The sequence below is a fragment of the Aphelocoma coerulescens genome, chromosome 1A, assembly GCF_041296385.1.
Source record: "Aphelocoma coerulescens isolate FSJ_1873_10779 chromosome 1A, UR_Acoe_1.0, whole genome shotgun sequence".
NCBI classification, from domain to species: domain Eukaryota; kingdom Metazoa; phylum Chordata; class Aves; order Passeriformes; family Corvidae; genus Aphelocoma; species Aphelocoma coerulescens.
Window position 1 is genome coordinate 32,612,006 of NC_091014.1, and position 72,089 is coordinate 32,684,094.

The window sequence follows — 72,089 nt, forward strand, 5'->3', positions numbered from 1 at the left end:
TTGACGCAGAAGAGAGCACATGGCACTTTTAATGGCACAAAAGGGAGGATATTGCCTGCCTTGCAACCTGGTCAAGAAACTGAAGGAGCAGATGGCAAAGAAATTTACTGTGCTGACTCTCTGCTCTAATCTCCCTCCACAGCAGTGATGGGTTCATATTATACTGCTTTATGATTTCTCTCCTCAACTGCTCCCTGTAACTTGAATTCTACAGCTAGACAGGTATAGGGATTTTCAGTTCAAGATTTTTCATACCATTATTTAAAATAAGTGAATTTTAATTCAGGAGCAATGTAGCCAACCCCTTGATATTTTCAAGCAATTGCAATGTTCTCACTACCTGCGGGGTCACAGATGCAAGTCTCTGTCTAAGATATAGCCACAAGGGTACATAGATACCTTAACTATTAACTTCATAAGAAAATGATATTTTTTTCTTCTAAGTAATTGTTGTGTATCATGCTAACTTTATTCTTAAACTTTATTGATCCACTTGCATAAATATTTGATGATCATACTCAAGCATATGATTAAATCTCATGTCTGTATTGAAGCATACTGATCAATATTTGATTCTTGTTCACTGCAGAATTGTTAAGGATCCTCAATAAGCAACATAACATTTTCATCATGAAAGGATGTTATCTGCTGTCATGAGGCATGCCATGCTTTGGAACACAACTCTATCTCAATATCAAAAAACAGTGCAAGATTTCAAATTCCATAAAACTGTAAGTGGCATTCATCTCAACAAACTTTTAAGCACTAGTGCAGAAGGCAGGCACATCTGGGTTATTCAGCTAGATTCTTTTTATTGGAGAGGGCATTTAAGTGGCATTAATGACATATTTAAATGGCGTTACTAAATCTTACATTTATTATGATGTTTTAAGTCTGTTAATCAGGATGAGGTGCGGTGCTTTCTAGGAGTAGCTGTTTCTCATAGCAGTCTGAAAAAGGAATACCATTAGATATAGATTTCTACGACACAGAGGCCTACGCTAGAGACATTTTGAAAGCTACCATTGTTGTCTGACTGTAAAGGCATCTTCCGAAACACAGCCAGAGAGAGCCATACTGGGCTCTTATGTACATAAGATTGTTAAGTTTAATTATCTATTTACGCTGTGATTTACTTCAGTTCACCCAACCTACCTCGGCCATATTTTTTTCCCTATGAATAATGCAAATCATATCACTCTTTCCTCTCCTCATGGAAAAAAAAAACAAAACAAACCAAAAAAAACCCAATGCAGTTATATTTCTGTAGGCAAGAACTGAGGAGAAGAAACTAAATACAATCTATTCTGCGTAGCATACATGTTCTATTAATATATGTTGGATAAATAGCAAGATACACAGATGAATGAACTTCTTGTATCCATTACCCTTCTCTGGTTGCAATATGTTGCTAGTATAGCATTAACTTGTGATAAGAATGTCTGCTGCTCCAAGTAAGATAGGAGTTGAAAAAGAAAATAAATGAATTTGATTTGTATTCTCAAGGCCAGTTTCCAGCCCAAAATGCATTATGCCCACAGCCAATGGTATGTTAATTCAACAGAAACTTAGTCCAAAGACCTTTGCCTGTATCTTTTCCAAGCTGCATTACTAAACCATTCAGAACAAAATAAATAGAATAGGTCATAAAGGAATTACAGTCCCAAAGGTAGTTGACTGAAGCTCAGATGCTCTTGGCAGCATGACAAATGATGTGCATATGATCAACAAAAAGCATGGAAAAAAAGCAAAGGATAATGACATATTTTGCTATTGTGTTTGTTTTTCTTCCATTTTGTTCATTATATACAAAATTAGAGGTAGAAGCCACAGCCAGAAATCAACAGCTCAACACAAAGTAAAACAGTATGCCTACCCAAATAGCTGGATTAAACAAACTGGGAACAACACCAGGAGCAGCAACAACACAGAAGAGTGAGTCGGGAGAGAAAAAAACCAGACCCAACAAACAAACAACAAAACAAAATATAAAAAACCATCATCTTTATACCTGTTCAGTGATGAAAAGATTGAGAAAATAATAATAAACTAAAAATTAAATCATAATCAGTGTTTAGTTTTCACATCTGTTTCAAGACAAACTCCTATCAGAAATCTTGGTGGGAATACTGCACCTTCCCTGGAGAACTGTGAGTTCCCACCTTCACTTGATGGCTCAGCCACCCTTGCTGTGTCATCTTCATCACTACCTGCTGCACACAATGAAGTTGTTGGGAAAAAGGAATTTTCTTCCTTAACAACAAACCTGATATGAATCCTACAAAATTCTCTATGTTTACAGAAAAGATATATGTAAAAGTGGAAAAAATATAAAATATCAGAACTCCTGACAAAAAAACCCCCTGAAGTTTGTTAAAAGATATTCCATGCCAAAGAAAATTTTAAACAAAAAATATGCCACTAGTTCCAACTTAATGTTTTCATGTTCATTTAAACCTGTCTTTACAAGAATGTTCTGTGCTCTTTAAATTCACCCAACCTATTCTGTGAGCTGTGCAGGAGGATTTAGTAAGTACAGGAGCCTTATGCAGACATGTTCATGTCAGTAAGCTTTTGTGTTTTGATTCCGAGGCAATATCTTGGCAGCTGTACTTGGGAGACAATGTCCCTGAAAGCTGCATTTTGCACAAGTGAATTAATAAAAACACAAACAACATTTTGCCTTGTTCTTCTGAACCCCTGCAATGTAACAGCTTCAAAAAGAATTATTCAGGTGAGCCTGTGGAATAGATGGCAGGGTAAGAACTTCAACTACATTTCACTATCTATCCTTCCATTTTGCGTTCCAAGATTCTGTCTTCATTTCAAACCTTCCCTGTGAGAGCAATATTGCAGATTAAATAGAGACTGAAAGCAGTGCAAACATGTTACTTTTTTCTTCCTTTTGCATTTTAAAAGATTGGGGTTTATTCGTCTTTGTATTCTTCATTCCCTCAGCTAAACTAGACACCTCTGAAATTTTGTGTTCCCCTCTGGGTTAAAATCCATCCTGGACCTAAATCCATATATATATATATATATATATATATATCCATATCTATCTATATTGTCTATCTTTCTCTCTCTATATATATGTGTGTGTAGATATATATATACATATATAAATATAAAATAGGGTTTTTGGCTCTGACTTTCCACACGACCTTGAGCAAACCAGTTTGCAGTTGTCTGATCCAGTTTCCTCACCTGGATAATTTTTAAAGGCTACTTTACTTTGTCTTATGCATTGACATTACAAGCTGAAATTACATTATTGCCAGAAAGCCTATCACAGGAGTTTAGGAAGCAAACAGCAATGGATGAGAGACTGAATCCCTCTGAAAATCTCTTAAAATAGTATTGGTGGGTCTTCCAGTTTAGGAAAGGTTGCACTACTATTGCTTGTGGCATCCCTGTTGTGCATGTAAGGAGAGAAAATTGCTCTCTAGAACTGACAAAACCACAAGCTATAGATTCACTCCAAAAACAGATAAAATGTTAAAACATGTTTCTCCTTTCTCTGTGTGGGTTGCACTTGTAGATTTGGTTTATCAGCTCAGCACTCTCCACACACCCATGCAAAATTCAGGTGATTGTTAAAGACTTATAGGTTGAAACCATAAATAAGCTATAGTCCATCAATATAATGTGCCCCATCTTTTTCTTTTATCAGCCAAGTGAGAAACACAGGCACAGCCATTGAACACTGGTTTAATTGAATCACAGTTGCTTAAGTGCTCTCAAGAGGTGATAAATTAAAAAGTGTTTTATCGATGAAAGAAATGGGTTTCTGCAAGTTGAAGAAGCAATATGGCATGAATCTAGTAATAAATTGTTGGTTATCTACTAACACCAAATTGCTACCAATAAAAATTATCTGTGAGCTTTTTTTAACAAGGAAGGAACAATAAACAGAAGATTCTAGCCCAGACATTACTTTGTTTTGCTTTTTTTGGTCAAATTAATGTCAAGTTAAATGGAGAGCTGATCAAATTATTTCTTGAAGGCAATTATTTCAGTTAATCTGATTTATTTTGCCCTGACTAAATGTTCCCCAAGGAATGCTGATTAGATGATTTTATGTCTCTTTTCCGAATTTTGAAACGATGACCTTTTCTGCAAATTTCTTTTTTCTGAAAAGTTCTTATTAACTTTTAAAAGAATTTGCTTTCCCAACTCATATTCTACTGGTTATGTAAAGTCACTGAATAGGGTTTACCTGCAAAAATCTTTTCTATATTTTAATAAAAGTGGTTTTTTTCTCCTTAGAATTTGCTAGGTAAAATCCTGACTTGTCTAAAGCTAGTTGATCTTAGCAAGGACAAGAAGCCATATTGCATGTCTTGAAAGTAACTAAAAATGCAATTGAATAAAACAGAAAAGGCATCTAAAACTAAGTAAAAAAGAATGGCATCAGATAAATATTAAAAATATTCCCCAGTTATGATCTCTGCCTTTTCCTCTTGCACAGGTTTTCACTGGGACACAATTAACTTTCTATATAGTTGTAGTTGTAGTTGTATAGTACCTTGAATAGAGCAATATGTTTTGGATTTGTGACTGAAACAGTGTTGGTAACACACTGACAATTTAGTTATTGCTGAGCAGTGCTTTCACATCATCTTGGCCTTTTCTTCATCGGTGCTGGGGGTGCACAGGCATTCAGAGGGGACAAAGCTGGGACAGCCTCCCTTTTTTTTCCCTAAAGATCCATCCTTCCTTCCTTCCTTCCTTCCTTCCTTCCTTCCTTCCTTCCTTCCTTCCTTCCTTCCTTCCTTCCTTCCTTCCTTCCTTCCTTCCTTCCTTCCTTCCTTCCTTCCTTCCTTCCTTCCTTCCTTCCTTCCTTCCTTCCTTCCTTCCTTCCTTCCTTCCTTCCTTCCTTCCTTCCTTCCTTCCTTCCTTCCTTCCTTCCTTCCCTCCTTCCCTCCTTCCCTCCTTCCCTCCTTCCCTCCTTCCTCACTTCCCTCCTTCCTTCCTCCCTCCCTTCCTCACTTCCTTCCTCACTTCCTTCCTCACTTCCTTCCTCCTTCCCTCCCTCCCTCCCTCCCTCCCTTCCTCCCTTCCTTCCTTTCTCCCTTCCTCACTTCCTTCCTCACTTCCTTCCTCACTTCCTTCCTCACTTCCTTTCCCTTTCTCTCTTTCTTCTCCCCTCCCTCCTTTTTTTTCAACATATAATACTCTGAAATTATGTAAGGACTGTGTTACAGCCTATGAAATGCTTCAGAAGCCCTAATTTGAAGGTATGTGAGAAGGCTCTGCAGGGGGACCACTGCTACTGCTTCCCCAGCTGACCAAGAGAGTTGTCCCCAGAAACACATCTGAATTAGGTCACAGACAGATCTGCTTGATTCACTCCAAAAAAAGATAAGACCTGAACAAGGAAACACAGATGTTAAGACACTGAAGATATTCTCATCCTTCTGCAGGGTCCCAATCAGGAAATCTCATTTTGCTATGCAAGTTTATGGATACAAAGAGAGAATCTTTCTGATATAAGAAAGGCAGGCCTTTGATGTATCCCAATATCAGATATTTCTGGTTCATCAGACAAACTGATAAAGGTATTTGGACTTTTCTGAAAACTTGAGGACACTGCTTGGGAAGTCCCTTGGAATTTCGCTGGAGGAAACCAAAATTGAAAGATTCAAATTTAGAAAAAATAAAACAAACTAAAATCTTTTTTTCCAGTCTACAGTTATTTTAGAATGTCAACAATTTTTTTCAGGATTTTATCAATATGGAACAATATTTTTGTTGGAAAAAAATTGTTAATCTCTTTTTCTCTTCTATGTCGTAAGAAACAATATCTTTTATTTATTTATCTTGCTGGTAGTATAAAGTTATAAGAGTTTTCCAGCAACAAAATATAATTTTCCCATTCAAACTTACAAAATAAATATCTACCTAAGGGATAATTTTATAATAAAACAGTAAATGAAATACAATACTGCTTCATGTTCTATTGCCTTACCTCTCAGGGTTCAGAATCAGACTGAATATATTATGTCTTTGGGGAGTGTGTGATAAAAATTATCCCTGTTTGCACATTTGTGTGGTTAAAGAAAGTCTTTACAGTTCCACCCAGCTTAATAATGAAATCCTAGCTGTTAGAACCTCGTACACGAATGTGTTTCTGAATGGATGTTAGTGATAAAGTAGTGTCTCCATCATGTGTGAGAAGAGCAACACAAAGCAAAAGCCCAGGGGTGATTCTTACTAACGGAGACGTTTTCCTATGTCTCTGCCACAAGTACATTTCACTGTCATTAGAGAAACACAGGCACTTCCAAAGGGCTGTCTAGAGCACGGGCTCAGCCAGTCTCTGCAAGGCGTGGATGAATGTGGTACTCCTAAAGCACTCTTGCTAAGTGCTTCAGGAATGATAGGATGCATTAAAAAAATAAAAAGAGTTACATTTTCTTTTTTCATTTGTATATTTTCTTGTATCTTTAGGTTGTTTTGCACTCAGCTGGTGAGGGGTTTGACCAACCGTTTCCATTAAGGAAGTATTAATAGGGGACTAAGCAATCTGTTGCAAGAAAATGAATTCCCTTTAGATAATGCTGGCTGCACGAAAGGGCAAAACCCTTCAGCAAATACACAAAAGCAAAAGACAAACCAAAGCCAAAGTTAGAAGTAAGCATGTTCTGAGCCAATGCAGATTCATCCTGCAGCTGCAGAGGAAAGTCACCTGCCCAATTTGTGAAATCATGAGGAGTGTGAAGAATCACAGAAAAAAAAGAAGCATTTGGTGCCCAAAGCTGGGCTTGAGGGGTGAAAAAAGCTGGAACTGGGGAACGCTCTGCAGCCAGCTGTGAGGCTGTCTCTGCTTCCCAGAGGAATGACCCTTTCAAAGCACAACCTGATTTTCCTGCTTGGCCTTTGCCCCATGTCAGGACACAGACAGAAACAGAGACATGTCATAAATGCCTAAGCATAGCAGCATGGTAGCAGTTCCCACAGGAAGCTTATAATTCGAGCAATTATAAATTCAGAGGAAAGGCCATGTTTCTTTCACAGTGCATCTCAGTTGAAAGCAAAAAGGAGATAAGAAAAAAAACCCAAGACCACTAAGTTTTGAAGGGAGTCACAACAATGCTGAACACGTAGGCAGTCTGAATATGACTTCATTTGCTTAGTTAGCTACTTGCTCAGGAAAGTTAAGGCTTTGCGTTTTTTCTTTCACTGCCTTCTCTGTATTTAATTTCAGGTTTAAACCTAGAATGATACATTGGTACAGTGTAGTTAAAATTATTCAAGTGCTTTAAACAGCTATCATTCAGTGCAATCAGAATGGGGATTAGACAAGCTAAAGTGTCAGAGTATGTTCTTGGTTTTCATTAAAATTCAGGTTTCTGAGAAGTGGCACATTTTGAATTTTGATCAAATTGATTTATTTCCATTAGTTGTAAGTGACAATTAATTGTTTGTTGCATTAATGAGAGATTAGATCACTTTAATAGAAAGATCCAAACCCAGTGTTCCCTTTCACTGTAACCAGCCCCTTCAGTCATCCTATTCTTAACTGTTAGAACACTAATAAAATCCTAATTTAAATAGGAATATTACCATTGACTTCAAACAAGGCCAACTTGCACCCAGTGTAACTCATCCCGTTTTAGAACAAGACAGAACCTTCTTGTGGTTCTGTTCAACAGAAACTGTTTTCTTCCTTCGTGGAGCTAAATTAGTCAATATTTAACTCAAAGTTTTGAATAAAGCTAATTTTTCAGAGGATTGCCATTGTTGATTTACAGTGATCCTTTGTTGAATTTATAAATTTAGAGGGAAGAGATGCCCAAAATATTAAGGAAAAAGCAAGTGATATTCAAAGAAAAGTACAGAACTATGGCTTCTCTAAACCAGGAAGGTAGAGAAGGAATATGCTTGGTCTTTATGAAAACGTTGGAATCTACATATTGGATACTGTTCCATCCACTTTCAGCAACAGAAAGCTGTTGTTCCAAAGAGCAAATATCTGTCCTAGGTAAATTTGGGCTGAAAATCAAAGAGATTCCTACATTTGTGAGCAAGCGAGTTTTAGCAGACCTTTCTAAGTGGATTGAAGGAGGAAACACAGATGGTTTTACAAAGGAACAATTTCTGCAATCATTTGTTTGTCATACTATTGTCAAAATAGACCCAACCCCATTCCTATTGTGAGCATTTAAAGTCAGCAAAAAAGATCATGCTAATGATCTCAGCTTCATCATCAGAATGCAACACATTTACAATTAAATATCTGGGGGTTTTTTTTGTTGGCAGCTTCTATAAACCTGTTTGGGGCTTTCTGAAGTCAGCTAAACCGTGCTCTTTTTTCTCATTTCTAGTGAGTAACAAATATTGTTATAGCACAAGATTTACTGACCTACCCCTATCTGACCAGAAGTTAAGCTTTTAATTTGATCTGTTTTCTAAGGTTGTCAGCAGAGGTGTGGGCAGCCTTGAACATCAGTGCAGCTCCTTCTCAGATGGGTTTCCAAGACATGGGGACAAGCATCTCCTGAGATGCTTATCACATATCCACTGAGGCCAGAGGAAACCAAGACAGTTACCTGAGCCTACAGGCCTAACCTTCCATCAGTTAAAAGGATTCAGGAAGAACCCAAACCCTACCTACCACCTGTATCTGCTTGTATGAGTTAAAATTTCCTTTTGAAGACTTTACAGAAATCTTTTCATGGTGCACCTGAAGATGTGAATTATCTTTCCCATGTGTGGTTTGAGTGGTGCTAATACAAGACAGTGAAAGTATTTTTTGTAATGATCTCTGGCAGAACAGACATTTAAATTTGTTCAGAATAGCTCATACTGTGCAGAGCAGATCCTCTTTGTGGCACATTCAACTTTCTCCTCTCCTTCCTCCCAACCCAATCTCCAGCCTACAGACACAGCTGCAGGGAGGAGTCAGTCAGACCCTTTCTGCTGATTTGTTTGGATTTTCTCAGAGTTTTTAGGTAGTTGATCATCCCTATTCATGCATATCTCTATGTTCCACTCCGTGTATCTCTCCACCCCACAATTCTCCCTAGTCACTCTCTTTTTCTGCCTTTGATCTCCTCCACATCTATTGAGTTTTTCCACCCTAAGCTCCTGATAAAACCATACAAGCCACCTCACAACATCACATCCTTATTTTAGCCCTTGACTTCTCTGTGAAAGCTTGAGGTCCGAGGCAGGAGTCTCACCACTGGGAGCCAGTCTTGTGTGGCTTCTCATCACTGACATCAAAGAACGACCAGGCAGTAGTAACAAGTAGCCACCACTTTATCACTTGAGGGAAATGACACTATTTTGGGTCACCTTTTGGATCAACTGGTTTTAAATTATACAGGATCTAGAAGAATGCTAATTTGCAACATACAGGGTAATAATAATTTTTAAAAGTAGGCTGATTTTGAGATTAAAATTATAAATTTTTCATAAAATCAAATACTTTGATGGACGAAAGCACCTGGGTTTAAACATGCTCTTTTCAGGAAATACTGATATAAACACTAATAATCACAAACCAGAAAAAAAAATAGAATACTCACTGGTTAGTCTTCCAAGTAAGCTATTTGATTTATTCCACAAATTTTAAATTCTAATAGTCCTTGTCTGTTGAAAATTGTATTGTGTTTAGTGGGTGGACTGTATTTGAAATATAAGAAGTGAAAACACAGTATACAGACTACTTTACTAGATGTAGAAAACTGCTTGTTTCCAAGCAGCTAAAGATAGATACTGCATGAAGACTTTGACAAGGCCAAATACTCATTTTTACCTTTAAAAACACCTGATTTTAAAGCCTGTAACTGTGAGAATAAATATTCTTTTAGCACTAGTTCTGTGTGAAGCTTGATTTTCGTCACTGTATCCATGCTCTACAAATATTATTATGCAGTGTAAGTCAGAATTCTGTTCTAAATTATGTTTCTGTAGTGATGATTGAAATAATAGCTAAGAAAGAGGTTTCTAGGGTGAGCTTTAGTTGTTAAGCAATTATTCTTTTTGCCATTCATTGTAAGAAGAGGCAATATTTCTAAAATCAGTGTTCCCAGAATTTCTGCCTGGCTTTCCTCCCAGGTAGTTCAGCAGAAGCAGCTCATCAAATTCTAAGATTCCTCCAAATGTTTTGCTCTTAGCTATTGTGTAACAACTCCTGAGTAGTCTTATACTCATGTAATCAAAGGGAACAGCTAGAAAATACTAATTTTCAGAGAAAGGATGGTCTAATTCCTTGACTGGCTCAGCATGTGTTCAGATGAAAAGCAAGTTCTCACCAGGGAGGCAGAATGATTGGCACAGCCAGGAAGGCTGGATGGGGGCTGTCTTGTTAGCATGGACCATTCAGTAGGATTAGCTGTATTCCCAAACATATCCAAACATCTCGCCTCTCAGAACTGATCACACAAGGGAACAGGAAAAGCAAAAGATCTCGGGGCGATGCACATTCCCATCCCTGCCCACTGCTGTGAACTACCAGCACAGTGTTCCAGCTCACTGCTGAATTCTCCTGAGCAGCTCGGCTCAGCCCTCTAAGAAGCAGAAACTCATGGTGGGTACCTGAAATGGCTCTTTTATCATTGTCTGAGGGGCTGCTGTGAAGCTTGTCAGGGTTGACCAGGGCCAGCTCCTACCTTCAGCTGCCACAGCCTCCTGCTTCAACTTGCGGGAACACATTCTCTCTCTAAAACCTTGTTAGCAAGAAAATTTTGAGTTTAATGAGAGTATTTATTTTTCTAATTTGCTTCAAGTAGTTGAATTAAGTAATGAAAGTGGTGAACCACCTAGAGGACTCCTTAGAGCAAATAAGTACAGGCAACCTCTACTCCCCAACCTCCACACACACATGTGCACACAGGCGCACACACACACACACACATGTGCATACATTATTTGTGACTATCTTTCCACCTGTGCTGACATGGATGGGAATTTACAACTGCATTGAAAAAGTTACAAGCAGTACCTCAGAAATTCCACATTTTACTGAGCTGTGTTATTATGGCACATTTGTCAGGCAACCAAATGCTATGTCAGCCCTATAACTGATTTAAAGCAACATCTGTAAGAATATTTGAGGAGAGGAGGAAACTAATGTTCAGTTTTCATTCCAGCGTTGCAAAGAAACTAATGGCCATAAGAGATTCACAAATAGAAAACACAGAAATAAATAGCATATCTAAGAGTTTATGTGCTAAATGTTACAAAAAGGAAGGGGAAAAATAACAAATAAATGCAGTACTTTTCAGACAGGAAAACAACCACAGCCTTTCCAGGCGTGTTTTAACTCAGCCATATAAAACACCTGGCCCTAAAAAAGCAGACCCATTTTTTTCTTTCCTGACAAATACATGAAGCTTGAGCAGGAAGTCCACATAAGCTGAAAACTCCTTTGTGAAAGACCTCATTAAAAAAAAAAAGAAGAAAAACCCCACCAAAATTTATTAAATAGTTACTTTGTAATTGCTATGAACTACAAGAACAAATTCCTGCTTTTCCATTTAAGAATGTTTTGTGAGGAGTAAAGAGGCCCAACGCTACTGAACAGCTGGAAAGCTTTGAGTGGAGGAGAGAGGTAGGAATGCCTTTCCCAGATGCCTCTCCTCAGCCCCTGCACCTGATCAATGATCAGATGCTGCAGACTCTAAGAAGTTTCCTCAGCTGCCTTGTCTGAGAGATAAACTGAAGCGCAAATAGAAGGCCGCATCAGGTAGTTAACAGAAGAGATGATTTGGGCATTGCTCACACAGCTCCTGAATCTGAGGTGCTGTTTGAGATCTGCTGCAGCAAGGCATCCCCCAGGGTGGGAGTTGTGGAGAGCAAGGCTGCCACTGTGGCTCCCCTGCCAACAGCACACACAGCAGTGCTGAGAGGCCACTTGGAGCTTGCTCAGAACCCATCCTGGGTTACACAGGAGGTGCAGGGACCAGCCTCCTACAGCTCTCAAAGCGCACGGGGAGCAGAACATTTCTAATCACACAGAAAAATATCAAGCCTGATTCTTTATGATTATAGAAATTTGTTGAATCAGTACTTCTAAGAAGAAATCAAGGAGAGAAACATGCTCTGGTAGGAAGGAGAATCAATCCCTGAGGACCTGCCAAACTTAGATCAAATGGATTTGGGAAGAAGGACGTGCAGCAGGGAAAGAACAAGCAACAGCTCCACACACTCCAGCTGTGTGCCTGGTCTGTGTTGCCCTGATAACCCAAGGGGCTCTGCACTTTATATTCCAGTTCTGAATGGAGAAGAAAGAATTCAAAAACAAAAATGAAAATAATTTTGAGACAAGTAATTTCAAAATGAAAAATCAAAACATTTCTATTTTTTCAGTCTTTTTTCATGTTCTGATTTAAGACAGTAAAACAAGTTCAGTGACTCCGTGTCACAGAATTGCTTTTTGATTTCATCCTCTTCTCTTTTTTTTTCAAAAAACCCCCATACTTTGAATGTAAATGCTGTTTCAGACAAAACTGCTAGATTGTGCTGGTAGGTGAAATAAAACAGATGTTATAAGCTACAGAACAATAAACAAACACATTTTTAAAATAAAGCACTTAAGAACCTCAGTTTATATTAAAGGACAATTTTATTCATTAACTTAATGCAGCTTTCTGATTAGTCATATTTTCCATCATCACCACCATTTTACTACTTTACCTACTGTGTGGTCACATTTATGTGAAATGTAATTCATTCTAAGAACATTTTTACACGTGGGCTTTTGTGCCCTTGCCAAAATCTGAGAGCAGATTAACTTTTCCCTGCTAACAGCAAATACCTACGAGGCTGCTGCAAGCACCCCTGACACTTTCCATTCTTTAGCTTACATGGAAGGCTGTTTAAGCTAATTACAATGGAGGCCGTGTTTCCCCTTTCCTGAGGGAAGGTTAATAGAGAAAGAACTTTACACTAATAAAGAATCCGATCACTCTGTGGCAGAGGCCAGGCTACGGGCAGCTGGCTGCTGTAGCACTGATGCTTTCTTAATGCTGCTGGTGTACAGACCTGCAGCAGGTAGCAGTACAAATACAGTTTATTTTAAGCCAGGAGAGTGGCTAGTTTCAGTTATGAGTTGGCTTAATTATATATGCCTCCTACCACTTACTCAAACAGCAGCTTCTTCATTGCTATGCTAGTCAGCCACAGCTATTAAAAATACATAGAACAAAAGTCTCATTTGGAGATGTGTTAACAATTATTATGTGGTACCAGTGAATGAATTTTTTTTGTGTGAACTCTCTGGTTAGTCAATAGACTGCTAAAGTTTTCTGCATCCAGTAAGGCAGATCATGAGGGACCTCCATATGCCAAATGAAGGACCAAGTCTTTCTGCTCACTTCTAAGAGTCTAGAATCACAATGAGATCAAAAAGCAGTTCCAAAAACTCCATCATACTGTCCTGCAGAAAATGCACACCTTCCCCATTCAAGGGCTAATAAAGTGGCAGCTCTAACTCTTTGATAAGCTTATTGAATTATGGGGACTAAATGTTAAAACCTACACAAGTTACTCCCTCGGAACAAGAGAACTATTCAAAACCCCTCTGTGGAGGGAAACTACAGCCCTCCTCTCCTGATTCCCCTTTAAGGTATCTCTGTAGCTCTGCCTTACAGTAGCTCTGACTACTTCCCTAACATGAAGCATGCCAGCACAGGACAGAACTAGATACGGCTGTCAAGTGCTCGCACATCTATGAAAATCAGGATGAAATTAGTCTACTATTTGTTGATGAACAGAGGCTGAATGGAGTCCTGAATTCTTCATGTTACAGCAAAACAAAATGCAAGCATTTTGCAAGCAACCGAAGGACATCAATGTCTATTCCTCCATGACAGTATTTTTTCAGTGATTTCTAAAATAAGCAGGCTGAACACCAGGAAGAGTACCAAAGGGCATTTCTTTAACTGGATAGGAACTGATGTGGCCTTGCAACATTTTGCCATAAAAGAAGCTGAAGCCTCACTCTCCAAGATGTTATTTCACACATCTCTATAACCAATACCTGAATTTCGATAATCCAGCAGCAGACCCAAATCATAAGCCATAGCTTCTCCATGCACACCTACAAAGGAAGTGCTGAAAATAAGTAGGTCACACATTGCTATGGCAAATGAGTGTGTCTTTAGACAATGTTGTATACCAGCCTTTCAAAGTAGGGGCCTACAAAATCCCCAAGCCTGTCTTATATCCAGGAGATCTTACTACCTCTGTCAAGTAAGTTGGATCTTCATTTCCAATGCCATATTTGAAATTCACATGCCTTAAAACTAGTCACCGTTAATTTCAGAACAGAGTACATACCGGTACTCACACTGCAAATTCCTGCACTGAAACTGCTGCTCAACAGCCCATGGTTAAGAGCCAAACTGAATAGGAATAACACCAATAGCCTTGTTGATGGCTGAAGCAGAGGAATCATGCCGAAGTGCTATTCAGTATTCCCTAACCTAGAGTAATTTATGGTTCCGTTCTCTGTAGTGTGGGGAAAAAAAATTCTGAAGTCACAAAGCCTAAATTTGTTTTATAAGCAGCGAACTTAGAATCACTACTAACTTCACTGTCAGGTCCTGCTGTCCCATGGCATTCTTGAGTCACATTGATCACATGCATTCTGACACAGTGGACCCCACAGACCACATGACTCTGGGAAACTATGCACCACATCAGCAGTATTTAGTCTTGAAGATAAATACAGAATAACAAATGGATCTTGTTTCTTGCCTACCAGAAAAGGAGATTTTAGATGCAGTAAGAAGTCACTCTCCAGCTGATTTGCTCTTTGGTGCATTGCTGCTTTTGGCATTTGAAAGCACAGAGGATGAGTAGAATTAAACATGCAGAAAGTATTGTAAAGCTTGTAAAGTACAGAAATGCTCTTTATTATGCTCATATTATTGTATTATAAATATTTTATCCCTGTCCTCTGAATTACGCATTTTCTGCACATTCATACCAAGTTCTTCCTAAAGCTGTGGCTAGCCTGTCCCTCTCCAATGCTTTCCCTCCTCTCTTCCAGCACACAATCACTTTCTGTCTGCAATTGCACTGTGCTCTGTACCCTGACTCCATTTGTCCCAGCCAAGCAGAGAAACTGGAAACAGAGGAGTGTAGGTTACCAGAGAGGGTCCCCTGAGGACATGGGAGCACTACTGAGCCATGAGAAAAAGATCAGCAGGGGAAACAGGAGAGGTGACCTGTGCCTTTGGTAAGAGGTCAGGTGTGCACATATTTATTTCAGGGGAACAATGACCTTTATACTTAAGCACAACAACCAAGAGAAGCACTTTTTGCCACACATTAGTGAGTCAAGACATTGTTGCTTTTATTCCTTCCCGTAACACTTCCCTGAAACATAAAAAAGGAAGGTATCTGGTAAGCTCTTAATTGGAGTACAATGGTATGAACACAAACTGCATCTTGTCACACATTGGTTTTTTTCCCTTTATTGAACAGGCTGAGGCTCCCCTCTCTCATTTTCTTAACGAAATAATTTCAGAAGGCTGTGAACTAACATCCAACTAGTCAAGATACATTCTCTATGACAAAGCCAATACACAAAGTGAACAAAAAAAGATAGACCTCACTGAGAAAGTGTAATTCTCTGACGTGTCATACCTGCAACAAGAAATCTTGCAAATAGCTAACAGAATTTCTGCTTATGTTTATATTCAAGATGGAACACAGTCCCCAATTATAGTCCTGGTTTGTAAGACAGGCAGAACATAAATGTTTGCAGTGCAAATCTAAATCTTAGTTTTAAGCTTCTTTGAAGTGGCTCAAGGAATAAAGCTTTTGTGTTCAAGAGATCCCGAGACTGAAATAAGAAATGTTTGGTGAAACTAATGAACCCTCAGTTGGAGAAAACTTTGCACCTAACTTTACCATTTGTCAAGATCCTCTTACAGTTAAGCATTTTAAATTAAAGCACTTGCTGCTGCATTACAGTAGTACTCCATAAGGTTTTTTGTGTTTGAAATTCTAACCGCCTTCAGTAAATGCAGGTATCCCTAGTGTCATCTCATACACACCATTTCGATTACTCGTTAAGAAAATGCTTGCTCCAGAGAGATTCTGGTAAATGAGTAACTCCATTCATCTGTCTAAAACTATTAAAATTATTATTTAGGGCTTGCAGAAACTATACCTCAGCAACTGCTTATGTGAGTTCAACAGATAAAACATTTTGTTGTGTAACGCATTAAGTGGATACTACCCTTAAAGAACATTCTACAAGTTTTAAGTGAGCCCATGGCAAGATTCCAGCTGCTGCTGGTCATTAAACCACAAAATGTCTGTTTTGTCATACAGCAACACAACACTTGTTTCTAACTCTTGAGATGCAGTGTAAGCTTTACTCAGGGTTGGCTGCGATTTATTTTCCCATCACATCAATTTACGATTTAGCTTTCAGCTGGGTAAATATCCAACTACCAACTCACTAACATCTGCATCTTTAGAGAGGAGAAGAAAAAAAGAAAGAATGAAGGCAAGCAAACTTGCAAGCCTTTAAAACAGATGTTTGTTTACATCAGTGGTCTTAAAAAGAACTACTAAGATATTGCAACTATCTTGCAAATTTCAGATTGCCACTGTATTTAAGCACAGTCCGCTTATTAAACACAAAAACTCAAGCTAGCAGAAAAGAGGACTTCGGAAATTTCCATTTCTGGGCATTTAAGGCATGAAATAAAAATAAGTCATTCCTATGTCTAGATTGCTAAATGAAACTTGATGGAAAGTATTTAAAACTCAAGTCATTGACCCTGAACATTTATTTAGGTACAGACATCCAAGCCTTTGGAAGATTAGGATCTCTGCAAGGGAGAAGATGAAAAAGGAATAAAATGACATTGCCACTGTTCTCAACCTTCACCCACTACAGAAAATAAATTTAAAGCTTGTTTTTCATGATGGACCTTTAACATAGAGTTCTTAAGGATAAACACTAAATCTGGAGTTACTGTTTTTAACTTCAGTATTTTTTAGTATGTCAAAAAAGCAATGTCTGGTTATAAACTGGAGCTATCATAGCCCCTAGCCCCTGGCTCTCCTCTCCCTAAAAACAGGGTCATTGGGGAGGTGGGTGCAGGGCAGAAAAAAGAGATATATTAGTGAATCAAATTTTAGATTGCTTGCCTTATTGACCTACAGGTTTGTGCTTAACTGAGGAAAAATTAATCTGTTTCAAATGCACTTAATTATAATCAAATACCCATACCAATGTCTGTCACCACATCAGCACATCTGGCAGCAATGAAGACAAATTAACAATAAGTCAAAAAATCTGGCAATATGATCAACTGAAGCACGCAAAATCCATTCTGTAGACTTAAGACCACCAGTGCCTAAGGATGGATTAACTTCCTGTCTCTAATACTGGTATTTAAATTAAAGGGAAATTGCATTGCAATCTGGGTACCAGGTTTCTGGCTACAGACAACTAAAAGCCCTTAGTTCAGATACACCAGGCAACAAAATCTTTGCTCTCACTTTAGCCTTGATGCCTGTGATGGCCTATTCTAACAGCTGCTTTTAATTTAGTTTAAAAGAAGCTATTTGGCAACCATGTAAGTTTACACCTTCAAAGCAGGCAGATTTGAAAAACCAACGTCCTGTAGAATTAACCATTTTGAAGTCTCGCTGTTTTAGAGCAGTGATGACAACAGGATTCACAGCTTTTTTAAAGTAGGCATCTGTACATAGAAAAACAAAACAGTGTTTTCACTCAGTTTTAACTACAATTTTATAGTAAGCAATCCTCTTTCTTGACTTTGTATAGTTAAAGATATTGGGTTCATTACTACAAATAATCCAGCAAGAGTTTACAATTGCTCAACTTGACTGAGCAATTAAATACAGCACAGATCTCATTTATAACCAGAGAAGGGCAGCCAAGTAAGGAACAGAAGCATGAATTAAACCAAAGAAAACATTATCTTGTTCTTGGATTACCTCGTGTTGAGCAGGGAGTGGCTGCAGAAGCAAAAAAGAGGGAGAAAGGGTATGGGAAAGCAAAGACTCAGGCACGTACTGTGTACTTGGCAAACACTTGACACTGAGCAACTCGGAGAAGAGCGAGGTTACCAGGCAGATATCCAGTGCCTTTCTTCTTCTTTTACTTAATAGCTTGATATGAATTGATATGCATATATCCCTCCACCAGATGCAGGCACACTAACAAAGGCACGGGCAAACTGCTGGTACTACAGCCCCATGGGCATGAAAACCGAGTGTGTGCACGCACACATCTGATAAGGGGAATTCATACACTGGAAAATTCACAGCCTTGTTTTGGTTCAAATAGCTTCAACCCACCTTACCAGTAGTTGTGGTGGGACCACACCCACTCTTTGAAGACGAACACATTTTACAGAGTAAATCTAAGGTACATGTTTAAGTCAAATAAAGGTGCAAACATGCATCAGAAGGCACCTACATTTGCAACACTGTCTACAAACATAATTCACACTTTTCATTCTTCATACACTAATGTGGGTCAGAGACCACATGGCAGCATATTTTATTAAAGTAATGTGCAAATAAGATGCATGATACCTGCAAACAGCATGGAGTTTCCATTTGTAAAAAGGTACAAGTAACAGTACAAAATTAGAATGCTTACTACTCATTTCAGGGAAATTAAGTCTGACATAGAAATACATATACTGTATTATTTACACCATTAATTTACAAAACATATTATCTGCATTAAAAAAAAGTTATAAAATAATTACAAATATAGTATTTTTATAAGGAATGTTTTCCCTGTATAACCAATGTAGAGCATCTTGGAAATTATGCTTTATTGGAAAAAAAATTTTTTTTTTCTTCTGATTTCACAGCATCACGTGGTTTCTTTCTTCTCTTCTTCTCCTTATTCCCTTTTTAAATACAGTTCCATACTGAGGTAGTAGTATGTCAAATTATTTCTTTGGTTCCAGAAATCATTAAGTCCAAAAGGAGCTATGTATCCAAATCACAGGATTGGAAAGTAGAAGTCCTAAAGTTTTCAAAGGACTGTTTGCAAGTATAAAAGCTGTTTTCTCCTTTTGAAACTGTCCTTTCCTTTCCCTCTTCATCTGCCTCTGCATCGAAGTCCAGTGAGACATGATGACTATTACGGGAGGTTTTTGGTTGGCAACTTGCTGGCTGCCTACAGCTTGTAAGAGAGTCCAGCTGAGGCCTCCATAAAGGCTTTCCAAATGTTCCTGAAAGACAGTGAAAGAGTGAGCACAGAAGTACTAATGCTAAAAGCTTTGTGTTTCACCCTAGTGTCCATAAGTGACATTGGAATGCAAGCCAAGGATTGACAAAAGTTCATCAAAGTGAGAGTTTACTTAACCGTTGTTTTACCGTTTAACATCCATGCAATCACAAGCATAAGGCAAGATTCTGCCACCAGAGACGTTAAAAACATTTCCAAGTAGTTGTATAGCCACCCACAACTTCATTTTTTCTGTTTTCATGGCTACTTCCATACCCATTTTTCTTTGGGGGGAGTGGTGAGGGGGGAACGTGAGAACACAAACCAAACTGCAAATGCATCACAGGACACTTTCAAATGCAAAAGTCACAGCAGCCTCCCTGTTCTATTCTTCAATAAATGAATGACACATGCAACCTGCCATGCAGTTCAGAAAAAATAAAAGGAATTAAAAAAGATGTAACCCTGCAACCTCTGTCAGGTTATACAACATTGTCCCACAGTCCAATCTGAATGCTAAAGCAATCTTTTTATGGCTAGCATCAATAAAGGTGCGGATGGCTACATGCTCCCTTCACCACTGACCATCCACAGCCAGTTGTGGGCAAGAAGAACAGCAGCAACCCAAAGACAATTCCACATTTCAGTTCAATTTTTATTAATAATTACCTGGAAACAATCAGAAAACAATCAGTGTGTGTCACTTTTCACCACTGGGAAGCTGCTAGGATCAACACCTCTACAAGAAGGGCCTTCTCTTTTTTCACTGAACAAAGATACAGCTGTCACAAGTCAGTGTCTGTAAGGACTTACTTTCAGAGGACAATGTGTCACAGGCTGACTTTGAAGAACTCAAGTTTTTATTAATAATTTAACACTACAATCTTTAATAAATTTTGGACCCGAAATGCAACACTTCCGCTTTTGCTTAGTTGCTAGAAGCAAGGGTTTCAAGTAAAACTGTGGTCTGTGAAGTTAATAAAAAAGAAATTCAACAAAATCTCTATTCGCATCAATGACTTGTAGAGCAATTTTGACCTAACACAATATGAAAGGATGTTCCTCACAGCACCAAACTACAAATGAATTCTGTCTTAAAACCAAAAATCCTACGAACTTTCTGGCTCGTGCATCAACAGTGATGATAATGCCAGCTGTCTTCTTCACTGTGATTGCACAGGCAAAAGGGGGCTTGAATTTGACAACCTATTTGAGGAAGCAAATCCACAACTAAAGACAAGAAATATATCACAAGTTCTTATACAGCCACCACCTCCAAGATCTAACCATAGGCTCTTTGAGGGAAGAGTGCTAATGATTATGAAGCATCCAAGGCAATGACAATGCAACTTAAGTGGGGTAGTACGCTCAGAGAACTGATGAAAGAAGTAACTCTGCATAGATTTTTAGGGCAGAAAGAGGACTATGTGCCCTTGAGGTGACATTAACTCCTGGATATATGAACATACAGTTGAACTACTTTCTGCAGGAGCCATGCTAAAACCCTATCTGCACAATCCCACCACAGTAACAGTGGCAGGCAGCCAGGAGGCCAGCCATGTGCAGTCCCAGGGTCTCTGCCAGATGTCCTGGCATCTGCAACATTTTACAATTCAAACATCTGGCTTTTGAAGGGGGAAAACTTCAGAGCTTGTGCCTCCCTTCCCACCTCCCGAGAACAAAGAGCCCAGTGGTGAACATTCCCCCAGGTCCCCTTCAGAGCCAGCAGACCCAGACCTCGATCAGCCAGTGCTGACACACCAGCTGGGAGACAATCCATGGTACCAGGGCTGTGCTTGGTGCTAAGATATCACAAGGATGAAAGCAGTATGTGGTTTTATATGCATTTTAAACCAAGCAGCCAAACAACATCCAAAATTTAATGAGTTTCAAGGACAAAGCAATGCTTTTCTCCTTCCCCCACCTCTCCCTGCGATGTGGATTAAAATTGTAAACCCTAAACTAAGCTTTGGGAATTCTTTTGCCACACACATCATGAGAAAACGACAAAGGAGGGATAGAGAGGGCATTTTTACATAGTGCCTTATTTTGAAGGGTAAATAGTTCTGGTTGACTATGTTACACAATACGTACGCATACAAGTTCAAGTCTCTCCACCTGCCCTGAGCCCTCCTTGCATACCTTTTGCCTGTCAGGCAAAACTTCTGGTATGCCTGAAGTTTGTTAGGTATATTTAAGTTACGTATTCTAACACTCACAGAAATCTGCCAGCTATATTAAGACAGAAGATAAGAATTGCATCACTGATGAGATTTTTACATAAGTGTGAGCTATTAAGATCTGGTAATCTAAATATTCTCATTACACGGTTTTACTGTAGTCACTTTTCTGTTTCTTAGCTTCAAACATTTGGGAAAGAAAAAGCTGAAAAATTAGTTTTGCTTAGTGTTGTAGGTAGGAAACAAGACAGGAAAGACAATGGCAGTTTGAATAAAAAACAATAGCTAGAACATACCCATGAAAGTGCTGTTACTTGTAATAGATGAAGGTTCCAAACTTCTGCTTAAATCAAATATGTCTGAGTTGAGACTTTTGCTTTTCAGTCCAGTTCCTTCATTTTGAGTATAAGTAGAGTTCATCAATCTGCTACTTGCAGCCTGTGTCCCAATAATTCTGACACACTGGTCAAAGGGATCTTCCTGTGGAGGTGAGTATTGACAGCATTCCTTTTTTTTTAAATATCCAGACTCATAAAGGCCTAAGCCTGCTGTTCTTTGGTCAGGGCTGCAACCTAAAGGAAATGAAAAATTTATTTTATATAGATTCATCACAACAAAGATTGAATTAGGACTAAAACTTCCTCTCAACAACTTACTTGTACTGTATGCTTCAAATGCATCAGAACTGTAAGTGTTTCCTTTTAAATATAAAGTCCCCGAAGTCCCATAGTGGCATAGGAATGGATCTGCAACTCCCTCCAAGTCTGTTTCACTGCTGTTATCTAGATGGCAAATGCCTTAAAAATAAAAATGATGTGTCAGCATACGGTCTTTTCTGAGTCTTCAGCTTAGAGTTTCTTGAGTAAGTTTTAAGAACTCCATGTATTCAACCACATTTCATAGTGTAGAGTTTGCTTAACCTAACCTTTGCAAGAGAATTCTAATTCCAGCAACTGTTCGATTAATTAGCTTGACAAAGAATATGTCACAGTTTGCTTCACTATACAATCCCTGAATAACAAAACAAAACAAAACCAAACCAATCACAGGGATCAGAACCAGGGACTTCCTTCTTCTAAAGCACAGGAGACAAATTCATGATCTGTCTGACAGACACCTTTTGGAGCACAGTGTCAATGTCAAAGTCCCAGCTGGAAGAATCTGAGGGAGTCACTGGCTGCTTGAACAGCTATACAGATTTTCAGTTCAATGGTTCCTGAAAGCTGTGGACACAGTCTGTTGTGGGGAGAGATAAGACAGAATTGGGTTACAGGCTGTGGGATGTGCCTGCAGAATGCTATGGCAGCATGGAGAAGCTTGTCTCTGCCTGACCTTGGTGGGAGGAGATGCCACACAGCACAGCCCTAGAGAGGAGCCTGCCAGAAGCTGACAGACACCTGAAGAGTGCATGATCACCCCACAGAAGGACATTAAGAAAGTGCATTGCTGACGTAGCAATGTGTGACAGGTCGCTTAGTGAAAAATACCATATATGGAAATACTGTGACTTGAAGAAGTGTATAAAAACCAGCTCATTTCTTTGAATAAATGATTTCAGCCTCCCTGCTGGTCTGGGTCCGTGTCTCGGTCTCTTACAGTCTGTGGTTCTTGATCCACAAAGAGGCTGTTCCTCTCGCTATCCTACAACTGCAAAGCTATCTCACCATCACTCCATTCCCATCTGTCCCAGCTCCTGATTGTATCTCAACCCCAAGCCCTTTGCCAGCAAGGTGCCTTTTCCTCCCTAGACCATGTATGTATGGGATTCTTAGGGGTCATATGTATAAAGATCAAGTACTGCAGCTTTTAACTTGCAGTCACCACAAATCCTTTACTGACTCTGACCCTAATGATTTTTAACAGGCAACTTTAAACAGTTATACTGAAGTTCCACTGGTATTACCACACATGACTACATTCCACTAAAAACACCCTTTTCAAGCTGTAAGAGAGGAAGGCATGCTGAGACAATTTCTTTTGGACACTCTTGTTTTGCAAATATCATCTTAATTTCAAATTTACCCTTGAGACTAGAAAAAAACTTCCTGATTTAATAAACACCATAATGTCATTTGGATGAACAGAATCAAGTTTCAGCTATTATCTTGTTGAAAAAATCCCAAGCAATAAATTTCACATCCTCTATTAAACATCAGTAAAGATGCTTCTTAACTGTTATTTCTATTAATTAGAAAGACAATAGCTAAACTGGAGCTCCTCAAGCCACATGAAAAATCTGCTTGGCATTTTCTACCTACCATTACTGTCCCTCTGCTGCAAGAAATACCCTCCCACAGAAAATGTGAGGAACTGATGGTGACTACCATTTTCAGACGAGCCATATCCATCCTGCCTTTCAGCCAGTGTCCCCTGGGATGACAGGTAACTTGGAATGTCAGTAGGCAAATTTGTTTCATCTGTGGGGAAGCAAAACACACATAAAACCAAGCCATCAGCATACTTCAGTTTGTAGAAACATTTTAAACTTGTCAGCAAAGCACTGAAAGTAACAAATAATTCACCTTTCTGCCTCTGAGTCAAAGCACACAAATGTTCCTACAATAAAGTCACTGCAAAGCAACCACAAGCATTTTTCTTTCCTTTCCAAGGCAAACCTTCAGTTTACACACCTGTATTTGTGATGCTGCAATCTTCATTTCTTCTTCTGGTGTGGTAGATGATGACCACCCACACCAAGGAAGTGCCCACCACACAGCAAACCACAGCTATGATCACAATGCCAACTGTGGCCCATCCATCATCATCAAGTGATGGGGCAATATTTTGAGGAGAGTCACAGGTGGGAGTAGGAATTACATTAAGATGGATGTTGCCTCGTTCCGTTCCAAGCGTATTAGACATTTCACAAGTGTATTTCCCAGCATCTTCTACATCTGTATCCACAATAATTAGTAACTGATTGCCTGCAGCAAAGAAGTGTCTTTCTGTTACCACGAGAGGGCTGTCATCTTTAGTCCAGTTCAGTCGGGGTGGCGGGCTACCACCAGCAATGCACTGCAGGACTGCAGTTTCACCTTTTGTTACAGTTCGATCCAGCAAAGGCCGCAAAAATGATGGTGTTTCTGAAAAGAAAGCATAAGCCTTATATTCTAAATGATCTTGCAAGAGTAAGAAGTGTCCCTTTCCTTCATAGCTCATGAGCAAAAGCTAATTTAAATGCCTTAAGTAAGGCCTAATGAAGCTTACTCTCATTCTAAGAAGAAACTAAAGGATTTGTACTTAAAGCCTACAATTTGTCAATTGATCCGATTGAGATACTTGACTACCTTACAAGGTAAAAAGGCCAAATTATATATGCTTAAGATTTCAGAGAATTACAATAAAAATGGTTAACAAAATGTCAAGAAATCAAAAGTTAAACAAGTCTACTGTCTCTAATGAAAATAGAAGCCCCTTCTTCCCTCTACCCTATGCATACTAGATGTGTATACACTGAGAAATGTAAATAACTTTTATTATTTTGCATCATAATAGTGATTGTGCTGTTAAGGTTTGGCAGTACCTTACCTAGTACTGTTAGTGTTGCGTTAGCTGAAATGCTTCCAGCAGTGTTTTGAGCTGTACAGCTGTAAACACCTGTGTCCTCGATCTTTACATCAACAATAAAGAATACATCATCTTCAGGCATGACATGCATGCGTCTCTTGCGTGCTGCAGGAAAATCTGTTCCACCATCTTTTTGCCAAGCAATCTGTGGGATAGGATGCCCAACTGCAGCACATTCCAAACGTGCCGTTGCCCCGGCTCGAACGGTTAAGTCCATGGGGATTTTTGTAAATGAAGGAAGCACTAAAGAAAAGCCGGTGATACCAAAATCAATACTTCAAACATACTTTTCCTTTTTTGTACAGCATTTTCTTGAACACCCTTCGTGGGCCTAAAAACACTAGAGAAACATACAACCTAAATTGATCAGTCGCCAGCAGAAAGGGAGGGAACTGTGAACTATGTGAGACCACCTAGATCAAAATCTCATTTTTGCTAACAGCCTCCTACATGACCTTTCCATAGCATCTTGAAACAGAGCACACGCTTACCTCCTGTGAGGAAAAGATAATATTTTTCCATCTTGTAACATTGATTTTGCCAGATTTACTATTAATTGGGTATGTTATTTGTTTTTTCCTATACTATGCTTCAGCACACTGGGACCAGAGGTAAAACTGAATGGTGACCTTGGAAGTGAATACATTTTTAAGAAGTAATCTCATATTAAAGGATCTTCTAAAAGATGCAGATGATGAGAATGGAAAAATCTATGATTACCTATCTTGATTAAAATCATTCTAAGTCCACAAGCAAAACACAACATACTTACTGTTTACTGTAAGTTTGGCTTTGACAGAGTAGGATGAACCAAAATGATTTGAAATAACACACTGGTATTTCCCTTCACTGCTGAACTCGACATTGCGCAGTCGAAGGATGGTGGTGTACTCCATCACTTCTCCGCCCTGGGCCCGGAGGTGTGCGTAATTCTCCATTTCAGCATCTTGCAGTAATTCGTTGTCTTTCTTCCATGCAAAAGTCATTGGGGAATCACTGCTGCTGGCTGCCGAACACACAAAACTTAAATTGGAGCCTTTAATTGCTGACTGGGTTTCTGGCTGGACAGTTATCTGTGGTTTAGGAAAATCATCTGCACAGAGGGAAAGAAAAAAAATAATGTGATGCCTGAGGACTCTTTCCAGAGAGTTTGTAAGCCTTGTTTTATAGGTTTGAGAGAAGAGTCAGATAAGTATTTATTAAAGGGATCCACAATGCTTTTGTTTTAAATTTTGTTAGCCTTATGGCGTTTAAAGATGCCGTATTTATGAGTTTATTGTGCCAAGCCATCTCTTATTGAGGAAAAAGCACACTTAAAAGCAAACTGTGTGCATAGTTTATTCAACAGGAGCACTAAAGACGGAAGAGTTACCTCCTGACATCCGTAGGAACTATTCTGAACATCAGTCATGAAGCCTACCTCTCATCTTTTACAACACCTCAGTCTGCTGTGAGTTTTTCTTTATTGAAAGCATAGCTCTTCTGCTATCAGAAACTGCAAGTTACAGTTGAGGGCTTTACCTAAACCCACCAAAAAAATCATGTACAAGTCAGTGTTCCAGTGATCTGCATCTGTTTGTGCCAAAGGGGATGGAAGGTCCCTTAAGCAGGGCAGAACACAAGAATTTCAAGAATTGCTGGAGGTCCCTTTACTATAGGAAAGTTACCTTCAAAGTGCCATTTTGGGAGTTTACAGAATTAGTTGACTTCTGAATTATTTATTCAACTGTGTGTACACTGCATGTACAAAAGCAATGGGCAAGTAAATGCTTGGTCACCCAAAAGCAAAAGCCTTTAGCATATTCCAGACTTTCAAGATGTCTCCAATCTGTGGACAAACTTCACAGGAACTGCAGGGAAAGCCCTGTGCCCCAAAAATTCCTCCCTACAGACCCTGCTGTTTTTCCTAGCCCCTTTGTCTCATCACATCTCAACTGCGTGGGAAACAGATGGGGTCAAAGTGTTATTTCTTTGAAGAACCTCCACGCTGTTTGCTACAGAAGAAATGAGATGTGCAGAGACAGCCTAACCTTGAACTGTCTGCAAAACTCCTGCAGGCATGAAGCTGTGCTCCAGTGACAGGGCAACATGGATCTGGGACTCTAGACATAGGCTTTAAGAACCTCCCAGGCCATTAGCTTTTCATGTTTCATACCCACATCTTAAATCCTCCACGCAAAATATACCATTTGCAAATTGAGTTAATACATTCACTGACTTTGCACAGGGATAACTAAATAAAACACTCTAAATACTTAAATTAGTCTTGTGAAAGGACAAGAGAACTACTTCAATCTTAATTATTTGAGAGGAAGGGGTGATAAAAAGGTCACTCAAATAAGCATATAGTACAGAATACAGAAAAACACACGAGGATAAGACTACCATTGGAGACTTTAGCTATTGCATGGCAACTGTGGTAAGTATTAAGTGCAACAACTGACTCAGTACATTTCTTTTTACTAATACATCTTAAACAATTTGAAATTAATTACTTAAAAATAGCATTCAGAAGCTAAAAGAAAGAACACAATTTCCCCTGATTTAGTGAATAAAAGATATATATTTAAATCCCCAGCTTAATTTTTTGACAGAATGCATTTCTCATAAATCAGGGCGTCTATTTCATATATACTCCTTTAGCCACTGAGTAATCTGTAATTCCCTGCATTATGTCAACCTCTCCTTCTCACCAGTAGCTAGAATCTGCTCATTATTTAATTTATTAAATATTTGACTGCTAATAGGAAGGGAAAAGGCAACATTTTGGTACACTATTTTATATTCTGCACCTGCTTTCACACTGAAAAAAGGCTATGAGTAGCAACAGTAAAAATTAACCAGTTATATTTGCTATGAGAGGAAGTTATTGAGAAAACACTTATCGTTTTGTCTCCAAAGAATAAAAAATTAGAATTTTCTTTAGTAAGAAAAATAAAATGTATTCAGCAAAAATGCATGAAATGCAGTTAGTTTTTAAATTTCCTGGTATTTTCAAAATTCCCAGTTTACGTATCAGAGTACTCAAATACATGTCTTTACTCTGAATGCTTAGTTTCACTTTGCTTTAAATAGAGAACATAACATAGGTGATAATGAATGCTACTAAACACATAGAAAAATTTTACTTTTAAGGCAGATGCTATCACCTTAAATTCTCAGATCCTAAAATAAAAATATTTTACTAGCATCTACTATCTGGTGAACTGAAATAAAAAACCACCAGTATTGTAACTGTGGTAATCAGGTTATTTTTTTTAACAGTTTATATAAAGGCAGTAATTTACATACTACAAATAATTTTTGAAGCAGACAACAAGCACCCATAAAAAATGTCAGAACTGAGGTTGGTATGGCTTTACTTCCAAATTTTATCAGCCCTGGAATAACCTCAAGACTAATGGAGTATGAAAAAAAATTTCATATACTCAAATCCAAAAACTGCATCCTAATGTTGCCAAAATATGCCTCTTTTAAAAACCACAGTTATCTAAGCAATATCTTTTAAATCTAGAGGCACATTCATTTACCCTCACAAGCTGATGAGCTTTCACTTGCATGCTATGCTATGTTCTATGTAAGCTGTACTTGAAATAAAAGTCAGAAGACCATCACTCCCCTGTGTTGTACAAAGCCACAAGCTTTGAGCACCTACATCACAGTCTGAGAACAGAAGAAAATGTTAATAAGTATCACATCCTCTCCATTTTGTTGCAGAAATCACAACATATCAAGGAACCACAAAAAACCCCAAGCACACAGCAAAATTTAGTTTATGGAATGAGAAACTGAGGCTACACTCACCACAGACAAACTCATCCAGGCTGACAGCAAAAATACTCCTCCCTTTTAGCAGCTGAGGATGGGCACAACTGGCATTTACAAAGTTCTGGAAGTTGTTCTCTGACATCCACTGTGGTAGCCATTTTAACTGGCAGTCACACAAGAGACTTGATGTGTTGAAGTGCCTAAGAAAAAGCAATTAAAATCAAAGCCTGTTTTTTTTCTGTTTGCAATACAGATCTGTATGAACAAACTTTTGCAACAAAGCTAAGTTTTCAGGTTGAATACACATATTGAAAGAGAAAGACAGAAATATTGTTCAGCTCTAATTAGCGACACCATTGTCATGACTCCTACATGCCACAGAGCAGACATGTTATCCTGAACTCCCAGCTTCAGCTATGAGTTCAGGCAAACAAGCATGTTTGTAGTGTCTCTCAATACAAAACTACAGTCTGCAGCCACACACACAGAATGGGCATGCAGGAGAGCAGTCCAGAAGGCAGGTACTCTGAAAGTCAGTATCTGAGACAAATTCATTCTCTAATTTCCTTTTCAGCCAGAATTTATCTCGGTGAAGATATTTAAAAAGATGAGTGAGAAGAAAAAGAATAGTAATGTGTTGAAATACCAAGTGCAGAACTAGTTATTAGCTTACATAACCTGTAAGAGTATCTCCATTCACAGAGGGAAAAAATAAGAAAGCTAAGGAATATTCTGGTAAACATCTAGAATCAGAAGTTTAAGCAAGAGAAGTTCCCAGTTTTGGCTGAAAACTCAAATCACCCTTAAAAAACATATTAAAAACCCACAGTCAGTAATAAAATACCGCTCTTCAAATCTCACTTGTTCTTGAAGAAAAAGCAAAAATAATTCACACAGATCCACAGAATATGCTGAGTTGGAAGGGACTCACAAGGATCATCAAAAGTCCCACTCCTGGCCTCGCACACAACCATTCCCAAGAATCACACCATATACCCAAGAGCACTGTCCAAATCCTTCAGCGATGTCAGGCTTGGTGCTGTGAACTTCCCCTGGGGAGCCTGTTCCAGCGCCCAACTACCCTCCAGTGAAGACCCTTTTTCTAGGATTCAACCTAAATCTCCCCTGACACAACTTCAGGCCATTCTCTCTGTCCTGTCACTGGTCCCCACAGAGCAGAGATCAGTGTCTGCCCCTCATCTTCCCCTCATGAGGAAGTTGCAGACTGCAATGAGGTCTCCCCTCAGTCTTGCTGACCCCAGGCTTAACAGTCCAAATGACCTCAGCTGCTCCTCACATGGCTTTGCCTCAAGGCCCTTCACCATCTTTGCTGCCCTCCTTTGGACACACTAAGAGTTTAATATATTTTGTTATATTGTGGCTCCCAAAACTGCACACAGCACTCGAGGTGAGGCCGCCCCAGTGCAGAGCAGAGCGGAACCATCCCCTCCTTTCCCTGGCTGGCGATGCTGTGCCTGCTGCACCCCAGCACAAGGGTGGCCCTCCTGGCTGCCAGGGTACTGGTGACTCATATTCAACTTTCCCTCGACCACGACAACAGGTCCCTTTCCATGGCTCTGCTTTCCAGCACCTCATTACCCAGCCTGTACCTACATTCAGGGCTGCCCTACCCCAGGTGCAAAACCCAGCGTTTTCTCTTGATGAACTTCACACAGCTGGTGATCACTCAGCCCTCCCACTTGTTGAGGTCTCTCTGTGGGGCCTCCCTGACTTCAGGGGAGTCAACAGCTCCTCTCAGTTTCATGCCATCTGTGAACTTGCTCAGTATCCCTTCCAGTCCTGTGTCCAAGTCTTTTATGTAGAGCACAGGGCCGAGGATGGAGCCCTGCTGAACCCCACTAGTGACAGGTTGTCAGTTTGATGTCACCCCTTCCAGTATAACCCTCTGCACCCAATCCCTGAGCCAGTGCTGTTCTGCATTGATCAATCAAAAAAAGGGGTAAAAGGACAAAAACCCATCCTCACTAGAACACATTTTTTGCAGTGACCGCTTCACGACTTCTCTGAAGATCTGTCTCTCTGCTACTACAGGAGAGAAGGAGCCAATTACAAGCACTGACAACCAGGTCTTTACAAAAGAATTACAGCACTGCATTTCAGTGGTCCAGCAAGCTTTAGCTCAGTGATAGCACTGCTGATCTTAGAGCACATTACATCAAAGTCTCTCTTATCTAAAACCTGTTAGAGTTCACCCAAGTTAAAATAAGAAGACAACAAACGTAGGAGAAAGTGAAATGCCTCCTATCCTACACTTTCTCATTTAAATACCCCCATCATATAAAAAATAAAAAAACCCCAAAACACTGACATAACCTTTTGATGTTACTTCTTGGAGATTACAGCAGGAGTCTATCACTGCATCAGGTGACATCTTACAAGGCTCTTATTTATATATTTATCAGGATACAGATACTTAATAGAGATGACATCTTTTGATAGAAACTTACAATTCCTTGAGTTTCTTCATTTGTGAAAATGCATTCCCCTGAACTGACATAATTGCATTGTTACTTAGATCTCTAGGAAAAAAAAGAAAAACAGAATGATTACAGTAATTTATTAAACTGAATGGATTTAAGACTCAAGCAACAGTTTGCTATTTTATTGATATACAAAGAACTCTCAAGCTCAAAAGTGAAAGAGACACAAATAAGGAGTTTCATAGCATGCTTACTACGTAAGAATTTCTGCATTAATTCCAAAATTCATACTCAGTGTAACTCCAAAACTGAAAAATCTTCTGAAGATCACAGCAGCAATCATGGTAAGTGTATTGCATCCAAAGTCGTAAGCAAAGCTTGTTAGTCCTACTTTAATTTCAGTTAGTATCAAAATTCATTTTATTCCAATTTTGCATTAAATGTGACTTTCTACTACTTACAAGTGTTCAAGTGCATCCAAACCAGAAAATGCTTTCTTTGTAATGGATCTAATCCTGTTTCCTTGGAGTATCCTGAAAAATTTAAGCACAAGATGCAGAAGAGATGTAATTAAATGGGAGAATTTTTGAGCTGAATAATTACATTTTTGGCATTTGTTTTTGAACTGTGACTCATATTCACCACTCACCCATCTCCAATGGAGCCAAACGTCTCACATCTAAAAAATACTTATTTATTCCCCTTGAATAAATATCTAGATTTTACAATGATTTTAGAAGACATTTAAGATCTCCAGTTAACTGACATGGATTATTCTAAATGTAAAACTATAAACACCTTTTAATTTCATGAATTTGCATTTGAAAATTTCAGTGCAATGGAGCCACTTCCACTGGATGTTGTTTTACCTTATTAAAGACTATCCCTGTCACTATGCCTTTGTCATATGATACACTTATTACTCCTTACTATAGAAAACCTCATTATTTGATAAATATGTCCATAAATATTAATAATACTTAAAATATTTCAGATTAGTTTGACTTGGAAAATCTGGAATTTCTTTTACTGAAAAGGAACAGGTGATAGAGAATAAATGGGCAAGGGAGAAAAAAAAAATCGTCTCTGCTACGGAAAATTTAATATCCTTAAGTGTTGGGGTTGGGCTTGTCCCTTGAAAGACACATAATAAGCTAATTTTTTTAAGGCATGATGATAATACAAATATTGCAGCAATACTCACAGCTTCCTAAGTTTATCTAAGCCAGAGAAAGCACCATTCATATCTTCAATAGTCCATGATATTTCATTGTTTTTCAGATCCCTGTTTAAGAGGGGAGGGGAAATCAAACCACAAAAACTATTAAAAAGAACAAGGTACATACTTCTTCAACAGCATGTATTATTTTTTTAAAAATTCTAAAATAGCTTTCTGTTAGGTTGGATTTTTGTTTAGCTGGTTTTTGGGGTTTTTTTTAAGAAAAGCTTTTCCTGATTAACTTTGTAATTTCAATTTTTCCCAAGAGACTTTGAAGATTATTAGTACTTTTTGATAATTAAAAAGATCACAAACTCAACAAGTTTTAGAACTGTGAGCAAATAAACCCACATACCCCTTCAAAGGTATTCAGATACAGGACTAACTTAAGAGAAGGTGCATCGCAGGAAGAGAAAGGATCAACTGTCATCCCTTTGAAATGAAACACCATCATGTCTTTTTAAGTCCATAATAATAACACCCAGAGAATCATTTTAATATCCCCAAATACCTGCTTAATTATCTGTGAAGCATAAAGAGATTAGAGATTTGTGTACATAATGGTCTGTCAGCAAAGAATCAACAGGGTAGGGCTGGAGGAGAAAGAAAAATGAGGAAAAGTCTAACACTTAATTCCTAAACACCTTGCAATTCTCTAACTTCCTCTCTTTATGATCTCCAACTCTCTGTATTCTTAAAAAACATAGTGTACACCCCTCTAATTTGCATCTTTCCTAGATGCCCTAAGCGTGAGTATGTGAACAAACCCCTGAAAATAAAGCCTAGAGGGAACGGCAATCGTTGTGCTCATCTGGCTGACAGATGGGTCAGTGGTATGCAGTGGGAAGGTTTTAATGAAGTGAAATATATTTAGATTAGTTTACTTTGTTCTTTCCCTTCCTTTAAGAAACGCTATTTCAAAACATGCTCAAATGCTTAAAGCAATTGTGCAGTCATGACAATGTGTTTTGTCTTCTTATTTCTACCATGAGGGAAAATGATTCAATTAGGACACAACTATGATCCAGATCCCCAAAACTGTGGGTAGCAGCTCTGCTTGCTGCCTTCAAGCAGAGATATGCCTCTCCCACAATAATGCTACTGAAAGTTTGTATCACTGTTACCATCAACATTGTGCACAGCCTTAACAAAAGAGTCCCTTCCCCAGCTATTCTGAAAAGAAATCCTACTGTACCAAACTCATACACTGATCAGGGGAAGTTAATAGAACATTCTTGTCTATTTCAAAAGGAAAAGAAAGAACCTATAAACACAGGATTTTTCTTAAGGTTTTTTACGTTACAAATTGAGTTTGTCAACTTACAAAATCTGTAGACTGGAAAGTCCCTTGAAGGCACAATCAGCAATGTAATTTACTTTGTTGTTTCCAATGTACAGTCCAACCAGCACGCTTAAACCAATGAAGCTTGAATCATCTAACCTTGCTAATTGATTGAATGTCAAATCTCTGCAAATTTAAAGGGGGGGGGGAAAGCATTTTAATGTTCATGCTGAAGTGCTTATTTAACTCAGTTCAACCCACATAAATTTTCAGGGGGGAGCACAATTTTTCCCCTTATGATTATCACACAAACCTACTACACCATTTCTGACCACACAGCATTTTGCATTGTTTCGAACAATTCATAAATTACTGAAGAAATAATTTCCTTCATTTGAAAATGACTGTGTTACAGCTTTAGTACAACTGCTACAGTGAAACAAAGCAATCATAGTTAACTTCAACTTCTTTCAACAAGATACAACTGTCTAATACAGTAAAGTTGTTGTCACCTTGGAAACTCTGCTATGAAAAATTCACAAATCAGTGGTAAGAAACTCATGTTTGGGCATGTGCCCGGCTTTTGAAACTGGAAGAGAATAAAGGTACTCACAGCTCACTGAGTTTTTGGCAAAACTCCCAGGCATCAGGGCTGATCCTGCTGATGGCATTTTGGCTAAGATGGAGTTGATGCAGCATCAGTAAGCCATAAAGCCAGCCTTTGGTTACCTCTGTTAAGTTGTTATGGTCCAGCTGCCTACAAACACATACAAACAGAAAAAGACATAAGGTTCAGAAACTCAGCAGCATGCATGCTATGCCACAGGTCCACATCTGAGCTCACAATACTGGCTAGATAGCTGGAGCCTCTATTTAAATTTAGAACTGTATGCATGCATTTAAAATGTGCTGCTCTACACATTCACTACTGACTGCTTGCTGCTTTTCAGACCACACCACCACATTTTAATTCAAAAACACCTTAAAATTTTACCGAGCAATTCTATTAATTTTGTGCAAATCTACTTAATATGTTATCAGCACAGCCTACCAGCAAGTTTGATACTTACAAGACTTCCATGTTGGTCAAACCCCAGAAAGCACCATCCATGAGCCTCATAACCCCATTTCTCTGCAGTTTTAATGATTTCAAAGCAGGAAGTCCTTGGAAAGTAAGCCCATCTATTTTTTTGATTTTGTTGCGATTCAGCTCCCTGCATCAATAAAATTTACAGTTACAGCACAGTAATTTTACCTATGTGCCAACAACCTTTCTTCCCTCTCTGGAAAAAACTTTTTAAACACTTTTCTTGCACATAAAACAGAGACAAAAAGTAATAAAAATCAAACATTTTATTGTAATGCATTATGTTCAACCATGTTAATACCGTTGTGCCTTTCTGATACTGAGGACAAACAAGTACTTGGTAGTTCCTTGACTTTCAGTCTTAAAGAATCCCTGCAGACCTAGAATGTCATGGTTAATCCTGTTCGCTAATTCAAAACTGAAAGCAAGTTCCGCCAAGCACTCATTACGTATCTCTCCCTTCTCCACAACCAGTTACACATAGTGCCTTCCCTCTTTCTCAAGTGGTCCTGGCACGAACCCTTCTGCCACTACACTCACCCTCTGCCACTACACTCACCCTTTCAGTCAGAAACTGGGAACATTGTGTATCCTGTGAGGGAGCTGGAGGGCCTAACTATCTGGAGGGCAAGACACAGTGACAGGATTAGACAATACTACCAAAAGGTAGTATGAGGAGTGATCACCTGCCCCCTCAAGGAAGTCTTAGATCTACCAAACTAAGAGGAATCCTCTCCTTCCAAAACTTACTGCCCCATGCAAAGTAAAGGTCTAAATAATCCTCTCCCCATAGTTATACCATCATTATTTTTCAGGGTGTCAGTCCCGAAAGAATTCACCTTTCCTCTATGGCAGTCTGACACAAAACCCACCTGATAACAGACCTGAGGGAGAACCCTACTTCTCATCGTGTGTTTAAATATGAATAAAAAGTGAAGAACATTCAATAAGAACAGGTTTTAGTTCTTCCCCACTCCTCTCTGAATACTTTCAGGTGATAACACAAATTTTTTGCCTTTCTTGCAAATGAACTACCTAACATAAGTCGGTCAGTATACCAACTATGAACAAAGGGAACATAACCAACATCCAAAATTTAAGGTGAATGTGAAGATCAGAAAGTCTACCAAGATCATTAACAAATCCCAAGCTCTGCAGGACTGTTCTCATACTCTTCTACTGAGGCCTGATTAAACCCTTCCTGCATTTGTACACAGAAGAAACACAATCACTGTTTCCAGAAGTGTCAAGAACCCTAACATTTCAGTGTTCTTATAACCTATCACTTTCAAGGTTAACCTAAGAGACTCTGTCATTTTTAACTCCTGACTATCTGATATGGAAAATAATTATCCAGGATTTGACAAAGTGCGATCCATTCTCTTGTCCATTTTCTGCACTTTCTAAGTTTTCCAACAACAACAAAAAAATCCCAGTCTCTTTCATATAACTTTATTATTTATTCAGTAAAACATTTATGGACAGCACTCCATTGGTAAAGCTGAAGGTCCATTTATTCAAGCATATTGCTTATTGTCATGCCATGTGAAAGCAAATTAATTTCCTTCACTTCATTGTGAAAGCACAAAGTAAGTAAATGACTGCTGCAGTGAACTATATAGGTTTACTTTACTTACTATTTTCCTGATGCTTTTTTACAGAAATATTGCTACTACCCCTTTTCCAGACTTTTTTTTTTTTTAAAACTTTTAAAAAGCAAACACAATTTTAAACACAAAGACTGTTCACATCTCACCAACATATAAGACTAGTTTTGTTCAGTACAACGCTGCAGTTAGTAAGGGTTGTAGTAATATGTTTTCTCTGTCTGTCTCACTCTGCCTCTGGTTAAATTAAAGGCTAAAGTTCAAGCACTGCCAGTGCTTTGGAAAATCTGAAAACAATTAGTCAATTGTAGGTTACACTTACAGGTGCTGCAGATGGGACAGTTTAAACATCTTTTGAGGAATTGCTGAAATTTTGTTCCTGTTCAGTTTCAATACTTGAAGTGTGGTAGACAAATTGTCAAAGGTACCAGGCTCCATAGAGGTTATTCGGTTACTGTTAATATACCTGTTGAAACAATGTCTAGAAGGTTAAATTTACAGCTATTTAATAAATTCTTAACAACAAGTAGTGAAACACAAAGCTCCTGTGGTGCTTACTCATCTATAAATGGAATTTTATCATATTAATTAGAGCTCTTGACAGCTAATTCTATAGTCAAATAGTATTTCACCACCACCATTTTACTTTATTCTGCCAGAGTGTGATAATGGAAGAAGATAATGTGGCAATCCTGTTACTTTTTTATCAGTGAGTATATCTGGCATTGCAATATTCCTGAACAAGAACTGAAGTGTATTCACAAGAAGTCTATCAAACTCCATATAACTACAAACTAGCCTATCCACGGGGAATGTAAATTCATTTTATTGCATAATTATTTCTCTCAAGAGACACGTCTGTTTGTTTCATCTCAAAATAATGGCCTTAGCCTTTTTTAATGAATTAAAAAACATCTCATTGTAACAACTCATATATTCAATTTAGCAGCTTATCTTAAACTAGACAGGTGAAAGTAGGAATATTTAATGTCATTCTAACTAAAAGAAGATTTAGTACCTTAATAAACAGCTGCCAATCTAAATTATCAAAGAAGATTTTTCAAAGTAACCTGAAAGAAGGAAAAAAAAATTAATTTTTACTTACAGATACTTGAGCTGTAATGGTGGAAATGATGACATTTTTAGCTCAGATATATTGTTGTTGCTCAAGTCCAAAGTTTCTAGACTCTGAAATGGCTTCAGATGTTCAGACAAAATGTTGGCGATCTTGTTACTGGTCCTGAAATTTAAGGGCAGTAGGGAAAAGACTGTCATTTCCAGAGTAAGCACATCTTAACTACACAGCTCTGGCAAAAGTTAGTTCCTAATTCCCCTACTTGAAAATAACTTTGAGTTACAGAAAACCAATAAAGTATGCTCTTTATGCATAACATTAAAAATTTCCAAAATCACAAATTGGAATAGTCTAAATAAACATTCATTAGTATTTCTTAAAATATAATCCCAGGAAACTATGAAAAAAATGCAATATGGTAAAATTACTGCACTTCATGACTGTTAAAAAGAGATGTAAAACTCTATCATCATCTGTTTCTGAACAGTAGAAATATCTGGTACTTGCATGGAACAGTATGTCACAGTATTGCAATGAAATAAGGTTAGAGCTGTTTCCTATTTTAAGCAAATTAATATCATAGTAGTGTTTCAGGTTTTTTTGAAAACTCCCTTGGCATGAAAGTCCAACTGAATTTCCAGGAAAAAAAAATAGAGCTGGATTATAAAAGATGGATGACAGTGCACTCCCTCTGAAAAACATTCTCTAATTGTGGAATTAGACCTAGTATTTCAACCTACAGATTTTTCTACTAAGTTGGCAAAGAACAAAAATTCTGCTCATTACAGGAGTTTTGTCTGGTCAAACTTCAGCTCAGCATCACACCCAATTCCACAACAAAACATATCCAACAATCTGAAGACGTGGGTATCATAGGCTGCTACAAGGAACACCTCTTTTTTTACTTTCAAGGACATGAACTTTTTCCAGAGACCCTATTTCATGTTCATACCCAGCAACCTACAAGTTTTTCCCATCTCAGCAGCAAAATGTGCAGAATCATACATGAACATCAGCAACATAAATAGGTTATCCGTTTGGGGGTACCAGTACATGGGTGAAAGCAGATCATGACCAATTAAACAAATGTAACCTGAAATGATTCTTGTTACCTTGGTAAGTTCAAGTCAGTTCTAGCTGTGGTACAATCTGTACCTTGTCTGATGAATTACCAAAATTTAGGAGCTTTCCCCAGATCCTAGATTGGAGGCAAATGCAATTTTAGTAAAACTATCAACAAGAATATTCATTCTGGAAGGTGTTTACCTTTACTGGAAGTACTTGCTCTGATCAAGCAGTAAGCCAAACATTAGGGTAGCATGGACAACCCTCATGTATTCAAGGGGTGTGGGGGAACTACTGCTCTAGACAAAAATGTCCTAACTCACAAACTGAACCAGAAGTGAGATTAATGGGCTTTCTGACCACGTGTGGGAATGGGTAAGTGATCCTGCAGCCTCTCCAATGCTGAGCTTGTATCATGTTTCATTCCTTAGGCTGTCTGGTAGAGGTACACTGCATTTTTTAACTCTTAGCTAAAAGTATTTATAATAAATGGAAACAAATTACTTTAATAAAAAACAACAACAAACACCACCACCATGCGTCAGTTCCACCAGCCAAATAAGAATGTGAGTTAGATAACAGGTCATAGAGCCTTGCATTTATGCATTACTTTGTTTATAAGGTAATTACTAACAAGGTATTAAAACTGCCAATTACTTGAGTGACGAATAAAATTTTCCTTGCAGTAAAAGTGTGCTCCAGCACAAGCCAGCAATTTCCTGAACTGCACGCCTCCTAAATTGCAGTGTGAAAGTGTTCAGTTATAAGACGGCTTGCACAGTACTGTCTTTGTGTCAGCATTGCTCCATAAAACAGAAATTCCTCACAACTGGCAGGATAATAGCCCCTGTATTACAAAGTTTAGTTGGACCTAATGGAACCAAATAAAACTCTTACAGTCTTCAGAGTAGCACTTAAACCAGCTGGCAAATTACCTGACACAGACCAGGTTACAACAACAACAACAACCCCAAACAAACAAAAAACCCAGAGCTTGTTTGTTTCAGGAACGTTTTTCTTTTTTTGGAGATGTTAAGGCCATGTTGAGGAGTGATGAACAACTTCTTTTGCTCACTGAAACTGCACTACACATTGCAGTCCTAGTCCATCTGACAATCAAAACCAAACCAGCCCTCACTGCACCTTCCTGCTTAATCATATTTGTAGAAGTTACTCAGTTGCGAAACAGCTGAATGGTTCACTCCCTATTGCTCCAACACCCTAGTCCAGTTTCTTTTCTAAAGAGTGTAAGTGTAATAATTCACACCTGGAAGATTACTCATCACTGAAGATATCCAAACAGTTTAAGACCCAACTTTATTTAAAATGAGAAAGTTCAACTCTAATTTGATTTTTCTTCATCACTTAAGCAAATTGAAAAAAACAATGTAACATCTTTCTCGTAACTGCCAAATCATCATTAAAATAGTCAAGAAGGACATGCTTGAAAACACAAGCCTATCTTAATTGTCAAGACAGAACCAAACACTATGTGTGTGGGTACAATGACATTAAAGTTTTTTCACTGAGAGGAAGGTGGGGGTAAGAAAACCCAAAAGAAAACGTTTCCTGTGAGATGCTGCTACAGACAAAAGGAGCTGCATACACCCCATTGGTTTACTTTCACAGACCTTCAAGGGGAGATGAGAGAAATAGAGATCCCATGCAACAAGAAAACCAGCACATCAAGTTCTCCCAGAAACAAATCTGCAGCAATTTGATAACAATTTCTTCATGTGGATGGAACAGCAACATGCTGCAGCTTCCTTACAACTTCTCCTGTTACAGCTAAAGCAGCAGGAACACCAAGGAATGCAGATAAACCCACCAAAAATATCTACGTGAATTTGAACATGCCTTTTGCAATTTGAGTGCCTACACCCTGACTTGCAGCAAAAAAACCCACAAACCAATGACCATGAATGCATACAGCCTGATTTAATAACTTTTACATAAGCCTGTGTGAATACCAGCTTAACAGAGAATACCAGTTTTTCATTATGTGTATGAGAAACCTTAGCCTTCCCTCTCAACATTCATGACTTTAAACACACCAGGTAGGCCAGAAATCCTGTAACAGCCCTACAAATCCTGATCTAAAGCTTCATTCCATGTAAACAGCTACCATACATCTGACATACCGACTTGTACTTTCCTTACTCTGGGGAAATACAAAGCAGCACAGAAACTTCTGTATCCATTTTGCTGAGGGTCTAATTAACGCCTTTCAGATGTAAAAGCTCTTAAGTGCTCAAACATTGCCCTCACACCAGTTTTTAAAGATCTGAGATAGTCATACTGTCTCTTGATAAAGACTGTCAGTATGAAATGTTTTCTACCAAAGAAAAATATCCATGTAAGCTTCATGGTCCTGATGAGTTGGAACTCATCAAGCACACTGTAACATGGAAAATCCAAGGCAACAGATTAAAACCTGAAGTCCTATCTTTTGTTTCTCTTTGAAAGCTCAGCACAAAATAAAGACTCCTGCACTTCCAGCGTAACTTTTTCTTCCAGCTATATCCTGATCAGCAGTGTTTTGAAAACTTCTTAGTTGGATCTCACCCTACTATCCTGACAAGGAGTATGTGTAGGAGCCTGAAGGTGGAGCAAGCTGGTAAAAAACAAGTAAAAGTAAAGGAAAAAAAAAAAAAAAACAAGTAAAAACCAAGTTAAAAAAAAAAAGTAAAAGACAATTTTGGAGAACAGTCCATGCAGCCTGTTCTGCATACCTGTTAGTAAAGTAACTATCTTAACATATGTGTATATCTGAACTAACACAGTACCTCCTGCTCCTCAACTAAACCCTGAGAGGCAGAATAATCTGAACCACAAACAGGCAAATTAAACCATAGTGGAATCTCCTGCTGGAAAATGAGTGGATACATGAAGAGAAAAAAAAAACATTTTGGTAGGACTAGATGTATCTTTCTAACCAGTGCTGAGGCTGAGATATGGAAATTGATGGATGCCTAGTCCGACCATCTTGTGTTTGTACGGATTCCAGATTAGAGCTCTCTTGGAGGCAGCCATATCAGAGTCCTTGCAAAACCAACATGACTGCCCACATCTGGGCATGTTCTGGGTGGTCTCCATTGAGTGTCACTACAACTCACAGCCTCCTTTTAAATTTTTCTGGGTTTTTCACCTGTTCTTGCTGTCACTCACCAGCTGGCATCATATTCATATAGCTGGCATATTCTTTCTTGCACTCCCCCTCCTCCCCCCAAACTCCTTTGGGAGCAATGATGTAAACATGCTGTGTGGAAGAAAACTGAAGCAAAAAGAACAAACACATTATACGATATACAAAGGATCAAGACTGTAATTGGAAGTGCTGGAAGATACATACCTTGTGGCTTTTAGGATAAAGCTAGACAACTTTAAGGAATACTTATCAGAAGAGCCTCAGTAACTACTACTTCCAGAAGAGCAAAAATGTTCTTTTCTTCAATTTCTACTCATTTGACTACTGAGACATATTGCAATGAACAATTACATCATTTAAAATACTGAAATTGTGGTTTTAAGCTGAACACTACCCTGAAAAAAAAAAAAGCAGTCTCTGATGTGAATGGGACTACATGCTCTTCTCACCATTAAGACACCCAACTGGACTGAATTAAGGAAGTCTGGGGGTTTTTTTAAATATTTGCAAGTGTTAGTCACAGAAATATTACAAGCGAAACTGTTTGTCTCCAAGACAAAGTTAGCAGAAATGGAGCCCAGATTCTGGCTCACTTCCAGTTCTACTGGTAGGTTTACAAGTCTGATGACTCTTTAACACACGAGCTTCTTGTGTTCCTTGAGGCATGCAGCTGTTCTTTCTTTTGATGGTCTCCTTCATTCCATGATCCATGCCTTCATTCCTCTTTCAAGCCAGATGTCAGAAAGACTCTGCTTTTATATTTTGTGTTTTTTATGGTATACAGGCATAAAATAGAAAATGAAAACTCAGAACTCTGTAGGCTACTGATACCCTGTCCAAAACTTGAAACCAAAGCTTTATTGATTCCCAAATCAAACAAACTGGGAAAGGGGAAGAGAAAGATACAGACTGAAACAACTCAGTGATCAGACATGTCTTCATCATCAAAAAGAAGAAAGAGGCAAATCCAAACTTTCAAACACATGATACTTCCATAACAATTCTCTTCTGATTCCAGTCACAGTACCAATATGCAACTAATTAAGCTTTCCTTCCAAACTCACTTCTTAATACCCTGATGTCTGTTTCCAATTCAGTTTTCTGGCTTTTCCAAAATAATCACAAGTTACTTAGCATGTGATAGACAAGTGAATGTGTAAGTTCATCCCTTTATTTTAACAACTGTAAACAAAAGCAATGCAGGCATAACTATTTTGGCAAGAGCTGCCTGCGGGAGTAATAGCCCAGTGCAGACTTGGTGTGCTCTGTGACAGTTAATGCTAAAATCTTGGAAAACTTTAAATATGACTTAGATTAAACCCACCATAGTGCCCTCCAGTACAAAAAATCATTTTTCTAATCTAATATATAGAGTTCCTAGGTAAAACACCTACCCTTTATTGTTACAGAGCAACCGTTCCTTTTAGAGGGTGCAGATCAAAGTCTAGCCAGTTCAGACTGCACACCCTTTTAGATATATCCCTAACTTCAATACAAGGTGAGGAATGTTCTCCCATCCACTTCTTTCACTGAAGGCACAAGTGATTTCACTGCTCTATTGCAATCACCACCACCAATTCTCTAAAACATAATCCAAATGCTTTTGCCTGACCTCTTAATTTCATTCTCACTTCTCTTGTTTTCCATCTCGTATGCCCTACTCCTCTGTAAAATTCCTACCACTCTTCCATTCTGTAATATCAGAACAGTGTTCTCTGTTTTTGTAGTCCATTACTATTCTTTTTATTTCACCTTTTCCTTTACCACTGTGATCAGAAAATCATGACAGATTTATCCACTGCAAATAGATCAAAGTTTGCATTCTTTTCCACTCTTATTGCAAAAGCATTAATCTAGGCTCTCACTCTTTATATTTTTGCTACAACAAACTCTGGGTTTCTACATACTTCTCTTTCCCATCAGTCAGCCTAAATTGCTGCCATAAAAACTGAGTTTCCATGTCTGCAAGTCTGACTAAGTCAGGTTCCTTTTCAGATTCTTTCATTTACTTCCTCTTAAGTCTCCACACCAAATGTCAAAGACTGCAAGAACTAATTCCAGTAAGTTCCTCGCTCTAGCTTTTTGCTCACAACTTCAGACCAAGTCACACATGGTTTACCACCACTCTCATTTTTGGGACATTCTCCAAGTAGCCTTATGCCTGAAGCCCAGTCTGGCATTCCTCTATCCTTTCTTTCACTTCTTCTTCAAAACAAACTCTTCCAGGCAGCATCCAAATCTTAATCCTTCCCATAATAAAGTGGTAGCTGAAGAGATGACAAGGATGTAAAATATTTGACCAACGTTTTCTTAATACTGGGATCCAGACTTCAGTTTAGCATGCTAGCTTTATAAACAAACAATACCACTTTCTCTGGCAAGCACAGGAGGGAAAGGCATCCACTCCTACTGAATGTAAGCTTTCATTTTCAGGAGTTTCATCTAAACATCTTTCTAAATGCATACCGAGACAGTGTTCTCCCGGATTTTACACACAGATTTCACTCCCAGACCCCTGTGATGACAAGGAGCTGAATTTCTCATACCTACCCCTATACCAAACAATCTTGAACGCATGGATTACGAAAAAAAACCCCTTCTATCTTTACTGAAGGCCCTTCACAGGGGTTTAAGTTACTGCCACAAAGTGCAAGCTATCACTCTTATTTACAAACTGTCAGCTGGGACAAATACATAACTTATTTTGCATGTTTGCTTCAATTAGTTGGATTTTATTTCTCAGTATGACTATCTGAACCCTGATCTGGGGTGCCCATTATCACACAACATACATAAATACACTTTTCCACATTTTAAACAGAAAGGGACACACAATACTGAAAAAAAAAATCCCTTCTCCATAGTAGAAGGGATTAATTGCCACTTTTCTGCCGAATATGTTTGTGCAAAAAGATAAGTAATCACACTAATTTTGTGGTGGCTGATCAGAAAGCTACATATAAGGCTGAAACAGTTTTCTGTAGTAGGAAAACTTGTGACCTGTGCAGTCACCTAGGACTGGCTACTTTACAGTTTTTTTGTCCTGTTTTTATCTTCTGACCTTCTCTGTTAATACTTCTTGTTCATTTTAAACATCCAGGATACAAGACATGTATTCAACGTCAGCGAATTTATATTCAGCACATATTGACAGAAAGACATTACAAACCAAAGGCTGTAGAAAACCTTCAGAAAAGTGGCTTGTGCATTCTGTTCATCATCGAACAAACACATGGACACATTTCAAAAAACTGCCTGAATTTTGGCAGCACTTTTAGCTATCTCAGAACTCAAAAGTGAATGGTCACTGCCTTAAACGCTTCCTGGACAGAGCTGGAGGGTTCCCCCAGCAGAGCAGAGAAAAACCTCTACTATCTTACATTTTCATTATGCCTCTTATAAACAGAAGATTTCACATTCTAAAAAAAAAGTGAAGCAGGAACCTAATATAAAGCACACATTAATGTAAGACTTGAAAAACATTCCTGAACTATGAACCATCCATGCTCCCTTTAACTTCCACACCACGACTTTTCCATTTTCCTCTTTGACTTTACTAAGAACAAATATTTTGTGTTCTAGACTAACATGATCAGTCCTTACAACATAATTTAAATCACCTACACCATACACACAAGTGCCTTTAAATAAAGTATCTCCTATTCAATAAAATGTAAAATTATAAGTTTATTTAAAACACTCCATTGTTGAAAACTACTCTAACGTTAGAATTTCACTATACCCACTAAAGACTTGGCCATGTACAGCTTTTCTCATCCCTACTAACTACAAGTGGATTATTACATTACATATCCTGGATGTGGGTAATGAGAAACATGGGGATTTTAATATTAGCTCTACACATGTTTTGATAAGAACAAAAAATTCTAGTTGGAGAGGCAGGATACTTTAACACTCAAAGCTGTTCCGTCTCTTCATAGTCGCTGCTACCTTCCATTTTCCACAGTACTCAAGGATACGGTGTACTGATGATGTTGGATGGTGTCTACAATTATGTATTTTTAAAAATTCTGCAAGTAAAAGTAGCATGGGTTTCTTATCTAAAGTGTATATCCTTAAACAAAATTTTAAATAACATTGCTGAATTTGCAAATCACTGTCTCCTCCTTACAAAGCACTAGTAACATTAAAAGTAGTTAACATTTTCAGAAGAATTTTAAAGTAAAACCTCTATGCAAATAGTAGTTGGTAGTTAACCAAGCAGGATGTCTATACAAGGCTATCATACTTACATTATTTAGTTTTGATCTATTTCTGGATTTTTACCCTAGGTCCAAAACTACAACTGTGATAGACCAAAAAGGCAGTATTAGTTTTCCTCTCGTGTCAAGATCACTGGTTCAGGCAGATTTTTAGGATGAATAGGACAGAACTGGTACATTGTTGATAAGAAATGTCATTAGAATGGAAACAATATTCAGAACTTTTGCTTGTTGCCACGGAATGAGGGCACTAGTACCCATTTTTGTACCTGGCACAAAAGCAATCCACCTATCTTGGAACAGTAAAAAGTATTTTTTTTTTCTCCAAGAAATGAAGAATGTTCTACTACAACCATTTAAAGCAATTCTACATTAATTTAACTGTTTTTACATTTATTTCAGGAATGCAAACTAGAAAACATCTAACCTCTTTTACTTCTAGGGATAGATAAATACACCTACATTACTGTGTGTGGTGTCTGCACATTATATATCTGTGGTTTAACAACTGATTAGTTGTTAAATACAATATTCTCCTCAAAAGCTTATGTTACCAGCACATGGGGGACCTGGCCTCCTGGCTAGAGCTATTGTGCTGACAGTCTCCAGCAAATAACCTGAACTTCCCTCTTCATGCCTTCTCTCATAGAAGGTATATAAAAGTGCTTGGTGCCTGTGCAAAAAGAACTCCCCGCAATATAATTTTCAAAAACTTGACCTAAGCCTCCTGACCAGATACAGCCCAAACTATCACCCATGTACCTCACAATAGTATCCAGATTCCCAGGAGGCTCACATGCTCTCCTGTGACATGTAACAAGATACATACTCATCACATGAATAAAATCACAGATATCTCCAGCCGTTTAATAAAGAGTGTGCCTGAATATCCTTGTATACTCACTCCTTCACACTGACACATCTTCCCAGGGTGGTGGTGAGGGGGTGTGCCTGCCTGATACTTTTCACTCCCAAGATGTTCAACCCTCAAAAGGCATCAGTAAAAACAAAATGTTAGCATTACTGTTTCATGTTACAGACAGACTGGGGCCATGAGACTGGGAACATCTCCTGCTCTGGGTATGTTTATCCTGAATAATTCATTAGTATGTAAAAATCTCATTTAGATAAAGTATCAGTTAGATAGCTAGAAATGAGGTAGCTCCAGAAATGGAAACTAGACTAACATGATAATCCACCCATGCTTGTTTACATTGTTCAAAGAATTCAGACATACATGGTTGTGTGGACTAACCTGCACTATTACGGAGACACACCAGCAGTGTATTTTCCTCTGCAGGGCAAGACAATTCTTGCAGAATGTGTAAAATTCTAAGGCTACCCAGCTCAGTGAGAGTTCTTAAATGAAAGAAAAAAATCTTGGAAGAGAGCTTCTTCAGCAATGAAGATACTGGCAAGAAAAGAGGGTACCACTTCTACAGCATTCCTTGAAGAGTCCTTGGAAAAAACAGCTGGCTTTTCAACTGACAGTAATGAACCAACATATATGTATCTCATAAGAAGTGTAATCAAATCAAGTTTCAGAAGACTACACCCTCTTTTATGCTATTATTTGAACGCCAGAACAAAGACTCAACATGGAAACAGTTGTTTGCTCTGGAAAGGCTCCACAAGCTCCTTTCTTATAAAAGTTTAAAATAGAGAAAGTCAGCAGGTATTTCTCTGAAGAGTGGTTCTAAAACTTAAACTCTACTTGTTCCGTATGTGTTCTCTTTGCATGACTTAAGATATATTAACTCAGTTCAATTCAACCCCTTCAAATAACATCCACCACAGAAAAAACAAATGCATCTAATTTTTTCACTTCTAGAAAAAAATCCTATTAGATTATTTGTCTGTTTAGGCTACCAGAATACTACATATATTTTTATGCCAAACAGCTATATGTTTATTTCTCTTTATTTATACTATTTTCTATAAAATTAAATTTAGTATCTTTACATAAATATCATCCAACTAGTAAGAACAGGAGGCTCAGGGGAGACCTTCTCACTCTCACAACTACCCAAAAGGAGGGGGGATGTCAGTCTCTTTTCTGAAGTAACAAGCAATAGGACAGAAGAAAATGGCCTCAAATTGTGCCATGGAAAGTTTAGACTGATATTAAGAAAAATTTCATCATGGTAAAGGTTGTCAAGCATTGTAACAGGCTGCCCAGGGAAGGGATTAAGGCACCATCTCTGGGAGGTATTTACAAGATGTGCAGATGTGGCTTTTAGGGAAATGGTTTAGTGGTGGCCTTGACAGTGCAGGGTTAATGGCTGGACTTGATGATCTTAATGGTCTTTTTCAACTTAAACGATTCTATGACTCTAAGTTTTAAAGAAAACCTGTGCAAAAGAAACAAGATGCTTTATTTTTGAACAGGACAACACCACCCTAATTTTATATTCAGTGTTCATCTGTTTTGATATAGAACAAACCATTATCTTAACTATAGTAGACTGCTATTCATAAGTTAACACAAAACATTAAAATAATTATTTCTGCCATATTAATCTCAAGCAATCTCTGCTGTAGTCATAGAATAGGTATTAAATCTCAGATGAAGAACAGTTATATTCAGTGATCTCCTTCTCCACACACAGCATTACAACGAAAACAAGCTAACACCCAACCAGAGCAACTTTAACTGCATCAGTAGTGTGAGAACAGCTTTTAAAAAATACTTTTTCTTTTCTTTCAAGTGTTAGCATATACAGTGCATAGCACAGATCTAACAAAGATTTCTCCATGTTTGACCACCTAAGTAAATGCACCAAGCCAGGGACCTAAGGATATGAAACAAACAATTCAACAGCGACTGATAGCCATTTATTCTCTCAAAGGAATGCCAAAATTTTTGCACAACTGCAAAATAATGATTTTAGGTTCCTCTAAACTTGTTAAGTTTCCATGAGAAGGAGAGATGCTAAGAATTCAGAAGTAAAGCAAGATAATATAAACCACTTTATTATGTTAGTATTTTTAGCCTTGTGGTAAAAAAGACCTTAGCAAGGTGGTAATATGAAATACAATGTTTAGATCAATTAGATGCTTAAACTACAGAATGCCATGCAACTGTAAAGGTAATGCCAATGCTACTGCAAAATAAAAGATGTGCTTAAATTCAACAGTTATTTGTCAGACACCATCTGCTTTTTCTTTCATTCTTTTCTGATTTTGATCTGTAAGAAACCACATCAGTATCAAATGTCACTTAGTTCTTATTCAAACAGAGCAGTCCAGACACAGCGGCTGCACCAGCTGACTTAGCTGACCTAGGCCTAGAGTAAAAACAAACCCCTATAAATCACCAGATGTAAGCAATTGAATAGTGATCAATTTAATTAACTGAACAGCTTTCCAAAGTTTATTGTATTGTTTCAACCCTTCAGGATTCTTCAAGAAAGGTAACTTGCAACTTGTATTCAAGGACAGGATTTGGCCAGAGGGCTACACATCAATAGCTTTTTTAGATTCCCACTGATAAAACGCAAACCCCACACACGAAAACCAGGTCTTCTCTTTTTTCCTAACAGTATGATAGTAACTACTTTTCTACACCTGCCTTCAACAGTTTACTGAAACTAAATCACGGAAAAAAACCCAACTGACTTATCGTTAAAACATCAGGACTAAGATTTCCTCTAAAATCAACTTTTTCTGTTATTGGCCCTACATGCCTTTTACAACTTTATACTCATATTACAAATGAACACCAAGTAACCTACTCATTCTTTCATGCAAAGCAATGAACAAGGACACAATCATGTATTACAATTTTATATATTAACTGCAGTCATAAAAAAATGTGGCACACATTAAAATGGGCTCAAAAAGAATTTTTCAAGACATTGGCAAAACATCTTCTAACCTAGCTACTTGTTCTGAAGCTGCATCTCAAGGGCATTTCCCTGTACTGTCCAGTGAAATGAATAGAATTCTGCCATGATTTAACACATCAGGATCTCAGCCAAGATGCATAACGACAGTGTATAAGTCTTGTTTTAAAGACAGCATTATACAAGTTTGTGTAACATTTACTGATGTTTGTACAGTGCCTAGCACAATAGGACTGAGGCTTCTGGGCACTATTACAACATAAATTAATTCTAATGCAGTCTTTGTATCTGGGAAGCACAAAAACTACAAGGATTAAGCTCAATTATATACATTTTAAAGAACTACTAAATAACATGACATAATCAACTTCCTAACCACAAGCCGCTCTATTTCCAATTATTTCACTTTAATCTTGGTAATGCACCCATTTCCATGAACCCTGTAGAGTTAGTTCCACTAACTAGGGACAAGAGTAAGATTCACTTACAAAGACAGAAGAGTTATATTTGCCGAGACTGGTCCCAGATCTGGAATGATCTCCAGTTCATTGTTGTTCAACTTCCTATTAATATTACAAAAGGGAGAGTTAGCTTTGATGTTAATCAGAAGTATGTACATTGGACTTGCTAAACTGCTGAACTGTGTCACCTCAAAATTAAAAAATAATTCCAGTTTCACTTAATGTAAAATATCAGAACAGCAAGTATCTTTGTTGTTCAAGCAACTATCCCTAGAGAAATAACTATACAATTAGCATACACAAACACAGGTTGGGTATTTTTGGTTGAGGTTTATGTTTTGGTATGGTTTTTAATTAAGACAAATTAACTTACACTTCCTGAAGACTATGAAGGTGATCCAAGATACTGGTCTTGATTGAAGATAATTTGTTGTGACTTAAGTCCCTATGAGGTTACAAAAATAAACACCCTGTCAGTTTTGCCATACAATATCAGGTAAAGCAGTACCATTTCAATCCAAATTATGTTCTCACTTGTCTCCAAGTACATAAAAAGATTTTTTCTATTAGCAAAATTAGAATAGAAACTCATTTGCTTATACAAGGTATAAATATACAAATTCAAATGCAAATACCTTGATCACTGCTAGCAGTGTCAAAGAAATTCCTGTATTTCTGAACAATGTAGAACTGTTCATTGGAATGTGCATAAGACCCATGGAAAACATCTTAAGATTTTGACTCAGATACACCAACAACCCCTCTCCCACATCCCCTCACAACGAAAGATATGGCTAAAACAACCTTCTAGGTATTTTAACAACAAAAATTCAAAAACCAGTAGTCATTGCAGTCTCATTCCTTAGGTTAATCATAATACTTCTACCATTTACTCTTCTCACTAATGTCTCTAAATCAATGCATAGCTCACAAATACACGATGAGGACTGTCCATAAACTGAAATTGTATTTTCATGCTTTCACAAAAGTTCAGGACACCATTTCCACATAACCAAATTTAATGGAGATCTTAAGAAATAGCAGAAGAAAACAGACATAGCAAGGGCTAATTCTGAGTTTTAAGATGTCTGTACACTAGTAATATTAATACCACACTTAATTACACTTGAAGAAGTAGCTCGAACACTTAGCTTGTGCCATGTTGTATTGAAGATCCCCAGCATATATTGATGCAGTTAATATGCAATCTTGTTAACACTTTTGTAGCATTTGCTGCGAAACAAGCCAGGTACTAAAAATGCAACACTTTTTGTTGACCACAAGAAATACTTTTCCTTACAGTGCCATGTAACTTCACCCTCTCAAACACCTGACACCATACAAGAGTCCTAATAAATTTTTGCTGTAGCCTCAGAAGTACTGGAAACATAACAGAAATAAAAGTGACCATGAAGTAAAAGACAGAAAAGCTAGTTAGAGGAACTCAAACCTGCACATCTCCAAACCTCTGCAGAAGTGGTACAGACTCACAACTCATCTTGTAACCGTGACTAGATCTGTTGAAGGCCTCCTCCTTCTCAGTCACTCATCCACCAAAATGTGCACTTTTCTGTTCCCCTACTACAGACTATCACTATCTCACCAGCATCAATCCAGCCATCTGCAAGCATTTGTTACAAGTTAAAACACTGCATTTATCCAAGCCAGCAAACAAAAACTATATTTTTTAAAATTAGTTCTTAAATTCACTCCAGTGAGTGTTTGTAATGCAGATATATAAAGAAATTAATCAGCACACCTCAGCAGTGAGCAGCTGTAGCATCAGGTAAATGTTGCTTTAAAAAGCACGCTTTTGAAAAAATACTGCGCACACTTCATGATACTTTTCCCCATGCTAATTAAGCACTAAAGAGTCATCCACCACGCCTGGGGTCCTCATCAAGCCAAACAGGCTTAAAGTGTTATTTCAAGTTGAATCTATGAGGAAACTACATGATTCCTCATTTTTTCTGGGTAAGATGACTCAGTACAGTCATCTGTGCTGAGCACGCCAAACACAGGCCTCACTGCCATGGATGTGTATACTCTCCATCTACAGTTCCAGAAGTGAAGAAACCTGATGAACAGCATATCCCTGCTACACACAGACCAGAACTGGCTTAAATGAAGCCAAGTTCAGTGTCTGTGCTAGGCATTCTGCACTGTGACTAAGCCCTGAAAAACCACAGATCCAGAGAATTCCAGTTTACCAGCACCCATGACTCCACATCCTCAGACACAGGTGTAATGCTGCAACCCAGCCAGGCACCTAGGTTTCCTCAGCAGAACATGTGGATAGTAAAACTGTATTTTAGATTCTCCCAACTGACTTGTTCAATGTTGCCAGGACAGTTTCACTGTCACTTTTGTCCTCTCCTGCAGCTGGCAGTTAAAAAAAAAAAAAACAGTAACAAGAAAAATTAAGTTTAAAAAATAATCCCAGGCACATATGGGTATTATGAGGGGTACCACCAGTACTTGGCTGCAAGGTGCGCCCTGAGCCAGCCAACTGGACCAGGCCCAGTGGGCTGCTGAGCTGTGGTACCAGCGCCTGGCTCAGGGCCACAGGCATGGAAAAGAGATGTTCTGTGTTTCTCAAGCCAGGGCTGCACAAGAGAGTGCACACAGCAGACCCACCGGTGTGAATGGCATTTTCCAGAACAAAAGAAGGGGAGTGAGGGTGGGGGGAGAGCCACCTAGAGAAGGGGAACACACTCCACCACCTTCAGGTGGCCTGAAGGGATCTTTTCTGAGACTCAGCTCTGGACTCATCCTCTTAATGATGGAAAACCAATTCAGTGTCAATGTTTTCAAAAGTCCACTAATGTTAGTTTCACCATTATGATTTTGAGTTCTCCTGTATATTAGGTTAACCACACTTAAGTTAGAGGACTGCATCTTTCACTACTTAAAAATCTAGTGCAAACATTCTCCTGGCAGTACACTGGAGAAAAATTCCTTTGTTTAACATCTGAAGGCATCAGCTGCACAGGTTTAAAATTCTCTCACTGCATTCTTAAGTGTAAATACTGAAAAAGTACGCTGCTACAAAAATTTACATGGCAATCTAACTTCGTCCTTTAAAGCAGAGTAGAGACAGTTTTTGCCCTTAAACTTAATTCAATATCTGGCTTTAGTCTGTAGGGATTATAAGAACTATGCAAATAAACAGCCAAAATTCAGTTAAGTTATGGCTGTTAGCGCCTAACGTGTTACTGTTGTTCACGCTTCAGACAAGACTTAGGAATCAGTAATTATTTCAACAAAGAGCTTTCAACATTAGTGCTAAAAACCTGCATTTCTTCATTTCACCTAAAAACTCTGCAAAAGGTTTATTTAAAGCACGTTTGCCTAAAGGACCTACCAGACAGTAACAGACGTGAGTAGATTTGTTCTGCTGGAGTTATAACATGTTAAAAAAAAAAAAAAAAAAAAAAGTCTGGCAGAGTCCTTAAACTATAAAAATCCTGCAATTACAACCACTGCTGTGCATGATCACCACACTGGAGCCAGACACTTTCACTCATAGCTCAAGCTCACATCCATCTGGAGTCTATCAAGGCAACTGTGAGCGTAACTTACACTAGGTTTCAAACTAATTTTTTTTGTTTGTTTTTTAACACTAAAGATACATTCACATTTTCCAAGTAGCACCTACTTTAAAAAATACGTACATAAAAATTTCTTATGCCCAGTTTACTTACGGCAGGTTGTCAAATACAGGTTGGAAAAAAAAATCCCAAAGCAAAAGAACAACAAAAAACCCCCAACCCTCCAGACAATACTGAATTGCCTGTTTCATACAGTATACATCCTTGTCTACCAATAGGTGCATAAAACATGTATTACAAATATTTTATTAAACTTTATTTCAGTACTACTGGCATAAGAAACTTCATGAAAATTCAGGGAAAAAAGCCTTGCAAGTTACATTTTAAGTTCAATCAGAGTGGTTGGAAGTGAACCAAGAGTTAAAATACTTGCCTTTTACTAATCATCTAAGTGAAGCTTAAGCCTGTAGAAGTTTCTCAAACTTATAAGCACTGGATCAGCAAAACTTTTTAAATGTAAAAGTCTATCATCCCAGTTGCAAAGCTCTAAGTACATTTCAGTCCACTGCATTTCTCAACACACCTTATAACTAGTATAAAGAAAAAGTTGGAAAATTAAATTCTATTTTTCCTTCACAGAAATGGAACTGGCAATGTTCAAACATAAAGATTATTACTATGTGCCTTCCATTTCTGAATTTTCCTTGTATTTTAAAACCACATTACAAGGGGGGAGAAAATTCCCTCTGTGATCACTTTTGCTACTAGAATTTTGAGTCATAGAACACACTCTGAAACATCAGAAATCAGATGCATATTACGAAATTCTTTATAGCAATAATAAGCATATATAGCTGTTCTTCACCTCACAAATAGAAGTGATCAGACATTTAAGTAGAATTGCCTCCACTTGAAAAAGCATGCCACAGTTTTTGCCCTCTAAGAACCTGTTCTACGAAAGAAACTACTTTCTATGTTCCATTATGTTTGTATGACCATCTTTTGTAACTCACAAGTCTCAGCATTAGCTGAAACTTAACTCCGAACATCAATGTTTGTGTGATTAAAAACTCAAAAGTAGCCTAATGCATAGAGGGAGAGGGCAAGTGCTTCTTCACACATTTTATAGATATAACTTTTAGACTCTAACTTAATTTACAACACTTAGTCACAATTATCATCATCTTCCTTACAGAACTCAGAAACCTGAGCCCCAAGTCAAATTTTAAAATGCAAATCCAGCAACAGTTCCTTAATCAGTCCCACTGGGGCCTATACAGCTGCTAATTCAGCAGAAATCAGCAGAGCTGAAAAACAAAAAGCCAGGCTGTAGCTGTTTTAAGACACTGATCCAAAGTGACTCATAAATCAGCTTGCTATGTTCAAGCTTTAGTCTGGAAAATATTGAAAAACAGCTGTGAAAACCATACAGCTTTTTTTTTGGGCAATTCTGGTAGAGAACTAGAGGATTTATAAAATGTAAATACTAAAGATGTAATACAAACACAAGTGAAAACCATTTTTCAGACTTTCCCTCCTGCCCCACTGACAGTTCTAGCATTCCTGAGTGAACCTGGCAAAGGGTTCAGCCGTGCCAGTGGGAGTTTGCACACATGGAGGACGCTGGCCAATGCTCAACACTCTTCCTCTTCCTCCAGTTCTGCTATACCAGCTCTAACAATGCCACATTCTTGCAGTATCAGGAATCCTGGACTGGATTTAATTTCCTGGAATTAAATGGAAATCTAACTTCAAAACTATCTGTACACAAAGCCATTATAAATGTTTATCAATGTTCGGCACACTGTTACCTCTCATGAAGGCAAGGTAATAGAAGGTATTTTTGGCTAAAATCGCACTAAAGTTGGCAATTACAGGCTGTTTACACTCCACTTTGTGAAGCCACTTCCATACAAAGCAGTAGACTCCCACCTGGCACCAAGAAGGGGACATAACTCAGGCTCATTTTTTTACCCCTCCTTGTCTATTCTGAGGTCACGCTCATTTTACTTCAGCAGGGAATTTGAACAAAAAAAGGCATGAAAGAATGCAACAAGAGCTTCAAAAACCCACTCTCCATCTGGGTGAGTGCAGGTGGACAAAGGAAGGCGTAAAACCTAACGTGGGCCTAGACCTTCTCAGGCAGAAGAGCTTTGACTCTCCTGCTTGGGGGAGCTCGCCTGCATATGTTGAGAACCCAGTAAAAAAAAAAAAACCTGTTGCTTTCTCAAGAGGACAGGAAAGCCTACAATTAAACTACTAGCCTTTGGCTATAACCACTATAGACTTCCATGGAAAACATGGTAGACATATAGCAATAAAATTCATCAACAGTCTTTTACAATTTGTAATGTGCAGTTTGTTGCAACAATAATCCAGACCAGTCAAACCTTTTTTGTGTATGTAAAGCTGAATGCATGAATTATCTTACAGATTGCACAATCCCAGGTCCAAGTACTGGAGTAGCTGGAGGTAACAGACAACGCCACGCTCTTCCTTTTTCTTATTAAGAGAGGAAAGAAGAAAGAGCTGGGTACTTCTAAGGCATTTGTCACAAACAAAAGAAATATTTACACAAAAGTGGCCAGACCACATGGTTTGGTGACACCTACAAAGATGTTCTTCTGTGAGTTTAAAAGCAAGTGACACAGCTGTCCAATGAGTAATCACAGCAGGGTTTCTTACAACAGACCAAAGCTTATTTATACAAGCGGGAACTTATTTTCTCACACTTTTAAAGGAATGTGAACTTACATAAGGGCAATTTACACTACCAAGGGAATTCTAATTAGAAAAATGTCCCTTGTGCTAACAAAAAGCCCTGCAATGTGCTTTACTGTCTCTCGGGAACATAAGTGGAAAAGACAAATTTGGATTACTGCTAAGGAAAAATGCTTTTTAAAGCATCTCTAAAAAATTAAAAGTTCTGTGATTTCTCCCCTTGTGTTTTTATTCACCACATCTGAATTTTAACAGCACTGATGTATGCAAAGCTAAAAACTAGACTATAAAGCCTACCTTAAGAAATAAAAAAAATACTTAGTTTTTGTCAGAAAAATTAACAGGGCATACTGAAACAGTTCAAAAGAATAAGAAGGATGAATATAATAGAAAGCAAAACCAGTTGTTGAATGTAAAGCAGATCCAGCGTTAGACCTGTATGTTTCAGTCACATAAGCAAAAAAAAAAAGTTTCTTTCCCTTCACACTTTCCTATACCAGTCCTGGAAATACTCAACTCCCAGAGCCATGCCTGTGTTCAGTTCCATATGGTGTCAATACAGCCATCCACATTTCATGAGTAAAGCAGCATGACCTCCAGACGAGGCAATTGAACAGAATTAGCCACAGCTAATTGAAAGTCTTCCTGTTTACTTTAAAGCCCTTATCTCGATCTGCTTTGAAAATGTAATAGAAAATTAATACGAGTAATATAGAAGATCTTTCCACGACAAGCGATTAAAAACAAATGTGAGGAGTCCCTCGGCCATTTTCAAGATTTTAGAAAGCTGACCTAATTTATGCTTGCTTTGTAGAAGTTTGTCACTGGAAGTAACTTTTCCTCAGCTGGCAATTGGCTTCACGCTGCCCCGGGTTCGGCCACCGTGCGGCACCGGGCCGAGCGGGCCTGCACCATCGCCAGCCCCAAAACTACCCAAGGAATGAAGAGCTGCGCGAAGAAAACCGATAGCAGCTTTCCCGACACACAGATCAGCGTTAAAGCGATGATTACTGCACGTTGTCCAAAAAACTCAACAGAACTTTTTCCTCGCCCTCTCCGACACTGAGCAGCGCTCCCGGGCCCGTTTCAGCCCGGCGCTTATCGCCACCACCGCTCGGGGCCGCAGCCCGCCCCAAGGGACGCCGTCCCGCTGCGGCCGCCGCCGCCCTCGCCGCGCCCGCTGACAGCTCGGCCGCGACCCCGGCGCTGCCCGCTCCCGCACCTCGCTGCCGCCACCACACCCGCGCTCCCCTCAAAGCCCGCCCGCGGCCCCCGGGGGCAGAAGATGGCGGGCGGGCCGGCGCCCCCGGCCCGCCACGGTGCCCGCAGCCCCGATACTCACAGCTGCACCGCCCCCCGCGGCAGCCGCTCGGGCAGCCGGCTCAACTCCAGGCGGCTGCAGACGACGAGGTGCCCAGCGCAGCGGCAGGGCGCGGGGCAGCGGGCGGCAGCGGGGCGGCCGCCCAGCAGCAGGAGCAGGAGCAGCGCCGGGAGAGCGGCGGGCGCCGTGCGGGGCTGGCGGAGCATGGCGGGCTTGGAGCCGCTGCCCGCGCTCCCGTCCCTGGCGTTCCCCACTGACAGAGCCGGGCGCGACACGACCTCCTACTTCTTAGCGCGGGTGGCGGCTGCCGCTCATGCCCCCGGAGCGGCTGCTGAGGGGGGAAGGCGGTGGGAGACGGGGGTGTAGAAAAAAGTAAAGACAAGAAAGCGGGAAGGGACCGCAGCGCCGCCACCGCCGCCAACCACTCCGCAAACTTTCCGCCGCCTCAGCCCGCCTCCGCGCGGCCGGGGGAGCCCCGAGCGCGGCCCGCCCCGCCGCAGCCCCCTCCCCCTGCCATGTGACAGCCGCGGCCGGGCCCCGCGGGGCCGGGGGTGTGAGATGACGGGCCGGGGTGCGGGTGGGCGGGCGTCGTGCCCCGGTGCTGCCGGGCCTCGGCGGTGGCACCCCCGGGCCCCCGTCCCGCCCCGGGCCGGAGCACATGGCCGGCCTCGCAGCACGGCGGGCGCTACTGTGGGATCCTGCTGCCGTCCTCGGCCTCTCCATGGGCGGGTGGGAGTGGGCGGTGGGTCCTGTGTGCCGTGAGCGTCCCACGCCCGGCCCGAGGTGGGAAGGCACGGGCACCATGGCCCTGCTCGCGGGGAGTTTCCCTTTGCCATCGCACCAGGTAGCGCGTGTCGTGGTAATCCAGAAGCTGCTCCAGAGGCCCCAAGGGGTTCCCCGCCAAGCCTGGGGTCACTGGCATGTAAAAGGTGAGGTGAGGTTAACTCCTGCCTTCCGGGTCCTACATGGCTAGTCCAGACACCGTAATTAAGCCCATTATGTTCCCCACAGGATCCCAGCTCCAAAGGTTCAGGGAAGTGGGCAGGGCGTACAGATTCCACATCTCTGAGGTAATCTATGTAATTTAAGTAAATACCTATTGTTCAAGTTCCATATGTAAGCCCGGACCTTGCAACGGATTCAATTACTGAAGGCTTAACACCTCTGTACTCTGCAGCAGCAACCATAAAATTGCTCACGAACACCGCTTTCCCTCCCACCCTTATATGTTCACCTGAAAGATTATAGACATCTTAGACACTGTGAACCTGGGGCCTCTAAAAGTTTGACAGCTCCAGTATCAAGATAAGTAAGGCTGAAACTTTGTCCCGGTTTTTATCTTTTCCATCTGTATCTCATAAGACAGGGATTTTTGTTAAAGAAACGAAACTATATTTTAGTCAGGAATCATGAATTTGCAAGCCAGACTGACGAGTCCTAAGTAACTACAAACATTCACGTGCCACTGTCAACATGACTGTTTCAGGTGCATAGGGTGTGCAGAGCTGTGCAATGTTTTGTCAGCTTGTGCTCCATTGACCACTGGTGTTCGTTAAGGAAATTACCATGGGAAAACAAACAAACGCTGCAGGAACATGCTTTTTTCTATATAGAAAAGCAAGCAAGCAAACAAACAAAATACAGGATAGAAATTACTTAGTATGTCTTTACAAGTTATTCTTTTTTATTTAAAGTGAATGAAAACTGTCCCAGTACCATTGGCATGTCAGTATTGTAGTTTCTTTTCCAGTCGTCCTTTGGAAAACATTAGGGTGACATTAGATCAAAACGCCTCTGAAACACTGAGCTGTTCTAAACAGCCAGCAGGACAGTGCCAAATTTGGATTTTTGAAGCTATCCATTATTAGTCTATACCTGTTCCCATCGAAGTCAGTGGGAGAGCTTCATTTTTCAAGTGCCAGCATTTTTTCTAGCTGTCCAGTTGTTTCACACCGTAATGCCAAGATACAGAGACACTTGAACATGTTGTGTTCCTGTATAGGTAAGATATGCTATACTTGCTAATTTTGCAAAGTAATCAAAAATTCAAGAGAAAGATCTTTATGTTGCTCCAGGTGATTGTTGAACAACCTACTAAAATTAAAACAGATTTAAAGTAACTAAACCTTGTATTATGGTTCCCAGAGTGCACAGCAAAGGGCCTCACTTTTCTGGGAAAAGTGAGCTTCTCTTATCTTGAGTGTTGGTAAGGGTGGTGATTCAGTAGTAGGTGGCAAGAGATTCATTAAACTGTCAGTTTTAACATTCAAGGAAAAGAAAAATTAGAAACAAAGCATTTTGAGTTTATTTTATCACAGCAGCCAATAATATATATGGTGTATATATGAGCTATGGAACAAGAGAGAATCTGAGAAACAAAAGCAGAAAAAACAAGATGAAAAGGACAGGAACTTCTGGTTTTGTAATTTTGAAAACCACTCATGCAGTGAGGGAATATTGTGTCTTTAGAAAAACCTAATGCATATTTAGTGCTAGTAATATATGAAGCTATTTTAATTTAAGCAAGGTAAATCAATTCAGAAAATTAGCTCATTTGTCTTTGCAGCTTCTTTTCCCAAAATAATCAATATTATGAGTCCTACAATGCTTATATGCTGTACTTCAGAGTCCATGACAGAAAGTCTTTCTTCCCACAGGGAGATCTGCTCTCTTCAAAAGTCTCAGGGACCAATTCTGCATCTCATATGAGCACTGCAAGCTCTGGCAACCCTCAGTTCCAGGCATCTCTTCATTCTTCATCATTGGTTTTAGGTTGAGAGTGCACTGTGACTGTACATAAGCAAATACAAGTCCCTCCTTCACAGGTTCGGCTGGACTGTATCTTATCAGCTTAAAAGTAAGCTTATAGCAAAAAAGAGGTCTCCCGTTCCTCTACCCTGTTATCTCCACATGTAGCAAGGAACTTCTGGTGACCATTGTTTGGCATTGGCATTAGCATAACTGCGGATTCACCGGGATTAGGGGACTTATTTGACTGAAACCCCTTAAAAATAATAACACTACGCAGACACGCAGAGACACACTTTAATTCTGAGTTGGAATAATTTCCTTATCCAGTTTTCTGTGTAGCTGCACAAGGAAGAGACTTTGCTTGTGGTAGTGATGCAAAGGTAGGCCCTTTCCATGACAGCCTGACTACAGGTCAGCCTGAGGGGATGATGTTGAGGAGGGGGAAGCATGGCTGCAGAGAAAAATTCTTGTAAAACTAGACCCTCAAGCTCTCTCTTTGCCTAACAAGATTAGTTTCCAAGCATAGTCCTGTGGATGAGTTGGGAGTGGAGGATAGGGGGTTGTGTAGTGAGCTATAGCCCATTGCTTGGGATGTTATGGCTTGATTCTAATGGTGTCATTTTCAGTCTCTGATTTTAAATCAGATAAACACAGGTTTGCAGCTTCAAGTCCAAACATATGTTGTTTAAAATATGTATTCACTTCAGGCAAAAGACACACCCAGAAGCTAAGTATGATTTTTTTGCATATCATTAATGCACTGAAATCAGGCACTGCTTTCAAATAACCTACTTCCAGAAAAACCAGTGGGTTTATTAAAAATAATTTACCTATTGTTAAATTAAGCACAACCAAATTAAGATGATATACATTTTCTGTTCTGAGTTCAAATTAGAACATCTTTTGTAACATTAGTAAGAATTCACTTAATCTAATTACAGGGTTTTTTATTCATTTTGCAAAGGAATCTCAAGTCATCACATCAGACAATTACAAATAGTTGTTTATAGATACCTGTAGTTAAATCTGCAGCATTAGTATCGGAAGGTCAAAAGGACTGAACATCTACTAAATACTAAATGATTTTGTCCACTAAGGCCACTTCAGGAATTAGAAGTCTTCCCATGTACTCCTGGATCACCTTGTAATCCAAATCTGTGTCTGGTATTCATCTCAGGTTTTCTGCTTTTCATGGGTAAATGAAGTGATGTGGGTAGTGTTCAGCAGCAAAAAGCAGAAGCAAAGCAGGACAACATTGCTTACACTCTGACACATCTCAGTTCGGATAGTGAGATAGAAACCAATGGCCTTTCTACTTGCTTTCCTGTCAGTAAATGACCCTGTAGGAGCATTGGCAGAATTAATGTCCTGTCTATTTATTACTAAACTTTCACAGTTCAGTTTTATTTATTGTCAAAGAAGATGTTTAGGGTTATCTGGGAGAAGGAAATGAACAGTTCATGCTCTCAAGATCATTACTCCCTGCTGGAGATTCACCAATTTAGTCCACTAAAAAGAATAATCTAAAGGCTAACAAAACTTTTTTTTTCTAAAACCACAGCTGGAGGGAGAGATGAACCAGGAAGACCCATCCTGCTTATAAAACAAAAGTGGAGCATGACATGCTTTTTTGTGGAGGCTGCTTGCCTACATTAATACCTTGCAATAGGCGAGAGAAAGTTTTGCCTCAGGCACCTGTCTGGAAGTTACTAAAGAGTCCCACAAAAACTCCATATTGTGTCCAGAAGAGCCTTTTCACTTCTTTGTGTGTAAACAATAATCACATCCAATATAATGGAATCTTTTTAGTGAAAATTACTCTAAATGCAGAGCTTTGCCACCCTCCTTTGCTTCTGCCCATTTGGTATAGCAATTGATACTTCTTTTAGATTATTGCAACACTAAGACTTTATGACTATTTATTTCAAACTCTGTGATTAACCATTGTAATTATATTTGCATTTGAGGAAAATAATAAAATATTCTTAAAAAATTTCCTAGTAATTGTGAATCTCCTTCTAGTGTGTCATAACTCCATGGTGAATATTCCAAGGTGCATACAGAAATTTATTTTTGGTAGTAATTTTAATTGACTTTATGTTATCCAACAGTGAAACCATGAAAACCAAATTATGCATAATTTGGATGCACTGATTACAACCAGAAAAACCATATGAGGTCTTTCTGAAAACTTTGCCTAGGGCAGAAAATGTTCAGCTTTTATAGAATTCATCCAAACAGTGAGTGTTTGTCTCCTTTACAAATAAACTTGAAACATCCTAAGGCAATCCACATTAGTGACGACTGTTAATGTCTTCAAGTCATGTCCTTCGTGGGGCTAAGTAGGAATTTAAGTGCTTGATTGGAAGGACAATTAAACAATCAACATCTACAGTGATGTAACTTCAAAGTGGGAAAAGGAAGACTTAGTTTTATGTCATTAAGGAACACTCAAGTTGAAATGTTTCAATTTGAATAAAAATAAGTAGATGTAATTTCAGGATGGTGCTACTGTAATAAAACACCTGCCAGGTGTGTTCTACCTGTTGTTTTAGTTTATTGAGGGTTTTTAAATAATCTTTTAAAATAAGTAAACATTTTGTGGTAAGAAAGATCAAGGAGTGGTCCAAAAGGGAATCTGAAACAGTGCTCTGTTGAACCTAGCAGTGGCTCTTCCAGACAGTAATGTCTTTGGCTCTTCCCTCCTCCCCTTCCTTGGGGTGGGGGATTATGGTACCTGAAGCTCAAACATATGTTCCTTTCTTCAGTGGGGATGGAAACTTTTGCCACAGGAAAAAGGGCTTGAAGGCTGTATCTGCTTAGTCACAGGCCAAGTTGGTAAGATTTTTATCAGTGTTTTGCAGCCCCGATGTTAAGTATTCACTACCTTTAGGTGTGAAACTCCCACTGAAGTCAACTGCTTGAAGAATCTCACAGTGAGAAATGAATGGGAGTTAGGTCCTAAGTCTTTGAAGAATTTATGTCTGATTGTCTGTTCTAGGGGGAGAATGAGCTGCAGCTGGGACTCATCTTGTGTAATTTTAGCAATTTGGAAGTTTGGTATCTCTTCTAAAGCATTTGCATTGGCTTCTTCTGTAGTCAGTGGAAAAAGACACATCCGGGAAGTGATTGCTACCTTTCTAAAACAGACAAGGCATTTAGAGTGAATCAGTCTCTGGAGATTTTCTCATTCTGCCTAAAAGAAGCCTTATGACTAGTTTAGTCTAGACCCTGTTTTTTCAGATGATTCTCAAATGTGTGCCTTCAAACATACACATTAAGTAGTTAAATAGAATAATATGGAAGCATATTTCTCAAACTTCTTTCTGTAATGGGGACCTGTGGCCTGGTTTTGGTAGTGGGAGGCTCCAGGGGTGGCTTCTGTGAGAAGCTGTTATAAGCTTCTTCCATATCCAGCAGAACCAGTCCCTGGTGGCTCCAAAAATGGACATGCCACTGGCTAAGGCTGGGCCGATCAGAAATTGTAGTAATGCCTCTGTGCTAACATATTTAAGAAGAAAGATAAATAAAGTTGTGGCGTAGTTTTATTTCGGCCTGAGAAGCATGGAGTGAAAATATGTGAGAAGAACAACTCTGCAGACACCAAGGTCAGTGAAGAAGGAGAGGGAGGAGGTGCTCCAGGTGTGGGAGCTAAGATTCCCTTACAGGCCATGGTGCAGACCATGGTGAGGCAGCTGTGCCCCTAACAGCCCATGGAGGTCCATGGGGATTCAGAGATCTACCTGTAGCCTAGAGAGAACTCCCACACCGGAGCGAGTGGGTGCCTGAGAGAAGGCTGTGATCCTGTGGGAGACCCATGGAGAGAGGGGCCCTGCTCCCCCGCTGGAGCAGCCTGTCCTTGAAGGACTGTGCCCTGTGAAAGAGTGACCCACGCCGCAGCAGTTTGGGGAGGACTGCTGCCCATGGGATGGACTCACGGTCAGCAGTTTGCAGGGAGCTGTTGCTTGTGAGATGGACTCACATTGGAGAAGTTCATGGAGAACTGTCTCCCATGGGAGGGACCCCACGATGCCGCCAGGGAATGACTCCTCTCCCTGAGCAGCGGGAGAAGCCTTGGGTGGTGAACTGACCATAAGCCCCATTCCCTGTCTCGAGCCACTGGAGTAGGAGGTAGAGCTCAAAGGAGGGAAGGGTGAGGTGAAGGTGTTTTTCAGGGTTTATTTTACTTCTCATTATCCTGCTCTGATTTTGTTAGTAATAAATTCACTTCATATCTCTAAGTTGAGCCTGTTTTGCCCATGATGGTATTTGGTGAGTGATCTCTCCTGGTTCTTATCTCAACCCATGAACCCTTTGTTATATTTTTTCTCCTCTGTCCGGCTACAGATGGGAGTGAGTGAGTGGCTTTGGTGAGTACCTGGCATCTGGCTAGCATCAGCCCATGACTGTACCTTAAATATCACTGTAACAATAGTAAGCAAAATTTATCACAAACATGAATTGTAGTTTTAAATTTTATTACACCCCTGTAATAGTTTACTTTGTTTCCTGCTGATGTAACAAGTTCTACTCAGGATTTATTAACAGGTTAAATCTTACAAGACTTATTAAACCAAAGGGGATGTGCTATGCATAAGTGAGGTATTGTGTGCAAATACAAAATGAGGACCACATGGAAAAGAACTAGTAGTGCATCAAAAACTTGTGACAATAAGTATGTGTCAACAATAACATTATAGGAAGCATTTTGGGATGTATCAGTTGGAGTTTTCTATGTGAGAGAAAGAAATAATGTTCTGGTGAGGATTGAGATGAAGTACTATATCCCATTTGGAACTCACATATTAAAGGAGAGGAATGGAGGAGGCTACAAAAAGCTGGTAGCAAGGTCAGGAGGACAGAGTTTCCAGCTCTCACAAAATGAATACCCAGTGTCGCAGTGCAGCAAGTAGCACTTGAGATTTTGCACAAAGCTATCCCATTGCCATCATTGGGAAACCAGTGAGTCACAGCAGACTTTAGTGTCGTCTGGACTTGCTCCCCCCCTTCTGCTGTCTGCTGCCTCTTGCTTTCCCAATTATTATATGAAACAAAATAAGCAAGCACTATCCTGGTAAGAAGTTGGCCAAACACACATTGCACCACTTCCACAGCTGTTCAAGTGGTTACTTGCAATAGCTATGTTTGCCAGTAAAGTCTGACTTTCCAAGCTGGAGCATCAAAGAGCAGGCTGGATCTGACAGCAGCAAACAGCCTGCAGATCTGAATGGGCTGGGTGCCAGCTACATCCCAGCAGGGCTTGCGACCAACACCAGTCCTGTCCCCCAGCTGGCCAGATTGGTGAACAATGGTCTGCAACACACTCTTTCTTTGATCTTGTTAATATGGAATCAGGAGAAACTGCAAGGGATCTTGCTATGAATCCTTTTGGGGAACCTTATACAGGCAAAAGTTTCTGTGGCTTCTTGTACATCTCTGACATTCAGGCATCACGGTCTGGGAAGTCTCTGAAAGGGAGATGTTACCTTCCAAATACCCTGTTAGCTGCCAGTGAACACTGCCAGAGGTTTGTCCATTCCCTAATGATCATGGCACTTCTTTTGACTCTAATCAACTTTGTCAAGTGAGTTTTCTGCTAGGCTAAGCTAAGCTAACCCTCAGCATACATTTCTATAATGTTGTCAGTTGTGAAATTTTTCCTTTGTTGTTTTCCCTCACAGGTTTGAAGCCTACTCATCTCCTCTCAGTCATTTCTCCCTTTCACTAACCTCTCTGCACTCTCCAATATATCAAAAAAAATATTTAGCAGGACAGAGAGTTGCATGTGTTGATTCTTCATATACTTTCCTGGTAGTGAGCTGTAATCTCCAAAGAAAGAACTTCTGGTTGAGGAACTCTCCTCGCAGTTGTGTTCTCTATTGCTGTTCAGCTTATGGAAAGGAAATAAATAGGACAAAAGGGTGCAATGCTTTAGCAGGGATACAAGACAAATAGTTTAGTGTACAGTTCTCCTCAGACTGTACTAACCTCAGCATTAGAAAAAGCAGTCTTCTAGAAAGATACCAACAACACTGTCAGCATCCTACTGCATCTGAGATGTGAGGATCCAAGGATGATAAGTCTCAGTGTCACAGTGTGGGATATTATATACCTTGGCCCATATGCGCAGTGTCAAAGCAGTACTACCCCACACGTGGTCAGGCTGGGCACAAGTCTGGCAGTGGTGATTAAGAAACCATGGCTTTCACTGAGTTGCAGACACTCAATAATTTAGTTATCCTTTGAGTGACTTATAATCACCAAAGTCTCTGTAAGGTTGGCTAAGCTACTGCTAGAGTATGAATTTCCAAATTTTGTGGGGGATTTAAAAGAAAGAAGCTATAAACTAAAATAAACAGGAAGAGGTTTGCTGATCATTTTAAACTTTGGGAAAATTACATCTTATTTTAATCATAATGAAAAAAAAATTCCACCACAAATACACCATGTTACCACAGTAATAATTTTTGTTCTGAGTTTTTGTTAGAAAAAACTGCTAATGACAAACACAAAATTACTTTTCTAGAATTTTGATAAAATCATACACGCCCTTACCAAGTACCACATGTGAGTAATATTGCAGTTATCCCACTGATGTCACTGAGATGGAATTAAAAGTGCTGAAATTTTCAGTGATGGATATTTCACTGCAGCTGTGAGCAATGTGTTCCTCAGAAACTAATTCTCCTGGGGCAATGTTAAACCCTTGGACTTGCATCTTATTTGTAAAATAATACTATTTAAAAATAGGATCAAAAGAGGTCTACCCAAGAAACTTAGCCTTGTGTATATTTCAGTATATAAATTAATATCATGAATTATAAATAAACGTTATTTTTACACATATATATGACTGCATGTCATACAAAATAAACTATAAAGTATGTTAAAAGAAAATCAACAAGAAGAGAGCATTCAAAGTTAAAACTAAATGTGATTGTCTAAAAAATGGCAACAGCTAAATATAAAGTGGTAGAATTTTGTTAAAATTTTTAGATATAGCTGCCTGACTTCTTGCATTTTAAATCTCTTGAATTTATTCTACTGCTTTCCAAATACTTCATTCTCTAATTTTCTTAAACAGATAAAATTAAGTGTATAATTAATTATAAAATATGTAAAAGCAATTCACACAAATGAATAATTCTACCAGAGAAGCTACTTTGCAGAAGCAAACAATCCTTTGTTGTCGTCTTTATTTAGGAGCATACACTGATCTCCAGAGCTGGAATGGACTATTGAAAAACTACGATGATTCAAAGAGCACTTGAGCATGTATTTAAGAAGGAGGTTTGGACACAGAACTGTAAGCCCAGTAGGATGGATGGTGAGAACCCTTTCTGACCAGTTCCCCTTCATGAAGTAGATTTGAGTATTAGACTTGTAAAAAAGCCGAGCTGAATACAGTTGATGGGGAAAGTCATTACAGCTGCAAGCATGCTGAGCATGTTTCCCTAAGCTGTCTCTGGCACTACTCCCTCAGCAGAGCGGGTGTGTCTGAATAGCCTTTTGCCTGTGGCCTGAGGACCTTTCCATACCCATGGACATATTTTCAAGTTGGCAGGGTGAGGTAGTGGAGAGCAAACAGAGTAAGTATCCCTGCAAATGGTTCCCCACACCATTTTCTCAAGCAGCCATGGCTTCAGATTTTCCCATCCAGCACACTGCCTGCTCAGACCTGCCCCAACCACCCTTTCCATGGTGTGAGCACAGCTGTTTGTGGTGCCTTAGATGAAGCCAGATCATGACTTTTTTGTTAGAGTTATTTTTAACCTGGCTCTGTTCATTTGTTTAGTTTGTTATTTTGCCCCACAAATGATGCCAGCTGCCATAATAGGAACCAGTGGCAAGGGGTCCTGGATGCACCTTAAATGGTTGTTACCACTGAAAAGAGCATGTCAAATACAATGTGGCCTAAAGAGTATCATTTAGTGTGGTGGTAAATCCAGTCTTCATGCACAGTCTGAGTCTAGAAACGTAACAGTCCCCTGAACTTAAAAAGCCTCAGTCTGACTCTTCAAATGAATTAAATATTTTTTCCATAGCTGTCTCAAATGTTGTCTCCCCTGGTTTTACTTTATGCAAGATCAGAATGGATTGATCTGTAGCTCAAACAAAGCTTGTATAAGATCCTAAAAACAGCATTAAAAATCCTGCTGTCCAGTTTGGCAGAATGCAGTTGTGTATTCAAACCTGATCTGTCTCCAATGTGCACTTCCATTTACTCCAGTAATGCACAGGTGTGGTATTAATGATCATGGAACCCACAGTACAAGAAAAACAAGCTCATTTTCATAAGCCTGGCAGACATTCATGATGCCAGTAAGTAATGTATAGGGACTCAAAATTTGAAAAATAGTTGAAAACAAACCTGACAACGTGCATCAGTGCTTGTACTTTAAATTCTTCCATTTCTAGTGCTGTCTAAAACTTGTCTAAAGTCACAAAGTTTGCATGCATGCTACAGTTCTTTAATGCATGATTTTGTCCCGGTTTCTCGATTTGAATGCTCAGATACCCATTTGTATACTGCACTTGTAAATTCATATATATCTATAAATATATTTTATATGTACTTTAACTTTCTGTGCACATGATATTTAACTTCATTTACTGTATGTGTTTTTGTACAGTAGGTTCCAAGCACAGCTAGTGCAGCTTTCAACTGAGACAGTCTCTGTCAGCCTCAGGCTCAACAGCCTGGCAGGAAAACCTGCAAATCCTGCTGCACACCATGGATCTGTGTGATTTGCAGTGTTGATAGAAACATCCTCTTTGCTGAGGCGTTAGAAGTTCCCAGATGAGAAACCTTTGCTTCACTCTTCCAAACTCCCCAAATTGTTATACAACTGTAACTTTGAGTCTCTTTGATGCTCAACTTGGAATATGTGTTGTTGCCACACATACAGTAAAAAAAAAAAACAAAAAACCAAACCATGAAGTAAGGAGGATAACACTGCAGCTAATGGGTGTTTTATTGCATGGCTTAGAAGAGGCTGGCATTTCTCCACATGCACGAAAAGGCTAGGCATTTCTCATCATCAGAAAGATGATGTTCGGTCCCACAGTTAATACTGTTATCTCATATTGTCTACCAGTGACCTTAACACAGTCCATATTTAGTCCATTCTGTTGGATTAAGCAGAGTGCTTGATAGACGGTATCACTAAATCTGATGTGGTGGTTTGATTTTTTTTGGGTTTTTTTTGTAACTGATCTGTCAGAGATCAAATTTTCAGCTGAAAACTTCAGTAAAGACCAAGAAAGGGTCTGGAGAGACACTGGTAAAAAATGTCCTGTAGGATCATAGAATCAGAATATTCTGAGCTGGAAGGTACCCACAAGGATCATCCAAGTCCAGCTTCTGATGCCAAGGCTTGTATTCCTTGTTTTAATTTGTGGCCTTAAAGAATGGGTAAAATAAGTGTTTTATATATATTTATTATTAGTAAAGACTGTCAACACAACAGAGGACAGCAAATAATAAATGCAACTTGTAGATATTAGAAATAGAGACAAGATGTAATTTAGGCCTGCATTCTGCGAACAACTAAAGAGCTGTTTAATTTTAAGAGTGTGAGTGGTCTTTTAATTCCAGCAGTCTACTCCTAAATCTAAAGTCACAAAAGACATGAGCATGGTGTTTTCTGGAGATTATTTATATGACACGTTAAATCCATATATATAGTGAAGTGTACTTTGAAAATTAGATTGCAATAAAGGAGACTACTTAGAATGCAAGAAAGTTCAGACAAAAGTAGATGTACAAGTGACAGACCAGGGACATGCCCTGCTTTAGCTGACCACGAAGCACGGGGGAAAGATTGGGCTCTGTTTCACCCAATGGGACATTTGACACTTTCATTATATTCATGTGAAAACATGGGTGTGACAAGCCACTTAAGAAGCCTTTGAAAATTATGTTTGCTTTTAAGAAAGAGGCAGAGCACTCCTATGTTACATTGAAAAATAGTTCTAACTGGGCTTTTATAAGGTATTTATTTGCTATTTATTTGCTTTTTGAGGTTGCCTTCGACTGAGAGGTCATAAGAAGCTTTCAGGAGCCCTTTCCGTTCCATAGCAGTAATTAGACCTGCAAGAGCCGCCTGATTAGCTCTTACTTCCCCAGTGTGGGGGCCATGGAGGTGCCCGGGGCATTGGGAGCGAGCGGGGTTGCGCGGTGCCTGCCCATTCCGAGTGGATGTCACGATCCGTGTGGTGTCCTCCGAGGGCAGAGGAGTCCAGCCGCGTCCTCTCTAAAGTGCACGGGATGTTTGTTGCCTGATACTGACAGAATAGGAAAACACTTAAATGAAATGTTCGGCCAGACAGAATAGGTAAGCAATAAAGGTGTTACCAAGCACTTTTTCCTTTCTGAGAATATTCTGTTTGTACAGTTAAACACATTTCAGGTATTAACTACTTCTGATTTTTCAAATTCACTACTTAAAAGCTGATTAATCAGCATATTAAATGGCGCTAATCCTTCCAGAAAGCCCCTTGGTAATTACTTTTTAAGAACATCGCTTCTAGATTCAAGTCTGTTTATTCCTCTGAGCTCAGCACAGCAAAAAGCTTTTAGTATAGTGAAATGCTTGCACCTTTTCGTGTTGGCTAAAAGAGGTAACAAAGATGTGTTTTAACAAAACTAATGAGAGACCTGTTGTGAAGTCTCAAGATGTTTATTGCCTAAGAAAGGGGGAAATAAAACCCCTTTTAACACTTTCTAGGTGTTACTTAATTTTAAAATTAATTTAGGATGACTACAAAATATTGAAAGGAAAGAGAATGAGAGGATTAGACCCATAAAAATTTTGAAGTCAGTGGGATGATTGTCACTGTTAGGATTTTTTAAAAGCGGACAACTTCTATTTTGTTTTTCCTTGAGGAATATAGCGAAATATAGTTAAAACAACTGTATTTACATACCTAAAGAAGCATGGTAAAACCAACTGCACTTGAGGACTGCTAGGGATCGGCCATGGCAGGTTTAAAGGGAACATCTACTAAGAGTTATTGAGGGAAAAGATTATTATGGAAAAAAATCATATCACTGGTTGTGCTGGTGGGAAATTGCCAAGGAATATATTAATCAAATGTTTCACTTTCTTCCACTCTACCATTCAAAGGAAAGGACTTTATTTAGGGGAACAAGGTTTTGCATTTAAGTAATGAAAAAAAGAGCACACAAACTTTTGTTAAGAGAATCGTTTATACAAAAAAAACCCACAAACAAACCCACAACCACGTACCCCAAAAATAAAGCAAAGCAAAGCAAAAAACCCCACCAACCAACCAACTAAACATAAAACCAAAACCCACAATGCAAATGCAACAATGGGTACCAGTAAGGAACTTGCAGTGCTTGAGCTCTAACTAGTTTATTTCCTTGGTTTGTGACCAAGTATCCTATCCATCAGACTGTGGACGATGCCTGTGAAACAAACAGCAGATCATAAACCAATCCCTGTGCTTGGACTATGAATAGGTGGATGCCCATTTACTTCACTCAGGTTTTGTGACTGCACAGACTTCTGAAAGGGTGGAATTCATGGAAGGACTAAGGCTTTAGAGTCTGATTT

At 39.1% G+C, this 72,089-nt stretch overlaps 1 protein-coding gene across 2 annotated transcripts; it reads right to left on the minus strand.

The window, feature by feature from the left end:
* Positions 1–15,418: 15,418 nt before the first annotated feature.
* On the minus strand, positions 15,419–58,184 carry LRIG3 (leucine rich repeats and immunoglobulin like domains 3). Of its 2 annotated transcripts, none has more exons than XM_068998147.1 (19): positions 57,778–58,184; positions 50,537–50,608; positions 50,191–50,265; positions 37,452–37,586; positions 36,669–36,812; positions 34,723–34,866; positions 34,266–34,409; positions 33,695–33,838; positions 32,356–32,436; positions 31,613–31,684; positions 31,179–31,250; positions 28,747–28,910; positions 25,715–26,035; positions 24,904–25,185; positions 24,006–24,458; positions 23,700–23,792; positions 22,032–22,172; positions 21,672–21,947; positions 15,419–19,199 (listed from the first exon to the last, which is right to left on the minus strand). In XM_068998147.1, the coding sequence occupies exons 1-19, from the start codon at positions 57,960–57,962 to the stop codon at positions 18,955–18,957; spliced, it is 3,243 nt and encodes a 1,080-aa protein (XP_068854248.1). In that variant the 5' UTR covers positions 57,963–58,184; the 3' UTR covers positions 15,419–18,954. The 2 variants fall into 2 exon arrangements, with proteins under 2 accessions (XP_068854248.1, XP_068854240.1); XM_068998139.1 differs by having other exon boundaries at positions 23,634–23,792.
* Positions 58,185–72,089: the final 13,905 nt, after the last annotated feature.

Coding starts and splice junctions, on each gene's coding strand:
- LRIG3 (XM_068998139.1), bottom strand. CDS start 57,962: ATGCTCCGCCAGCCCCGCACGGCGCCCGCCGCTCTCCCGGCGCTGCTC. Junction 33,839..34,265: donor TGCCAAAAACTCAGTGAGCT/GTGAGTACCTTT, acceptor TTAAATTTGCAG/AGATTTGACATTCAATCAAT. Junction 25,186..25,714: donor AGCCAAACTTACAGTAAACA/GTAAGTATGTTG, acceptor GCTTTTCTTTAG/TGCTTCCTTCATTTACAAAA.